This window comes from Diachasmimorpha longicaudata, chromosome 12 (assembly GCF_034640455.1).
Source record: "Diachasmimorpha longicaudata isolate KC_UGA_2023 chromosome 12, iyDiaLong2, whole genome shotgun sequence".
NCBI classification, from domain to species: Eukaryota; Metazoa; Arthropoda; class Insecta; order Hymenoptera; family Braconidae; genus Diachasmimorpha; species Diachasmimorpha longicaudata.
In genome coordinates, this window is record NC_087236.1 from 931,928 (window position 1) to 997,405 (window position 65,478).

Below are 65,478 nucleotides of genomic sequence, written 5' to 3' on the forward strand. Positions count from 1 at the left end.
ACGGCGGGCGACTACGAACCCTTGAGGGCACCACCCTCCTTGGGTCCCTCGATGTAGTCGCTGATGGTGGTGTTTCTCTGGCATGCTGGGAAGCGATGCGCAGACTTCGCCGCACGGCGGACGCATTATCGTGCCCCCCCGGAGATCCGATTGGGGGCAGCTTAGCCTCCGCAAATTTCTTGCAATAATGCTCTGCCATGGTTAGAAGTGGACGAGACGGTCGCCGGCCGTGCCAAAAGGCAGGAGCTGAAAAGCTGAAAAGTAAACACAAAAAGAATAAATAAGAGGATTAAGGATCAGATGGGGCGGTTCCCCGCGGCACCGAGCTGGGTAGCTCGGGACGCTGAGCACCGTCCCTGGGAGGGGGCCTTCCGGTTCCCGCCGAGCTGGGGAGCTCGGATCGGGGCCCGGTGGAGGCGCTGAAGGAGTGCTCCGCCTCGACTCCCCTCGAAAGAGGAGCAGAGAGGGAGCAGACCCACAGAAAGGGGGAACCCACCCATCCCACCCAACGACCCACCCCGCGAACCGTCCCTTTCCCGAGGGATACCCACCCACTCCCCCTGAGACCCAGCCCCACGTGTGGCGTCGCGTTTTCGCCGGCCTCCACCGTTGCGGGAGGTTCCAACTACTAGCGCGTGGCTGGAACTAGTTGCGAGAACCGCAATGTCCATGCCCTTCGCACTGCAAAGCAGCCAGTCCCCCCTCCCCCGCACCTCCGCGCGAACCATCCCTTTTCCGAGGGATACCCACCCACTCCCCCTGACCCAACCCCCACGTGTGGCGTCGCATTTTCGCCGGCCTCCACCGTTGCGGGAGGTTCCGACTACTAACGCGTGGCTGGAACCACTTGCGAGAACCGCAGTGTCCATGCCCTTCGCACTGCGAAGCAGCCTGTCCCCCCGAACCCCCACCCGCGCGTGGAATTCCCCGTCCACCAACCGATTCCGCCCTCCACCACGTGGAACCACCCCTCCACCAGCCGATTTCGCCCTCCCTCGCGTTTCCCGAAGTCCGGCCCACCCCACCGTGACCAAATGAGCGACCCTCCCCCTCCGAACCCCCTAGTAAGTGGGTCTCGCGCCCCTCCACCCGCCGATTTCGCCCTCCACCACGTGGACCCACCCCTCAACCACGTGGAACCACCCCTCCACCGGCCGATTTCGCCCTCCCTCGCGACCCGATTCGCGATCCCCCCCCTCCGAAACCCCCCATGGGTACAGGGCCTCACCCTGCACCCGCAACCCCCCTAGGTATAATTATTGAGACCCCCCAAAAGGGGGATCCCAATCCTTACACCAAGTTCGACTCAGGGACCGCGGGGTCGTCACACCCCGTGTGTAAGGGCGCTTTTACCCGCCATTACACCTCCTGCGGGAGGTGAGGTTCTGACAGCCGACAGTGGTGGCATTCGCTGCTGAGCCTGGCGTCCTCGATGTCTGATGCAGATGACACATGTCTGGATATGGGCTGTAACTGTGCCTCTGCCACTGATGATCCAGTACTTCCTTCTAGTGAAGGCTAGGATGAGTTGCGTCCCACCGTGTAGAGTTTTTCGGTGAGCTTCTTCCAGGATTAACGTCGTTAGTCGAGACTGACGAGGCAGGATCGCTGGGTGAATTTCTTCGGGATCCAGCTGTGAGTTTTTGAGCCGGCCTCCTAGTCGAATAATTCCGAGCTCTTCTAGAGTGGGCGTTAACTTTGCCAGAGGATGACTCCGTGGTACTTTAGCGTTTCTCGCAAGCAGCCTATGAACAGAAGCAAAATATTGAGCTTTAGTTATTTTTACCCAGAATGTCCTGGCCTCGGTGAGTTCTCTGATGGTGAGGACGGGTGTCCGGGGAACTGGCTGTCTTCTAAATCGTTCGATTGCTCTGTTTAGTGTGGCTGTTACTTGGAGTATCTTTTCGATTCTGGACTACCTGTTGACCAGTTCGGCTAACGCATTGATTTTCATGGCCACTGGATAGGACGCTGATGGTCTTGCTTCGGTTGCTGCTATTGCTGGGACATTTCCTGTTGAGGAACGTCATTCCTGGGGATCCTGATTGATCCATTCAGATCCGGTCCACCATAGGAGATGTACTGCTAGTTCTTGAGGGGCTATTCCTCTTGAGGCACAGTCGGCTGGATTCTCCTTGCCGCTGATGTGTCTCCAGCTTGAATCTGGAAGTGAGTCCTGGATTTTTATAACTCGGTTTTGCACTTAGTCTTTCCATCTTGAGGGGTATCCTTTAATCCATGCCAGGGTTACGATAGAGTCTGTCCATAGGTGAGTTTCTACTTCCCTGAGGTCGAACATCCCTTTGGTGATGACCACTAACTTTGTGAGCAAGACAGCTGCGTTGAGTTCGAGACGAGGAATGGTCATGCGCTTGATAGGAGCCACTCTTGTTATTGCGCACACCAGTACTGTTGAAGTAGGCTCATTGAGGTTCTCTGTCTTGAGGTTCTCTGTCTACACTACTGCACCCATTGCTGCGGTAGAGGCGTCTGCAAATCCATGGATTTGGATTCTTTTGGTCTTGGATGAGATTCTCAACCATCTCGGTACTGAGATTTGATTCAGCGTATTGACATTGAGTCTGATTTCTTCCCATTGGCGTTGATAGTCATCTGGTAGAGGTTCATCCCAGTTGAGTTTTAACTTCCATAGATCTTGGATGATTATTTGTCCTCGAGTGATTATTGGTGCGATGAGTCCCAATGGATCGAAGAGTTGAGCTATTTCTGATAGCGTTGTCCTCTTCATGAACACTGCGGAATCAAAATCCTTTGATTTGTATTGGAATGTATCACTTGTTTGATGCCAATACAATCCAAGTACTTTGGTAATAGGCTCTTGGAATTGGATTATCGATTGAGTCGATGTTATTCCTAATGTCTCCAAAGCTTGTGGGCAGTTGCTGCTCCACTTCTGGAGTGGAAACCCGCCTGCTTGGCAAAGACCACTTAGCTGCCAGGCGATTTCTCTGAGTTCTTCTGCGTTTTCCGCTCCACCATAAATGTCATCGACATATCTGCCTTTGGTGAGTGTCTCCACTGCGGCAGGATATCGATGTCCTTCGTCCTCTGCTAATTGTTGGAGCACTCTTACAGAGAGCCATGGAGAACAGTTGAGTCCGTACGTGACTAGGGAGAGCTCATAAATGATGAGCTGTTGTTGTGAATCGTGCACAGTATTCTCTGGAGATTCCACTGGTCCTTATGTGGGATTACTTTTAAGGGTGAAAAGGATTGATAGTGAAAAACTCACGAAACACTTTCTCACTAGATATATTCAATATGTTAACTACAAAGTGTCTACTGCTCTCGTTTGACCGATCCTCAACTCTAGAGGATCTCTCAATCAAACTATGACCTCGTTCTCTCGAAGTCACACTCAACTCTTTAGCTCTACTCTAACTACTATATACTCTGCTCGACTCTAACTCTATACGCTCTACTCTATGCTCTCTAACTACTTACTAGACACTAACTAACTCATCTTAAGCAATTACCCTTGGCACCTCTCATTCCTCCAACTGGGCCTCTTCCCCCACCACCGTTATGGGACCCTGTTTGCCATTTTCCGTCTATGGGAAATTCCCCAAACGTGGCGGAGTGGGCCAGCTGCCAATGGCCTAGGCGCCATTAGTGAGAGTGCGCGGGTTCTACCTTAATAAAATAATAAAACTACGTCTAAAAAATCTCCGATACTACACTTATGTACGTTTCTCAGTCGAAACATCTTGACTATGTCTGTTTCAAAGACTAATTTGTGCTTTCTCAGCCATGTCAAGACCTTCATCGTGTCTGCTTGGCGTTTCCCACCAGGATAGAGGATGGCGTTGAGGGATATTTCTGATGAGGTCTTGCTTGAGCCGTTGAAGACTACTCTCTATTTTGTGGTGAGTGCGTCTTCTCGTAAAACCCGGTGATGCGGTAGATAGTATGCTGTGGAGGGTTCTTCTTCTGTTGATGCTCTCTTTATGTGTCCTAATGTCTCATACTCATTGATGAAGTCTCTATAGGGCTGGGCATAATTATCGTCTGTCTTGAGACGACGTGCAACTGACTGTAGTTGCCTTGAGGCTTTGAGCTTTCAGTCGCCGAGTGCTTCTGCTGATGTCTTTAGAGAGGGTCTAACTGTATAGCACCCGGTCTTGTCTCTTTAGTGTGTGGACTTAAATATTGTCTCACACTGGAGTTCATCTGGTGAGAGCTCTGAGTTCTGCGTTGTTGGTAATTCTTCCTGGGTCCAAAATCGTTGGAGAAGCTCTAGTAGTTGTTGGTTGGTGGATTCCTTTACGGCCGATAACGAAATCCTTGGTGAACAACCTTTGCATTCGACTGGTCCGCATAGGATCCATCCGAATACGGTTTGTTGGCCAACTAATTGAGTGTTTCTGAAGCTGACTATTCTCTGCTTGAGGATCCGCCCATAGGTGTCAGGTCCTCATATGATGTCTATTGGCCCAGGTTTGAGATAGTCTGGATCGGCCATTTGAAGACCTTGGAGTGGGTCGATCCTTGGTGAATTGCAGGAGAAGGATGGCAGCTTCACGGTAAGTTTCTTGAAGACCTGAGCTTCAAGGTCCACTTGTTCTGACCCGTCGAGTGCATAGAGTGTAATTGAAGCTACTCCTCTCGAGCGTCCTGCGTTCGTCTCTGCGATTCCGATGAGCTCAATTGATGATGACCTTATTGAGAGGTAGAGAGATTTTACTGGTTGCTCGGAGATGAAGGATAGCTCTGATCCTTGATCGAGGAGCATTCTTATATTCAGTGTGAAGCCTCTTGGAGATTGAATCCTTGCTTCGGCTGTGGCTAGGAACACACATTGGTGAGTGTCTTCTGGTGACTTCCGGTTGGTGACTCCGCTGATTGTTGAGTATCTTCTGATCATGTTTCTCTTCTGCCTTACTGATCGTCGCTGTCAAAGAAGGTAGACTAAAGTAGAGGCTCAGTTCTGAGGGTTGGAGTGACGCCAGGCACTCCACGTCACCGACGTCATTTCACCCCACGGGAAACTGGGCGCCACGAGTACTACTGGGGTATCTGCATATCGGCCAAGCCGGTAACGCCTCAGTAGCAGTCCCGCTGCCACCGGGACAAGTCGAGAGTGGAGATATAGTTTTCTGCGCCTTTGAAATATTTCTTTATGACTTTTCAGCCATAATATGTCGTTTTTAGGTTTACAAAAATTAATTCAAAAGATCTATTCTTCCCGGTAAAGCGAGAAATATATTCACCTCGCCAATTAGTTAAGCATGTACCAAGATCTAGATAAATTTCTTCAGTTGATATGTTGGCGCGCAGCCAGCGTACTCAAGTCATACGCTGTGGACTCGCGTTTGATCGCAGCCCCGATTTGTTTTTTATTTCTTATAAATTGTTGCTATTTTTTTATAACTGCCTAGAATCGCGTTCCATTTCCGCAGTTATTTTTCAGCATCCCCGTTTAACAAATAAAAAAATTCCATCGGACTAGAAAATAGTGGGGCAACAAATAAAGTTTCCTAGAATTACTCCCCCACCCATTCTACTTTTCCCCCTCTCTATTACTTACTTGAGATTAGTTATGTGTTGTCTGATTTACAAATGGGGTTTATTATAAAGCGAATTGCGATTTACAAAATTAATTTAATAAGCCAGGAAGTGACTACCCTAATTAACCCTGAGGGGTTAATTGTTTGCCCATGAGTATCTATTACTAGTGAAATATTCAACTTCAAGTTGATAGGCTGGCTCGTAGCCAGCGTGTTCAACTTGCACGCTGTGGAGTCGAGTCGAAATCGAAATACCTCATGAGAATAATATCAAACGGTAATTCTATTGATGATTCACCATTTCTTAAAAAAACATTACATCACCTCACGTCAATAACGGATAGCATTACGATGTTTATTGCTATTTAAACAATCTTCACGTTTTCACACAAAAGTAATAAATGTGTTTGGAAATTGATGATTTTGCCGGGTTAGGGTGGATTGGAAGCGGAAGAGGAGATGATTTTTCCAATGGGATGGTGAAGAAAACACGTTGATTTGGCCGAAAGGCGATCCAATATAATTTAGCCCAAATGTACCCTATTTACACGTAATAACGGTCCAATAATAATGATGATGATTATACCCGATAAAGGTCAATAATAAGAAACCAAAAAACACATAAGAAAAGATGTATCGATCCGATCAAAGCCACAAGAAAAGAAACTGATAAACTCCGATATTTGCGTTGCACCGCTGATGATGGATGAAAACGATCTGACCTGTGGTCAGCGTAGCCCCCCATGTCACGCGAGCCCATTCCCGAATCATTTCGATAGTGTCCGATCGACCCAGTTCCCTGGATCAGCCTCCAATTTGTATAAACTAATTTGAATCATAAATGCTTTTTTGCCCGATAAATTACTCTCAATTTCCTCTCTGCATGGAGATTTCTATTTTTTATTTACTTCTATTCGCGCCCGTGTTTTGTTTCGCGTCCGTCGATTTCTGCGAATTCTCGTGCCTTTTAAAAACATGAAAACAATACAGGGAGATGATTTTAAAGGCACGAAAAAGTCGCTCGATCGATTTCAGTTGTCGATTGACATTGATGAGGACACGACGAATTATTACGAGCTCTTCACTTTATCATTATCGTTTTGTTACCAATCGCGAACCTTTCAGTAGATAAACAATTAATAAGTATCAGTGAAGGTTTGACAATGCCGTCATTTAATAGGTGTGTGTACAGTGGGTGTAATAATTCTTCAAGTGACAAGGATGTGATGTTCCATCGGGTGCGGTAAGTAATTAAAACCATTTCAATCACCATTCTTCAAGAAAAATTGTGCATGGAGTGATAATTTGTTGGAATAAATCGGGAGGGTTTCGCGATCAATTTCGTAGTGAATTTCGTGGTGGGTTTCGTGGTGAATTTTGTGCTGGGTTTTGCGGTGAATTTTGTGGTGGGTTTCGTGGTGCATTTTGTGGTGGCTTTTGCGGTTAATATCGTGGTGGATTTCGCGGTGAATATCGTGGTGGATTTCGCGGTGACTTTCACGGTGAATTTCGTGGAGGGTTTCGCGGAGGGTTTCGCGGAGGGTTTCGTACTGGATTTCGTGGAAGGTTTCATGGAGGATTTTTTTAAATAAAAAACGAATGGAAAAACTATAAACTAATTTTTTAAAGTTGCGAAAACATTTGTCATCTGGGTTTTGAAAGAAAATATGGGTTGTCAGCCCCAGATTCTTATAGTCTATTATTGATGTAGGTGTAATTATTTTCTCAGTTCGGAAGGGTGGATCGACCGGATGGGAAATGAGCAACTTCGCGGTTTATCTCTGAGCCAATTACGTGACTGTCGCATTTGTTCGAATCATTTCCAGGACTCGGACTACATCACTGTAGGGGTGGCTGGTAAGAGACGACTAAAAAACGGCGCAACACCTATTGCGGTAATTAACAGACTAAAAAACACAATCCCAGCTCTATCCAACGTTCCTCTCAATGAGCGTAATCAGGATGACCGTTCTGCTCTCAGAAGAGAGGCGCACAACGCTCATCTTGAAGTTGCGAGCTACACGGTTGAAGCAATTTCGAAACGTAAATTAGATGCAATGTCGGTAAAAATAGATGTACAATGCGTACTAATTGAAGAACAACGGCTAAAAATGATTGAGCAACGCGCGAAAATTAAAGTTTTGAGTCGGAAAATTTCACGTTTGAGGAAGGTTAGACTGAAACCGAAGAAATTATCAGTTCAAGAGGTAATTTCCGGTGGAGCGCAGCATTTAAGCGGTGAAAGTCTTTCCATGGTTAAAATGCAACTTCGTCATTCGCGGAAACGGTCGCGGGATAAGGAAGAACAAAATTTCGCGTGACAGATTCATTCCAGAGGACCTCGAGTTTACCGGTATTTACGGAAAGAACGAGGAATTGCGTTACCTTGCGAGACTTTAGTACGACAATGGATGAATGAAACGGTTATTTCTCCTGGCTTCAACCCTGTAGTTTTCGCTAAATTGAGAGATAAAGTGGAGCAAATGATAGACTATGAGAAAGATTGTACACTCATGTTCGATGAGATGTCACTTCGCGAATTACTAGAGTATGACTCGTGTTTGGATTGCGTTACGGGTTTTAAAGATTTAGGCGAGTACGGTAGATCGAGTAAAATCGGTAATCACGCGTTAGTTTTCATGATTCGGGGGTTACGATCGTCTTGGAAACAACCCATTGCGTATTTTATTGTGAATGGCTCGATTCGAAGTAACGTATTAAAGTACATGATAGATAAGGCTGTACATCAGATCCATGATTGTGGGCTTCAAGTCAAGTTTATTGTTTGTCATCAAGCACAGGCCAATATTTCGGCCATTAACACTTTGGTGACGAAACTCTCCCGAAAAAATGAGGCCAGCGTTCTTGCTAACTCGGCAGATGATCTGACGCAAGTTCCCAAGAATTCTGACGCTTGTTTCCAGTGGGATGCACAATATTACTTGTTTGTAGGTCACAAAATCTATTTTGGCTTGATCCACCTTACCTCCTCAAAGGATTGCGCAATAATCTCTTCGCGTACGATTATTTTCTCCAAGAAATTCAAACTCATCCTTCGATGGAAGAAACGAGCCTTTCCGAGAAGAAAGCAATGCTTTCGGACCACGAAGGAATGGCTTCTAACGAGGAAAGTATTGTTTCTGATGGAAAGAGTGAGCTTGTAACGCAAACTATTTCTTGGGGGGAAATCAGAGAGCTTCGCGAAGTCGAAAAATCGAGTGTTGTTCGGGCAGCGCCGAAACTGACCGATAGACACGTCGAGATGAATCGTTTTTCAAAAATGAATGTTTCAAAGGCGGCTCTAGTTTTTGGTCAGTCAGTTGCGCAAGCTCTACGTACGGGCCACTTGAGTGGAGATTTAAAGCACTAATCGTGTATCCCAACTGCGGACTTTTTGGAAAGAGTCAACAGACTCTTTCATTCCCTCAATGCACGCGCAAATTCGGATTCGAATCCGTTTCGGCGAGATTTAGCGATTAACGATACGCGTGTAGAGGACACATTGAACGAGGCTTTACTTTGGCTCGCGAATTTGAATGTTAGAGGTGGGAAAAATGCAGCTACCTTCAACAATTTTCAGTTAACGATCAAAAGTATTCTAGCTTTATGGCAAGATCTTCGAGCAGAGGGGGTCCCATACCTTCTGACTGGAAATGTCAATCAAGATCCTCTAGAAAATCAATTCGGTTTTTGGCGATATCAATAGGGTAATAATCTCAATCCATCCGCGAGACAGATTCGATTGTGTGCGCAGCGATCTATGTTCCTAGACGCTGTAATTTTACCTCCAAGAGGGGCAAATTGCCAAAATGATAGAACCACTTGTTGATTGGCCAGTGATATAGCAACGACCAGTGCGTTGAATAACTCATTGCCCAATATACAAGTAAGCGACAACGCTACTCTTTATGCAGGCGATAACGACGGAGATTTAGAATTCGAGCCGGTCAAACTAACTATCGATGATGTCCAAACTGCAGGTGATCGCGCTTCCCTGAAAGAGTCCTCCATTTGTTATGTTGCTGGTTCTATTGCCCAGCCGTGTTTGAAAAAATTGCATTGCGATAACTGCCAATCTTTCATGCCGAAGACTACGCAACTCGAGATCGCGCATGAAACATTAATATTCTGGAGAGCTTATTCGTGTCAAGAAGGGGATCATTTTGGGAAACTGATCGTGCCGAGTAATGATTTTGATAATGTAGTTTTACCAGTTTCAAAATTTTCGAAGCTACGATCAAGCCAAATCTTTATAATAAAAAACTTCAAAGTACTTTCCGTAGGTTTTTTGAACAGTGACTTAAACGCGAGTATCAATAGTTCAATCAACCTCAATGGTTTTCAGATGTTTCAGGAACAGTTTGCGAGTATCATCAGTCATTTTGCATCAAATTATTGGGTAGATGCAGTGTCTTTTCTATTTTGAAATGGCTATCACAAGGTCTTCGAGATAAACCGAAATGAAAGAGACAGTTGGGAAAGGGTACGAAACAAAATGCGAAACTGAAGTTATTTCGCCATTGGTAGGAGTAGATTGTTTGCATAGTTTACTAGGAACATAGATCGTTCGGCAAGAGCTGGGATTGGTAGCGCTCACAGGGCAATTTTTCATCCAGAAATGTCTTTTTTAATCAAAAGTCTTTTTTTTATCAAAAGAAGAGAACGGGGTCAAATGGAATGCGAAACATTTTTTCAATTGTTAGCGATTTTTATTCTACTGAATGAAATGAACTAACTCTTCTCTTATTCCGAATTCTGTATTCCAGCTACAGATTTCGAGAAGATTTAGTTAATTCCATCCAATAGACCTGGAGCTATTAACATTTTAAACAAAGCTTTCGCGATCAATTTACTCCATTATAATCGTACAATATTTCAGTTAGTATATGTATCTATGAGTGTAACAATATTTCTCTTTGTTTGTTGTTCTGATTTTATTTCAAAATACCATCCGACCCCTCCTATTTTCATATCCTTCCTCTCCCGGTGGAACATACCTCAGCACCTTCTCGTGGTTTCCACTGAACAATGATGTGAAACTGTTGTATTCTGAGAAAATGACAATAAGCGGTGTCATATCATTGACCAAGAGTGAGGACAAATACTCGATTGCTAAGCTAAGTTCTCTTGTCAAAGATCTTTCTTGTTGTAAAAAGATCTTTTGACAAAATACTGTAAGCGTGTTGCGTCATGAGAAAATTAACATTTAAACAATTATCTATGGAATGCCAAGGGGGATGGCGGTGGTTTTCGGCATTTTTCTAGTTAAAAATGCGTTTTGACAAATATCATGTAACCAAATGGGTTCACAGCATTTTGTCAAAAAGATTTGTTTGAAACGTAGAGGAATAACGTCAGTCGGTAATCAAAGACATGCGGTCAAAACCAAAAAGTTCCCAGCGACACCTCGGGTCAGTAGATCAACGAGCTGACCACGGAAGCTCAAATCTCAAGTCAGTCAATCGTTGTTAGTCACAGAAAACGGTAACATCGGTCTTTAGCTAGCAAAATCTCTTGTTAGTAGACCCTCACCGAGTACATCACCAAGTACATCTCCGTTAAATATAAGGACGGTTTCTCCTTATATACCATCAACAGTTCTTAATTAATTAGTAACTCAACAGTTTAAATCGCGATAGTAATAAAAATACACCTAATAAATATTGTTAAACGCGGTGGTAATAAAAAAACTTTGGTGGCACGCGGCCCCAATAAGCTTTTATAGAAAAGAATATCAACCAGTGAGTTCAACTTTTATACACCGGCTAATGCTAAAGGATGCTTCCTCTAATTTTTCCATGCCACGTCCACCCTACAATTAGACAATCCCCAAACAAGATTTTTTTGTGGCGAATTCAATTTTAAACTTTAAATGTCCAGTGAGAAAGTCACGAAAATTAAGTAGTTTATTAAATAGTGGACTTTAATTGACTTTATTGCCGTTAGACGTTCCTCCTAAGTCTAGAGGTGTAATCAGCCTTCCGGCCAATTTACACCCTGCCTTTAGGCAGCCGTCTAGTCGCTGGTCTCGAGTATCTGTGCCCTACGCGCTAACTCATAGAGCCCCTTCATACCGTCCCTGTCGACATGTATATCTATGCATGAAGACCCAAAAACGTCCCATCTGACTACATCGAGCCCGCTGCATCTTGTGCATAGTTGAAGAGGATCCTCCTCCGGCAACCCGCATCTTTTGCATAGGAGGTCAGTCCCTTTGCCAATCCTCGATATTTACAGAGCCAGGGGCCAGTGTCCAGTAATAACCTCCACCATAGCTCGGAGCGTACCCCTGTTTAGGCTCAGCAGAGCTTTGCCAATCTTCCTAGTGGGTCTTTCCATCCCGCAGGGGGTGTAATGCCGGGTAAAACCGCCCTTACACACGGGGTGTGATGACCCCGCGGACCCTGAATCGAACTTGGTGTAAGGATTGGGATCCCCCTTTTGGGGGGTTTCAATAATTATACCAAAGAAGGTTATGGGTGTAGGGTGAACCCCTGTGTCCAAGGGGGGCTTCGGAAGGGGTGGGTCGCGGAGTAGGTGGAGGTGGGGTGGTCCGGACTACCAAATGTTTGGGAAGTTTTGGGAAAGGGGTCGTGCCGTTTGGGAGACATTCGGAGGGCCTGGCCGCGGAATCGCTCGGGAATCCTCCAGGGGGTTCGGGAAGTGTTGGGGAGGGGTCACGGTCATTCGGGAGACGCGAGGGAGGGCAAAAACGGCTGGTGGAGGGGTGGTTCCACGCGGGGGAGGGCGAAATCGGATGGTGGAGGGGTGGTTCCACGCGGAAGAGGGCGAAGTCGGCTGGTGGAGGAGGGGCGGTTCCACGCGGGGGTGGGGGTTCGGGGGGACAGGCTGCTTCGCAGTGCGAAGGGCATGGACGTTGCGGTTCTCGCAATTAGTTCCAGCCACGCGTTAGTTGTCGGAATCCCGCAGGGGGTGTAATGGCGGGTAAAACCGCCCTTACATACGGGGTGTGACGACCCCGCGGACCCTGAGTCGAACTTGGTGTAGGGATTGGGATCCCCCCTTTGTGGGGGCCCCAATAATTATACCAACCGGAGTTTTGGGTGCAGGGTGAACCCTTGTGCCCAAGGAGCGTTTTGGTGGGGGAGGGTCGCGGATTGGGTCACGGTGGGGTGGGCCGGACTTCGGGAGTCGCGGGGGAAGTCGCAATCGGCGGGTGGAGGAGTGGGTCCACGCGGTGCAGGGGTGGGTCCACGTGGTGGAGGGCGAAATCGGCTGGTGGAGGGGTGGGTCCACGTGGTGGAGGGCGAAATCGGCTGGTGGAGGGGTGGTTCCACGTGGTGGAGGGCGAAATCGGTTGGTGGAGGGGTGGTTCCACGCGTGGGTGGCGGTTCGGGGGGACAGGCTGCTTCGCAGTGCGAAGGGCATGGACATTGCGGTTCTCACAACTAGTTCCAGCCACGCGTTAGTAGTCGGAACCTCCCGCAACGGTGGAGGACGGCGAAAACGCGACGCCACACGTAGGGCTGGGTCTCAAGGGGAGTGGGTGGGTATCCCTCGGGAAAGGGACGGTACGCGGGGTGGGTCATCGGGTGCAATGGGTGGGTTCCCCCTTTCTGTGGGTATGCCCCCTCTCTGCTCCTCTTTCGAGGGGAGTCGAGGTGGAGCACTCCTGCAGCACCTCCACCGGGTCCCGATCCGAGCTACCCAGCTCGGTGCCGCGGGGAACCGCCCGATCTATTCCTTAATCCTTTTACTTTTTAGTTTCTACTTTTCAGCTCTTGCCTTTTGGCACGGCCGGCGACCGTATCGTCTTCTTCCAACCATGGCAGGGCATTATTCCAACAGAATTCCGGAGGCGAAGCTGCCCCCAATCGGATCTCCGGGGGGGGGGGGCACAATAATGCGTCCATCGTGCGGCGAACTCTGCGCATCACCTTCCATCATGCCAGAGCAACATCTTCAGCGACTACCACGAGGGACGCAAGGAGGGTGGTGCCCGCAAGGGTTTGTAGTCGCCCGCGGTGCACCGGGATACTGCCCTCCCGACGATGGAAAGGTTTCAGCCTTCGTGCTGTCCACGATCACGTCGCAGAGGAAGAGGAATTGACTACGCAGCCGTCAAGACAGCCAACGCCTGGATCTTCAAGACCATCAACCGGTGAGTCCACTCATTTATTAGGTAGGATTCGCGAGTGCCACGTTAGCTTATGTAGGATCGATAGTCATCGCGTCGCGAGCGGAGGCTCACCGGTAGCCCCCGTTCCGATAGGTGATCCTCCCCGGACCCCTGCGATCGAGGGACCGGGCGCGCAACGCGACGTTAGAATACTGCAATTGAACATGTCCCGCTCAATTACAGTAACCGGGGAGGTCTTTCAGCTCGTTCGCAAAGAACATCTGGACATACTGTTGCTCCAAGAGCCGTATGCCATTCGTGAGGCGAACACCTAGGCCATCCGCGGCCTAGGCCTCGGAATGCGTATTTCCGCATGCTCAACGGAGCGACCGTGGGCGGCCGTCGTTGCGTGCAACTCCATTGTGGAGATTGCTTACGTGTCCCAACTTGGTACAGCACATTGCATCTGTGCTGAAGCCCGCGTCCCCGGTGGATCCTTCTTCGTCGTCTCCAGTTATTTTCAGTACTCGGACGACATTGAAATCCACCTGAGACAGCTTGAATAGGTTCTCAGCTGTCTCAGGGGTCGCCACGTTCTGGTGGCGGCAGATGTCAACGCCCAACACTCCCTTTGGGGCCCCGGGACCACCGACGGTGGTGCCCTCCTGGGTGAGCTCATCGAGTCTTTCGGTCTCCGCGTCGCGAATGATGCTGGCATGTATAAATTCATACGTGCATGGAGATTGCAGGACGCGTGGTCCACCGGTGACCACACGTCTGTTAGTTTTCGGTTAGCGATCCGGAGTTCCTCACAGCGCGTCAATACCTCGGGGGTTGGCGAGGGCTCTACCATGCGGTTCAACGTTCGTCGGGCCGACTGGGAAAAGTTCGAGGCGACCCTCGATAAGGAGGCCCGTGAGAAACTCGCGGACCATCTGCTGGATCTCCCAGCGGATGTTGAGAGAATGGCAGAAGTACTGAGTGACGTACTCACCAAAACCTGCCGAGATTCGATGCAACGCCGTAAACATTACCGTCGCGCGAATCCGTGGTGGACCGAGGAGGTGACCAACCAGCAAACGCAAGCTGGTCAGTCGTGTCCGAAACGACTAGGGAAGGGAGAGTAACCCTGACCCTGAGGTATCGTGTAGTCTTACGGTCCTATACCAGACTACTTAGGACGTGCACGGAAAATAGGTGGCGCGGTTATATAACGACGGAATGCAACGCGACCTCCTGGGGCTTTCATTATAAATACGCGGCGGATAAATTGCGTGTAGGCACGGTAATCAGCACACTTAGAACCGCGAATGGCACGACACTTACTTTGCGTCAGACTGCTGAGGTACTGTTGGACACACACGTACCTGACGATGACCCCAACGAAGACACACCCGAACAGACTGACATCCGCGAACGCGCGAGGAACCTAACGGTCCAGACAGAGGACGCACGAGACTTGACCGACGACCAACTTAAGGGTCTCGTCAAGACCCTTAAGAATGACAAAGCCCCAGGATGCGATTTAGTTGAAGTTAGGGTCCTGAAAGTCGCGGTCATGAGGATGCCTCACATCTTCACGAGACTCTTCAACGCCTGCCTTAAGCACGGCGTTTTCCCCACCGTTTGGAAAGTCGGCACACTTCGTGCTCTCCTCAAAGGAGTTCACAAGGATGTGTCCGACCCCAAATCCTACCGTCCCATTTGCCTCTTGTCGGTTGTCGGGAAATTTTTCGAAAAGGTCCTCCACGGGATCCTTACGGCGAAAGTCCTTAGCGAGGACAAAATATCAGGACGTCAATATGGCTTTCTGCCTGGACGATCCACGGAAGACGCGATAGTAGAGTTGCGTGAATTGGTACAGCGCGGAAGCGACAAGAGGTACGTCATTGGACTCCTATTCGATATCTCAGGAGCCTTTGACAACGTGTGGTGGCCCCTAGTCCTCCAGTCTTTGGCGGATGGAGACTGCCCGACGAATGTCTTTGAAGTGCTCCGGAGCTGCTTCGAAAATCGGACTGTAAAGATCGCCTGGAGCGACCAAGAGGTTTCCAAGCCGGCCAGCCGGGGCTGTCCGCAAGGATCAGTCCTTGGCCCCGCTTGCTGGAATCTCATGTTCGATGCCCTCCTCAAGAGCATCGAGCCGAACTTCGGAGCAATGGAAGTGGCGTACGCGGACGACCTCATCGCGGTCGTGTCGACAGACTCGCGTAAGGAATTAGAGAGGTTAGGCCAAGCTGTCGTTGACCACATCTCTTCGTGGTGTGCATCGGCGAGGCTCGAACTGTCAAAGAGCAAGACAGAGGCAATTGTCCTATCCTGCAATTTGCAGAAGAGAGCGCCGCTGGCACAGTCTAAATGGGATAGGGTGCGAAGGCATCGGTATCAAGTTAAACCGGCATTAGACAGCCGCCCAATCGAAATTAGGCTTGCCGGGCAGAAGATTAAATTCACGGAAAGCGTGAGGTACCTCGCGGTACATTTCAATAGGATCATGAGGGTCCGAACCCATACAGAAGATATTCAGGAAAAAGCTTTTTCACTCGGCTATCGGCCCTAATGCACAAGCATTGGGGGCTCCGATACCGATCGGTTAAAATCGTCTTCCAGGGCGTTTTCCACGCTGTCGCGTCGTACGTAGCCCAAAGGTGGGTGGACCGGTGCACAGCGTATGACTGGCGGAAGCTCCGAACCGCACAGAGGAGCGCGCTGCCAACAGTGACCGGCGCGTACAGGACGGCTTCACACGAAGGACTCTGCGCAGCGGCGGGAGTTCTGCCTGTGGACCTTTTATTGAGGGAAAGAGCAGCGCGCTACCAAGCAAAGAAAGGTATTCCGGTTAGAATAGGTACTGTAGATATCGACCCCGCGAATCCGCGTGTTGATAACAACGGCTGCCCGATCGAGGCCGTCGACGATATAAAAGAAGAGATCCGTAATATCTGTAAAGCTAGGTTCGAGCAGGCTTCAACCGGGAGGAACGTCTTTGTGTTCTTCCCCGATACTGCGGCGCGCCTGGACGCTAAGTGCGTCGAGTGCGATCACTGGATCTCGAATAAGAAACAGCGGCGACGATGAGTGAATGATTGAAAGAGGCCAACCAGCTCTCGTTGTCGGAGACGGGAGTCGTGGGGCAGGAACCCGGTAACCTTCTCCGGGTAACCCTGGCCCGGTTGGAGATATGAATGCGAATTAAAGTCACAACTTCTCTTATCTTCCTATTCTTTCTAAGCTATCGTTTTTAATCCCAAATACCTTTATCCACTTTTCACATTCTGGGTGTCAGGCTGATACCAAGGACCACCGCCCCGAGGGTCCCCGCGGGAGCCATGCCTGCGTCAGTCACTTGTGACCCGGCGCCGTCGTGGTTGCTAAGTGTCCTTCGGCCGTCTGAACCGGCCGACAGTTTGGATTTTTCCAAACCCCCCCTTGGCAGTGGGTAATGGCCTAAGTGTTTGTCGTCATGTAAGTGGAGTAGATTAATAGGCCATGCAAGGTTTCCGAAAACCATAACCTGGCAAGGTTGTTTTCATAATACCGCATTGAGTGTGCTATGGTCGACAATGACGTCTCTTTTAAAAATTCAATGACAGAGTGCTTATTCATGAAGAATAGGATACATAATTGACAATAAACGGTTGAAAATAACGAACGTACAAAGGGAGTTAGAAAGAATACGAATATTGGATGCCTGTTGATTTACTGTCCTCGCCATAAACCCATAAATTCAGACGTAAATTTCGTGGGAAAGGTCCATCAAAAATTCCAACAGATCTCCCTTTGTATTCTGTCTATTGAACCCAAAAACGTAATTTTTTGCGAGTCACACGTGCATCCCAATCTAGAATGTGGATGGGGGTGGATGGGAACAGTTGACTGCGTCACGATGTTGTCCAGCCCCTCCCCGCCCCTTTTTATTTTTAATATCTCAAAATATAAGGAATAAGGAGAATGCGTGCGCAATCTAAAAGAGTGGGAGTCATAGGACCCACGAAAGGGAAATTTTGAATAGTTAGCCAGTTCAGTTTTTGTTTTCGACGAGTGCCTTTTAGAGATCAGATTTAGCTAAAATTATGGAGGTAAGAATTACAAAGTTTGTAATATTATTGTGTGAATAAATAGTTGACATGCTCTCTCAAAGGACTCTGTGTTTTATTCATAAACGATTAGAGGAAACTTCATCCCAATTAACATTGATGATTTGTCCATTGCCATTTGGATTGGAATTCGTTGCATTGCCCATCCGGCCTTCAGCTGGGAAACGTTCCTGCCTTCTTTTAGTAATTCGAATGAAGGCACTGTTTCCTAGTGACATCTGGGAGGACATAACAACTGGTGACACCGGTAGGATTCGCAGCGTTCAATATGCCCGATTTGAAAAGTTTGCGAAATTTCATTTCTCCAACTTCAACTACGAGGGTTCAAGGAACTGACAATCCAGACAACCTGGACATCCCATCTTCAAGGATAACTAGATGCAGATTATAGTTCAGTGATCACTATCACTGAACAACAAATAAATAACACACACACACACAATAAATAACAAATATGTGCGTGAAATTCATGCACAACAGAAGTGAAACTTCTTAGCCACAGACTGTTAAAAAATTATGTCTGAATTTTTTGTGGCTATTTTTTTCATTCCAATTTTAACCAATCAAATCGTGGCATTTCCCGTCACGTGGTACAAGTAAAACGGTTTTACTTCGGATATTTTTCGGATATTTCCCTGTTTGTTGCTAGGCAATGAAAATATCCGATAAATAATTTGGACGCGTTTCAAACCTCAAAACTAGCATTAGAAAAAATTACGTTCAAATTCTTTAAGTCGACATGAGCAGATTTGGAGGAGAATTCTTGGGCATTATTGATCAAAAACTTTGAAAAAATGTTCCTAATAATATGATGAAGATAAAAGGCACAATTTGGAAACAATTCTCTACATTTGTGCCGACAGACAATATACGCCGGAGAAGCCACAACTACGAGTGAAAAACCATACTATATGACGTGTGTTGGAATTCCTGCTAATCGGCAGGTCCACACCAAAACAATCACGCCAGCACACCGTTAGGCAGGACCATAACAAATCGGTTGTTGCCATGGGCCTACCTCACGTTTTTTCGGTGATGGGGCGCCACTTCCTGGACCGCTTTTAGCTATCCTGCATAGGAAAGCTGCCCCCACCACCGACCACGATGATCCCCGAATTCGACTCATCCGATCGATCGGGCGATTCGCTCGTTCTCTGGCTTCCGGACTCTTCTAATTGCAACACGTGGTTATTAAGCGCCGCTCAGTTATCTAAATCGATCTTTCTAGACCGTTCAGACTATTGATTCGTTATATCCGCGGAACCGCTCTTCGGGTTTTTTTTGTAATTAGTTTTGTATTAACGGATCGCTCATCAATAGTTTATTATAATTAGCATTATTCCAACCCACAATTGTGGTTGTTTTACTGAATAAACGTGACTTTTGTGGTGACTCGTGCTGAGTGTGTGATTTCTTTTTTTGGGGCTGCTCGCACCCACCCACCACCCGATTCCCTCCGATCCAGGTTCCTCATTAAACAAAGTGAAATGCCACACATTTAATTGTTTGAAATTGAAATGAAAAAAATAATCCAGCCAAATACCCCTCGACCTTCAAAATTAATCGGATATTTCCCACCAGTTTCCCTGCGTAGCACCGATCGGGATAAGTTTCGCAGAAAAATTTGATTTTTAATCTGCAAAACTTATCTCTCTCGTTGCTACGCAATGAAACTCTCGGGAAATATCCGATAATTTTGAAGGTCTTGGGGAATTACTACTGATTATTTTTCCCATCCAAATCTTGGCCAATAGGATTGCACCATTCGACGTTATTTTGTATAGCCAACACGGTATTTCAGCGGAAATTCTTGGAAATTTCACTGGAAATTTTGCATGTTGCCTATATAAAAAAAAACAAATGATGAAGTAACCCTCAATTGTATCTGATAGATTAAATGGCAATTCGTTGAAAATTATGTCTCATGGTGCAATTCTATCGACCAACATTTGGATGCAAAAAATAATCCCCCGAATACCACTCGAACTTCGAAATTATCTGATATTTCCCTCAAGGTTCCCTACAAACAAATAAGCTTGTCAAGTTTTCCAGAAAAATCACTCGCGCTTCACGCTCGTGATTTTTAGACTGGAAAACTTGACACGTTCATTTGTTTGCAACGAACCTATCGGGAAATATCCGATAATTTCGGAGCTCTTGTGGTATTATATGCGATAATTTTCGGAAATTTTTATTGAGCCACACAGGAAGATTTCAGAACATTTGGTCATTGAAAATTCGGGATCTCGTGGAGAAACCAAATAGAATAATCAATTTCTGTTCCATATTTCCCTAAAAAGGAACAGAAAACAAGGAATCTGCTGTAAATGCATTTTTGAATTCAAGGAACAGTGACACCGAAGCCCATTTAGGACAAAAAATCAGGAAATTTACGATTTCATTGAAAAATCAAGGTAACTCATCTCTAGTATTCATACTAGGGTATATATTTTAATAAATTACGAAATTCTCATTTTCGTACCGCTTAAAATTGGGGAATTTTATTGAAGGACAAGTTAGACCGGAGATTTCATGATTTTCAAATGTGTAAAAAGCATTTGATGCCACTGGATTGATAATTCCCAATGAACTGTCCCGATATTAATAAAAAGGTTTTAATAGTATTGTTCATCATATTAACAAAATGAGCCATGTTCGTACTCCGAATCCGTCAGACTGCCCCACCACACGCGCCATCCCCTCCCTTTTCCTGTAGCTTTTTCGTTACATACGATATTGGAATTACAGCCCAACGAGCGCAAAGAATTTTCACTTCGAAAGGCAATAAAGTGAAAAATAAATAAATAACTAAGTAGTGAAATGAATAGATAAAGTGAAACATTATTGGAATACAGTGTAACAGCAGTATAAGGAAAAATTGTAAGTCTAGAGCATAAGTTAAATATTAGTTTCTGAGTTCGGACACCAAGATATCTTACTCAGCTTTTCCGCGATTCTTCTAGGTTTTTACGATAAGATATCTTGCAGAGCCAGACGGCCGCGGCCGTGTGAGAGAGCATAACATCGAATTTTATTGAATAGTCAAATCGAAAATTTATTACCAGGGTAGTGTTCATTGAATTTGAGTGGTCTTGTAAAATTATAATCATGTAGTTTCGAATGGGTTCAGGGGTAATTGAGGAGGTCATAGAGAATAACTGCGGAAATAGTAGCGCACTAAATAATGATAAGAATCATAGCGAACCTAATGAGACGAATGATATTCAACGTAATGAAATAAATATGCAAAACAATACCGAGAGTAGAGAAACATTAGTGCGAAATGTTAATGAGGATAGTCAGAATGTATCACAAAATAAGACACGAATAATTGGGGCCACCACGCGAAATGACGATTGGCCCGGACGAATTTTGGACAAATCTTTAATGATTACAACGTCAGGGGTGGCGACGATTAATGCAAGTAGTGGGAGTGACAGTATATCGACAAGTTTGCATCAGTGGTGCTGGGAGTATCACATCTAATATCACGCAGAGTCACCATCAACAAACGGTTGAGAATAATGGAAATTGATATTTGTCAATTAAAGACGCGAAGGACATGATTCCGAAATTTGATGGGGAAAATATGCCGGTATTGATGTTTATCAAGCTTTGCAAACACGCTGTTCTTTCAGCTCACCCGTTACAGAGGACTTACTTGACTCAATTCATTAAATCAGGAATTCACGGTAAAGATATTGGAATGGATATTGATGAAGATCAAATCTGCAGTTACAATAACAATCGGAGAACTACAACCTTTAGGCATGTTCATGATTGTTCGACTCAGGGAAATTCCAATCATTTCAGACAATTCGATCGTAAATCCGTAATTTGCTTTGTGTACGGGAAAACCAGGCATTCAAAGACAAATTGTATGAGTAAATTGAAACCGGGATACTGAACAAATTGTAAACGCTCTGGACACACTACATTCAAATGTCGCCGTAATGGTAGAAATCAAAATTTCAATTATAACAGAGGAGATCGCAGGCAAGATTCAGAGGACAAATCACCGATCAAGCGAAACTACAACAAGCGTCCGTCCATCTCAGTGAATCTAACCGTATTGTTCCACCTTGTGTAGTACTTAGTACTGATGAAATACATAACATGAAAATGTGACTGTCAGTCGATTCAGAAGCTGATATCAATCTTATCAAAGAAAACTGTTGATTACCGCAAACTGTCATAAATAAAAATCAGAAATATCTATTATCGAGAATTACATCAGGATCAGAGACAGCACTTGGGGAAGTCGTAATCAAATTTGATTCATTTTCTTGTCCCTTTCAAGTTGTCAGACACGATTTTCCATTAAAATACGATAGAATTATCGGGTCAAAATTTTTGCGAAACGAAAAAGCAACGCTTTGTTTCACAGAAAATTGTTTAAAAATTTCCGACAGAAACATACATATCCCTTTCGGCAATCAAAATATCAAAATTCCAGCACGAAGGAGAAAGAAAATCCGTATCAGGGTGGTAAATACTGAAATTGTTGAAGGATACTTAACCAGAGTGTGCGTGACATTAATTAATTATCTCGCGCACTTCTCAAGCTGAAGAATTAACTTCGCTTGAAAGAATAAAAACGACTAAATTTGAAAACTGTCACTTTAATGAAGTTTATTTTACATTAATGTTTCTTACAACAAACACAATACAACACTATAAATTTTGAATTTGAAATGCACGATGATTTTGATTTTTGTTGTTTTGATCAATATTTAACTTCCGATTAAAATGGAGTGACCCGGATGAATGTGAGAATTCCGAAGTGACTTTGTACGTTCACTTGATATTATTCGACTGACTCGGCCACTTCCATCTTCTTTATCTTGAGGATGTCCTGTCCCATTTTTGGGGGTGTTGGGCAAAGAAAAAGGTTGGCCATAAAAATGCATACTAGTGTTGGAAAAGGTATCGGTAACCTTCTTCAGTAAAATGGGAAAAATTGGAGTCATAAAGCACGGCTAGCAAGGGATTAAGTGGCAGAGAGTATTGAGAGAATTTTTTTATTATAAGGAGTTATGGATGGGAGTGAAGTATGGGATTGTACGAGTTCTTAAGAATAATTGTAAAGGAAGTGGCCTTGTTGAACGAGGCATTTCTGAATGAAAGCTCCCTGGGGTGTTCCCCAACAGATGTCCAAAAAAGGATGTGTTTCTCCATCTGCTCATCCGAGTCACTTAACGATCAAAAATATATAATGGAAACAGCCTCGTCCATTTACGGGTCTAAAGACGAAACAAACTCCCCCCGTTGGGAGCATGGTGAGCAACAAAATCAAGTAACATACCAAACTAATTTGTTGAAGCAGGCGTTGGCAAGGGCGCGAGACGTTTGACATTGCGTTTGAGGATTCCGGTGGCTGTTTTTACCGTGACGACTCTGATAATGTTGTCTACTCCTGGGTGAAAATGAATCACTCGACCAAGTTTCTATTTCATGGAGCGTTGCTACGGTGGAGCGTTGTCATCTTTCAGCAAAATGATTGAGTCCCTTTTAATGTCATGACTTCCAGTGGTCCATTTTCGCCTAATATTCAACTCGTTCAAATATTCCTTTTTCCATCTAGTCCAAAAATCTTGCTTCATCTTCTGGATCAATTCCCATCTGGATGGAGTATTGAGTGTATCTTGTCTAACATCTCGTTCGGGGATGCTGGTAAGTGGAGTACCGATCAGAAAATGACCTGGTGAGAGTACTTGGATGTCATTTGGATCGGCTGACAGTGGAGAAATTGGTGGCGAGTTCAAAATTCTTTCTATTTTGATGATGAATGTGTTTAATTCTTCGAAGGTGAGAAGGCTTTTTTTGGAAATCGTATCAAATGATGTTTAAATGATTTTACAACAGCTTACTAAATGCCACCCAAATGTGGAGATAATGGAGGTGTAAATTTCCATTGAATCCCTTGGTCATTCAGTCTTCGTGATATGATCGCTTCTTGCTCGGGGTTTTGCAGGTCCTTGATGACGGTTTTCAATTCGTTGTTGGCTCCAGGAAAATTGATTCCATTGTCTGACTCAATCGTTAATGGTTTTCCTCTCCTAGCCATGAATCGATCCAGAGCGGCCAAAAAACCTGTGGTAGTGAGATCACTGACCAGCTCCAGATGTACTTCACCGAGAGGTAAATAAAAACAGCGACGTAGACCTTGGTCGTATTCCTGTTGTGATGCTTCTTTTCTTTGATGAGAAATGGTCCGCAATAATCGACTCCCACGTTCACGAATGGTCTGATTGTTTGTGATACTCGACTTTTTGGTAGATTTCCCATAACTTCGTTGGTTATAGGTGGGTTGGCTCGGCAGCACGTCGGGCATTTTCGAATCATCTTCCGAACTGAATTTCTCCCACCCAGAATCCAGTAATTTTGTCTAATTGAATACAGTGTGTTCTGAATACCTGAATGACAATTGTCAAGGTGATATTTAGAGATGATTAACGCTGTGATATTCCCAGTGGATGGCAGAACAATTGGATGTTGCTGGTCGATGATAAGTCCAGCATTTTATACTGGTCCTCCTACTCGTAGCACCCCTTGAGTATCGAGGGATGGATTTAACTGCTTCAACTGACTGGGTTGATGTTGACGCTTCGTGTTTCTTTGTGTTAGCATCTTGATCTCTCCCCCAAACGCTTGTAGTTGAACGAGTTTGATGATACGGAGTCGTGTGTTTTCGAATTCAGCCAATGTCACTCGCCCTTGCCAACGTCGATTATTCGCTTTTGGAATAAATCTATAACAATAGGTAAGAGTTCGAATCAATTTGTCAAAAGAATGAAAGCTGTCAAATAGTAATAGATTAATTGTAGTTTTGAGGCAAGTTATTTTTTTTGTTCAATGTCGTCAATTAGAGCTTGCATTGGTTGATTTGGCCATTGGGCCTCTGGAAGAGTCAGCCAGAATGGTCCAGTAGCCCAGACCTGATTGTGGATAAATGCAGTTGGTAATTGTCCTCTAGACAGTGCATCAGCAGGATTGTCTCCTGATGACACGTGTTTCCATTGACAAGATTCCGTCAAAGATTGGATTTCTGAGACTCTGTTTTGGACGAAAGTTTTCAAGGAATGAGGAGGAGCGTGGATCCAGTGTAAGACTATCATGGCGTCAGTCAAAGAGGATAGATTAAAGTAGAGGCTCAGTTCTGGGGGTTTGAGTGACGCCGGGCACTGCACGTTATCGACCTAGTTTCACCCCACGGAAAACGGGGCGCCACGAGTACTACTGGGGTGTCAGCATATCGGCCAAGCCGGGAACGCCTCAGTAGCAGTCAGCAGTAGTCCCGCTGCTACAGGCCCGCGAGCCGGGAAAAACGCGAAAAACGAAAAAATGGATTTTAGGAAATTCCCGGACGCCTAGAAAAATCGGACATTGTCTCACGAATCCAATGGCGCCAGCCAAATTGTCCTAGCTATGATATTTCCAAAGATATGGGCGAAAAACGGTGTGATCCCACATACGGGCCCGTTTTGCTCTAGGAGGCCAAGAAACTGAGAAAAACGCGAAAAACGAAAAAATGGATTTTAGAAAATTCCCGGACCCCTAGAAAAATCGGAAACCGTCCCACGAATCCAATGGCGCCAGCCAAATTGTCCTAGCTATGATATTTCTAAAGAAAGGACTGTTTTGAAATTGCCAATGAGCGAGAGAGAAATATCTTTCCCCCTCTCTCTCTCACTCACTCTCCGTCATTCTTCGGACGTATATATATATATATATAACTATAAATTGTCATTTTTTAGATAACCGTGGAAAACTATTCGTTCCGAAAATTTCCTCCCACGTCATAAATAATTAGCAAGTTTAATCCCTTGGTGGTCGACTAGAAACACGTACGAGTCGTCACAGCATAAAATCTGTTTCCTGAGAAAACCGTGCCAACTCTTTCCCACGGAAAAAATTATCTGTCTTCAATATTTTCCAAAATTCTTGAGAGCAATAAAATTTCCACGGCCGTCCTCTTCCCAAGAATTTATGTAGACCCCTTTTTTTGCTACCCCGCGTCGCAGTAATGGGCCCAACTTAGCCATCTGCAACGCGCCAGATTTCGTAATAATTTACACCCTGCAATAATTTTTCCTCCAGCCAGAAAATTTTCCTTTCCCTCTCTTCCTACAAGGGAACAATTGCTTGCACCCACTCTTCAATTTTGTATTTGAAGAATTTCCAGTAAGTCAGTCCTGTTATAAAAAGGAGACCCGTGTACAGATCGATATCGATATTTCTCGAAGAAATATCTCGAAAATGCGTAAGCGTAAGACAGAAACCGAAGCGACATCTGTCGATTATATTAGTCGCACATTGGACTGGAACAAATGAACCGGTAGAAACCATCACATTTGGCAACGTGTTTGAGTGTTTTTATCCTATTATAAAAAGGAGATACTTTATAATCGTGAAACATCATGACATCTCCACCTATTAAATATACGACCAACAGAGCCATTGATCGTTTCAATGTTGGAGCTACACTCATGTAAGTATTCCGATTATTATTTTTAAAAAATGGACATATTTCAAAAATTTATTATGCATTCAATCATCATCACCTATCATTGACACGTGTTCAGAGAGTAATTTCATTTTTTTTTTCTTAGGAAAATCATCGGCTACGTCGACTGCATTGAAGGCCTGAGGGAGTTGCCAAAATCTCCATCTAAGTGGATTCACAAGTGCATTTTAAATAACAATGATGGCAGAAGCGTTCGCATACTTTGCTGGGGGGATGATGCTCTCAAATACAAGGATGAGATCAAGATGTATCAGGTACAGGTGATTTCCATTCAAAAAGAAAAAAAGTGAAATTGTCACATATAAGACCACAAGAGTGGTAGGGAACCTAGAGGGAAATACTCGATAATGTTGAAGCTCGAGTGGTATTCAGGAGATTATTTTTCCTATCCAAATTTCGGCAAAGCGAATTGTGCCATGCAATGAAGAGAGGTTTATTTGGTTAAGTTATCGTTTGTTTTTTTTATATATAGCCTACCGGCAGAATTATGAAAAAATTATGGCATATAATACCACGAGAGCTCCGAAATTATCGGATATTTCCCGATAGGTTCGTTGCAAACAAATGAACGTAAGAACGTACGTTATTTATTTGTAGGGAACCTGAAGGGAAAAAAAATATCAACGAATAAATAACATAAATGCCCAGTTCAATTTTCTGTTTTGGAAACAAAATGAATATCTATATGAATATCTATGCGAATATCTGTATGAATATCTATGATTATTTTTCCCACCCAAATTTCAGCCAATAGAATTGCACCATTTGTTGATATTTTGTATAGCCTACCTCGAATATCAGCGATTATTTTTCCCATCCAAATCTTGGCCAATAGGATTGCACCATTCGACGTTATTTTATATAGTCAACACGGTATTTCAGCGGAAATTCTTGGAAATTTCACTGGAAATTTTGCATGTTGATATATATAAAAAAAAAAATGAGCCGTCATGGGACGCCTGGCAGATGTGAAACATCGTGTGTGTACAAGTAATATGCATAAAAGATAATATTATTACAGGAATTAAATATAGCCTAATGAAAAAATGAAGTATTACGAGATTCTTACAGTAAATGGTAACTTTATTTAATAAACATTTATTTACATGATATAAAAATTCGATATTAGTATCAAGTTGCCACAATTTAAATATTTTCATCTGTGGCTTCAATAATAGTTATATTCGATTTTTCCTCTGCCGGTATTACTGTGACGATTGGTCGATGATAACTAAAGTACGTTACAAAAGTATTGGATGAAACACCATCAAGATATCTCACAAATACAGCATCTATTGTTGTTCCATATTTGGTAGTAGATTCTTTTGGATCGTTATTGATTTGCCATTGAAATTCTTTTTGAAGAAATGTCATTAATGGCATTGATTCAGCTCTTGCAAAATTTACACTGAAATATGCAGCTAAAAATAATGGTAGTTTATGTTTATTCGCTTTAAGAATTATTGAACCTGTTTGACTATAAGGAAATAACCTTTCATGTAAAAATGAAATGAGATGATCCATTTTGTTATTAGGTGAAATGTATATTACAATCATAATTAATTCACTTCCGTCTTGTAGTTTAACATGTGAAGAACACACATTTCCAATAGATGCAATAGTTTAAAATAGTCTGGTACTATTCGATTAATAAAGTCTGACACAACATTGATAGTATGCCTTGTGTTTAACTGATCAGGGTGACGTCCAGTTTCAATAATAATATTTTGTGATCCTTCTGATGATTGTTGGGAACTGAAATATTTAAAACAATATGATATTGAAATACACAAAAAAAAAAAATTTAAGTGTGGCTTCAATATACTCATGAACTCAAATCTTAGTTAATTATTGCAATATATGACTAAAGATTTGCAAGTATAAATTTTATTAATAAATTTTTCTATATTAATTCCTTCATGAATAATAAAAGAATCCTTAATTGAAGATAATATTAATATAATTTATATAAATTATTAATATGATTAATATGAATATAATTAATTAAATATAAAAATATAATAATTACATTTATGGAGACTTGAAAAATACGATCTACTTACTGATGACTTGGTAGTATACCATAGTGTAGTTTCACTTTCTTTGCACAAGGTTGATCACTTTGATCTTCTGAGTTATCACTGTCACACATATTTTATTGTCAAAAATTAAAATGAAAAATTAAATAAAACGCAGGTTATGTGTACCGTAGTAAACAACAACGTCGAACTGAGTGAGAAGCCACGCCGTACACTCTACTACACAGAATATAGATAGGCATACCTTAGTATAGCCTGGCGAATGCTCGCCACGGCAAGTATCGCCAGGCCAACGATTCAGTTTAGGGGTGCGCCTATAGATGTTTCACATCAAAAAACAAATGTTGAAGTAACCCTCAATTGTATCTGACAGATTAAATGGCAATTCGTTGAAAATTATGTCTCATGGTGCAATTCTATCGGCCAAGATTTGGATGCAAAAAATAATCCCCCGAATACCACTCGAACTTCGAAATTATCTGATATTTCCCTCAAGGTTCCCTACAAGCAAATAAGCTTGTTAAGTTTTCCAGAAAAATCACTCGCGCTTCGCGCTCGTGATTTTTAAACTGGAAAACTTGACACGTTCATTTGTTTGCAACGAACCTATCGGGAAATATCCGATAATTTCGGAGCTCTTGTGGTATTATATGCGATAATTTTTTGAATATTTTAGTAAACAAACGACACTTAACCAAATAAACCTCTTTTCATGTCATGGCACAATTCTCTTGGCCGAAATTTGGATAGAAAAAATAATCCCCTGAATACCACTCGAGCTTCAAAATTATAGAATATTTCCCTCTAGGTTCCCTGCATACAAATGAAGTCGTCAAGTTTTTCAGGAAAAATCACTTGTGCTTCGCACTCGTGATTTTTTAGCCTGAAAAACTTGACTCCTTCATTTGTTTGCAACGAATCTATCGGGAAATATTCGATAATTTTGAAGCACTTGTGGTATTATATGTGAGAATATATGAAAAATTTGAAATTTTACTTTTTAGATAATAAAAATCACTGGAGGGATTATTAAAGCGGCCAATCCACAGTATCGGCGATCAACGGACACTGAGCGACAAAGAATTCCAATTTGGACGTGGGAGCACTTTCGACATCCGTGGCACATTTAACAATACGAATGGAGCTGACAATGGAAGGTCGAAGGTCATCTCATATAAAAAATTGAGATGGAGAACGTTTGTGCTGCTTGCGGGCCAGTCCAGATCACTGGATGGCTGAAAGAGCCATTCAGAAGCATTACCACGGTAAGTGGTTCGAGTTATGGATGTGGCATGTTTTGAGAGAAGATTTGATCAAGCGAATCAAAATGACCATTAAAGGTCGAGTTGATTGTCGTGGGGATGGTTTTGTTCTGAATATTAACAGCATGGATGACATCGCAGTCCTGACTGAGGATGTAGCCCTCAATGAAGATGAGTTGGATGATGCTGTCGAAGCACCTCCTCTCATTCTCAAACGAGGGCCAGCTGAATCTGCATCTGGAGAGGCGATAGACGTCGCGAATAAGGTACTTTTTTTATTAATGATTATGGTTATCCAAATTTAATTACTTTTAATTTTTCATTATTCTGTTATGCCCCAAAATGCCATAACATTTCAGTTTCATAATCCGGAGAATACGAGGACACGAAAGTGGCACGTATTATTCGGAATGCAAAACATATGAAGAAAGGAAAATAAAAGGTAAAGACAATAAATACTCGAGGACTCGTATTCTCTGGACCAGTTATCCGAATACCATTCATAAGGAGTTACTTCTTTTGTACTTATACTCGCCTGATACTCTGTGTCTCAGAGCGAGTCTTTAACTGTTAATAAACTTGGGAAATAACCAATAAGGATAGTTAATCAATTGAAGATATCTGCTCCTATCCTCTATCCGCGAGTGTGAACCCCGAAACCCGAACCCAACCGCTCGGGTCCATTACATTTTTGGTGGCAGCGTATCTTTTGGGGAAGACGGAGGCCTGATCAACCACTGTCTTATCACACAGTGATAGAAGAGGAACCGAATATTGGAGTTTGGACTACCTAGGGGTAGACTGGCCAGCAGCTGCAGCAGACCTTCACATCGAAGGAGGGAGAAGATTGCCGTTAAGGTAAATCAGACGAAGATTTTTTGGGAACCTGTTATCAGGAATCATAGTGGTTACCATTAGGGTGAACCAGGAAAGCCTACCTTAGTACTTTATCGTACCAGAGGCTAGTGGAAACTACCCTGTCAAGAGGGGCTAGTATCGTGATAAGTAGCTACGCAAGTGGGATTATTTCATTTTTGGCCAAGAAATAAATAATCAATTATGTCAACTACTGGAGCAAATGGTAGTCGACGATCGGAATCGGATTTCGAGTCTTACTCCATTTCAGGGCAAGGGGTAAGAAGACATCTGTTTAATTCTGATGGGAATATTAACGGGAATGTTAATGTGCAACGGAGATATAGCCGATCTTTGCATCAGAGCTTGTTGGCTAGTGGTAATGCACAACAGGTCAGGGTTGACGTCCATCGGGAAGAGGACGAGCTACCCGAGGAATTACCCGGGGAGCAGCTGGCTAATAGCACACGAGGGGTTGGAGGAGGAAACCAGCGATCCTCTCTCCAAAATCCTCCGAATGTACCTGGAAATCCGTTTGAGGATTTGGATGAGATCCAGGAAGACGGGGCAAGGGATGTGACGCCCAGACACGAGTACTCCACACCCAGTAACGTGTTTTACCGTACAGGAACATTAGCGGCGGGGGGTTTCGTTCCTAGGGGCGAACGCCATGGGGCGGACCAACCTCCCGAGGGGGTACGTCCACTTCGGCGAACTGACGAGCTACGGGACTCAGTAGCAGAGTTGCGCGAAAGAATGGCCGAAATGGAGATAGAGAGGCAAGCACAACAGGGGGAAATGCAACGCCTCCTGGATTCTGAGCGGCAGCGTCGAGAGGAAGCTGAAAAGGAGAAAAATGAAGTTAGAGATCTTTTGGCGGAGGCCTGGGCAGACCAAAACATGCAGAATAACCGAGCACCGGGGAGTGCATACCTTGATCTGAAGGGCGCACTTCAAATGGTACGTTGTTTTGCTGGGCAAGATTCGGATAAACTAGATGGGTTTCTGAAATCAGTGACTTCCGCTAGGGAATTGATATATCCGGAATATCAGGATTCGCTCCTAAAGGGTATTCTGGGAAGTAAATTTGAAGGTACTGCTTTGAAACAATTGAAGTATCGGACGATCACCTCATTTCAACAGCTGGAGGAGGAATTGCGATCACTTTTCGGAAAAGCGAAAAGCCTCGTCGGACTTCAAGCAGAATTTAGCAGAATACAGCAAAAGGAGAATGAAAGTGTTTCTAAATATGTCGCACGCACGGAGGAAGCCACCCTTGATTTATTGAATGGCTTACTGAGTCTACACGTTGGTTTCACGGAGGTAGAAAAGGTAGCCGCTAAAACCATTCTAATGTCTCTGGCTAAACTTATGTTCGAACAGGGATTGCGAGGGCAGTTGCAGATTTTGGTGCGAGCCCATAATTTCAAAACACTCCACGAGTCCTGTGCAGGAGCCGTAGAATTGGAGAAAACCATCTCTGGCCCTCAGAAAGGGAGGCATTTTGAGGTGCCTCAAAGGAACTCCAGTGGCGGGAATAGAGTTTCTACGGCCCGGCAATCCACGGGGAATTGCTTCAACTGCGGACAATCAGGTCATATTGCAAAAGATTGTCGCAATCCGCAGGCAGGTCAACGCAAATCGTTGCCGGTTGCGTCAGAGCGACGTAGCGTCAACGCATTCGGCGCTGTGTGTAAACATTGCCGGTATGCAGGTCATCAGGCCGCTGATTGCCGTAAGTTAAAGAAGAAATTGGGAATATCTGACTCGCAGAGAATTCCTGCGGAGCTCGTGAAGTCTCATTTTGCAGGTAAGCGAAATAATAATTCGGGTACCGACAGCAGTAACCTAGATCCAAAAAGGAGGGTTGATAAGTCTGATGAGGGGAAAATTATGCCTGTCGGAGCCTATCAAGTTATGATGGTAAAACCTAGACGGCAAGGGGGGAGTTTCCAGGGAAACAAAACAACGATGATAAAGCCAGCACTGCAGGGGGAAATAAAATCACAGATTTTACTCACTGCGCTGGAGCTGGAGCTGCCAACCATGTTCTTGGCAGATTCCGGAGCGAAGATTTCCTTAGTGAGGGTGGACAAGCTGACGGAAGGGGTTGAGATTTCCCCGAGAAGCCGAATCTTGAGGGGGATTTCAAATCATGACGTCGCCACCCTGGGTGAGGTTATTCTTCGGTTGGAAATTGGTAATAGATGTCTGGGACATACGTTTCAGGTCGTTCCTGCGAATTTTCCTTGCCTTGGGGGGATTTTAGGCGAAGATTTTCTGTCTTCACCTACGTTGAAGGTGAAAACAGTCCATGGGAAGGCGTTGGTGATCAATGGACATCCGTTCGAGCTGTTCCAGGATCAAACACCCACGAAAATCGGGGCTAGAAGTGAGGTATTACTAACGGTACCCACACGAAGCAGCGGAACTGGTATCGTCCGGAAAAACCAACTGGCGAAGGGCGTCTTCATGGGGGAGTGTCTCACGAAGGCAGTAAAGGGTCAAGTGCTCGTTTGTGTGGTAAATACGAACGACAACGATGTGTTCATCAATCCACCGACGGTTAAACTGGAATCGCTGCCGTCGGGGGAAATAATTATGATGCTGCGGGATGCCGAGAGGGGCGAGGTGAGAGACCGCATCAAATTATTGCGAGAGAATCTGAGGATTGAGCACCTAAATCAGGAGGAGAAATATTCCCTTCTGGAAATCTTGGAGGAATACAACTCCATCGTACAGCTACCAGGAGATCCTCCTGGAGCTACAGATCATCTGAAGCATGAAATCCCATTGAAACCGGGGACAGCGCCTATTAATGTCAGGCCTCATCGGTTACCAGAATCACAGATGGAGGAGGTGGATCACCAGGTCAAGGAGATGTTGCAGAATGGAATCGTGCATCCAAGCAAAAGCCAGTGGAATGCGCCTTTGCTTGTGGTTCCTAAAAAAATGGATGCGTCAGGGAAGGTCAAATTCCGCGTTGTGGTAGATTTCCGACGCTTGAATGAAGTCACGGTTGGTGATTCATTTCCATTGCCCAATATATCCGATATACTGGATCGATTGGGAAATGCCAAATATTTCTCGACTCTGGATTTGGCCTCGGGATTTCATCAGATTCCTGTAAGGGAAGAGGATAGGTGTAAAACTGCCTTTTCCACACCATATGGGCACTACGAGTTCTGTAGATTGCCTTTCGGGGTTAAGGGCGGGCCTGCAACTTTCCGAAGGCTCATGAATTCTGTCCTGGTTGGAGTACAGGGAATTCGGTGTTTCGTCTATCTGGATGACATCGTGATTTTTGGAGCGGATCTACAGGAGCATAATAAAAGGCTGAGGGAGGTACTGCAGTGCTTGAAGGAAGCGAACCTGAGACTTCAACCTGATAAGTGCAATTTCTTGAGGAAGGAGGTGGTGTATCTAGGACACATCATTACCAGGAATGGAATCAAAGCGGATCCTAGTAAAATAGAGGCAGTAGTGAAATTTCCGGTACCACAGCACGAGAAGGAAATTATGTCCTTCCTAGGATTAGCGGGGTATTATCGGAAGTTCATCAGAGACTTCTCAAAAATTGCTAAACCCTTGTCTGAATTGTTGAAAAAGGACATAACTTGGACTTGGGGGGAGAGAGAGCAGAGCGCCTTTGACACCCTAAAAAGGGCTCTGACAACAGCTCCGGTGTTGCAGTATCCCGATTTCGGGAATCCGTTTCTGCTCACCACCGATGCGTCAAACAAGGCCATAGGTGCTGTGTTATCGCAAGGGGAAATTGGCAAGGATTTACCAATCGCCTATGCGAGCAGGACCTTAAATAAGGCAGAGCAGAACTACAGTACCATAGAGAAGGAACTCTTGGCTATTGTATGGGGAGCTCGTCACTTCCGTCCTTATCTATATGGGCGTAAGTTCACCATAGTGACCGACCATAGGCCCTTGAAGTGGATATTTAACGTAAAGGACCCGGGGTCAAGACTCGTACATTGGCGGATTAAATTAGAGGAGTATGAATACGAGGTGGTACACAAGCCTGGTAAATTAAATACCAACGCTGACGCGTTAAGTCGGATAAACGTGGTAACCCGAGCGCAGATAAGAGCGAACACAGGTGCGATGGACTCGAACGCTGACGGCGGGGTCATTACACCTGCTGACGACGACATTCCGGAAATACTACGAGAGTATCATAATACGCCGATTGCTGGTCATCCGGGTGTAAAACGTATGTACGCCAAATTAAAGCAAAAATATTACTGGAGGGGGATTAAGTCGGATGTTCAAAACCATGTGGGGAATTGTCAGGAATGCCAACTCAGCAAGTTGGGAAAAGCCACAAAGGTCCCCATGATTATCGGGGAGAGCCCTGAAACAGCATTCGAACAATGTGCAATGGACATAGTTGGTCCATTACCTATTACGGATGCTGGGAATAAGTATATCTTGACGTTTCAGGATGGGCTAACTAAATTCAGCAAGGCCATACCCATCCCGGACCAAGAGGCCAATACGATCGGGCGTGCGTTCGCCGAAAAAATCATCTGTGAATATGGAACACCACAGAGATTGCTCACGGATCAAGGACCAAATTTTGTAGGGGAGATATTTAGGAATGTTTGTAAGCTTCTAAGAATTAAGAAGATCCAAACCACGGCGTATCATCCGCAGACTAATGGTATTGTCGAGAGGTCACACCGCACTCTGGCAGAATACCTGAGGAGCTTCATCCTGGAGGATCAAACGGATTGGGATACGTGGCTGCCATACGCCATGTTTGCGTATAACACCACTCCCCACACGGCTACGAAAATGACGCCATTTGAGCTGATTTTTGGGAGACGCGCCGAGTTACCGACGGCCGTCAAACAGCCACCCCGTTTGACGTATTGCTATGATGATTTTTCCCAGGAGCTTCGTGAACGATTGCGCGCGGCGCACCAGGAGGCAAGGGAGGCCCTCGATGAAGGGAAAATCAGGAGCAAAGTCCAATACGACAAGGACGCTGTACCTATGGATTTGAAAATCGGAGATAAGGTACTACTGAAAAATGATGTCCTACGACGTGGAAGATCAAAGAAGTTAACTCAGCCCTGGATAGGCCCATACGAGATTATCGAGAGGAATGGTGAGGTTAACTACACCATCAGGTCGGGAACCAAACAAAAAACGCAGAGAGTCCACGTAAATCGGCTTCGACCCTTTATAGAAGCATGACTATATGGACCCCTGCCTCGGATTAATCTACCCTGTGAATTTCTGGAATTTTCTTGCCCGGGTGATAAGGAGATTTTCAGGAAAGGACTAGAACTGCAGATACATATAGTTTGTTTAATTAAACCATTTATTGTTAAAAGCGGTTACAGATACGTTGGAGGGACGCTCTATCACAGTATCATTAATATAATAATAGCCTGGATAATCCCACAGATAGGAGGCACAGATGTCGCACGTCCTTTCGTTATCGTCCAGGAACTGGGGCACGTGGCACGGTTGTGGAGCTGGAGTTTCGCCGAAGAGTCTTCGGAGGTTGAAAACGTCCTCTACGCCAGCCTCGATGTCGGAGCGTACGGGGAGATCCCAAAGGGCATTGAGATCTTTCCTACTACGAACCCTCCAGTCCCTCATCTTCACCTTGAATTCCAAGTTCAAGTACCCGGGATGATAGGGGTATCGATGGCGCTGAAATATTCCAAAAATAGCAAGGAATTAGCGAAAATAGAGACTTCGAATGGCAGTAAGAAACAGGGTAGTAAGAAAGTGAAGGAGGTATTCGTACTCACCAGATATTCGAATACGAAGTCGTCCATGGAGTGCCGCAGGTATGGATGGTTCCTCGAGGAACGATTCGAGCACAGCCGACCCCGAGTACAGGATGGTGAAGATCTTATCCGGTCCACATGGATGGAGAGATGCTGGAAGCAGTCGGAGACAGTGTGTCCAAATCGACCGCACTTAAAACACTTTCCGGCGTTCATGTTGTTGGTTCTTGGAATGTTAACTTCTTCACTGTTAACTTTTTGGAAGACTGTGGCCCAAACGGGGCGGCAGTCACTTTTATATTCAAGGGTGCTTCGTCATCAAGCATGGCGGCCATCGGGTTGGCGACATCGTCCACGTCAGGTAAAATTGAAAAGTTCAACGCACTTCCTGATTGGCAAATCAAGCGACGCGCTAATTTTTATTGTCATGTGGCTAATGCTGGGGAGCATCGCGGAAGTTCGGGGGGAGGGACATGTGATTGAGAGATTCGTCCACACCTCGGGAATTTATTTTGAGCCAATTGGGAGATTGCATTTGAGCAACTACGTTTGGACGGTTGCTGCAAGCACGGATGGTGCATCATGGCTGGCGAGAGCTGATCAACTGCAGGAACATCTGAATTATACGAAGCAACTGTGCTTCAGGGCTGGACCATGGGGTTCCAACTTCCATCACCTCGTGGATCAATGGATTGTTGATTTCGAGGAAACGAGAAGCGTCATCACGGCGTTGTTTGGGTTAAATGAGAGGAGGAAGGGCCGTCGAGGTCTTATAAATGGTCTGGGCACGGTAGCCAAGTCACTTTTCGGGACTATGGATGCTGAAGATGAACGGGAAATACGCGAGAGGATTTCACGTCTGGAGGCTGGAGTTCAAGGGACACTGGATAGTTCTGGGAAGCAGTTGCAGATTGTTAACTCTACGCTTCTTCATCTAGCTCAAACGGAACAGATGATTCAGAAGAACGAAAACATCTTGTTGAGGTCTATCAAACAGATAAGGGATGAGGATACGCAGATGGCACACCGGCAACTCGTAGATAAGCATTTTTTGGTGGTCGAGGTCATCTACACTGGGGTGATGCGGGATGCTGCGAGATTAAAGAAACTGCTGACCGACTCCAAGGGGCTAATATTTGACACAGGAGTGTTCACGGAAGAGGGATTGGTCGACCTTCTCAGGAAAGCCAAATTACCGAAGGGTTTAAGTTTCCCCTTTGAGTTGGAGGTAGCAGAGGTACATGAACTGCAAGAGGTATCAACTGTTAGTGTATCCGCAGTTGGCATGAAAATCATCACGGTAATAGGAATACCCCTGGTGGATTTCCAAGCATTCGACGTTATGCTGATGCATAGCATTCCTGTGCGGACAACGAACGGGTATCACTCGTACTTGGAGGCATCAAATGCGCTTCTGGTCGTACATGGCGCAACACATCAGTACGTGCCAATGACCGAGGGGCAATTGAATTGCTGCAAGAGAGTTCGGGGACAATACCTATGCACCGACTCTTTGCCGATTCAAAAAATGAGAGTCACTAGCCCTTGTGAGGTGCGAATGTACCTGAGCCGAGATAAGATACCGGAAACGTGTAGCACGAGACATCTTCGGCTACAAGGTCTCACGCTTATCAAAATGCGGAAGACTAACGCATGGTTCTACGTGGCACCGGAACCTGAAGCAATTGCCATAGCTTGCGGAGAGGGGGAAATTCGAGGCACCCTTCAAGGTTCAGGAATAATGCGGATAGAGGATTTCTGTGAGGTTATCGCTCCTGATTTCACTATCCGTGGCCGAAAGTCAAAGGAAACAACCTGGGAGAATCATATTCAGCCTAGACTGAACTTGACACTAAGTAATGACACCATTACGCAGCTACAGCAGCAGGACCATAACGTGAGCGACATTCGACTCACAAACGTCATAGGGAACCTGAAGGAATTGGAGGACCTTCATGTGCAGCTAGAGACCGGAAAGGAAGTTCTAGGGAAGCTTCAAAAGAAATTCGACTATCAGGAATTTCGACTCCACCCATCATCAATATTTTCAGTGGTCATGGTGGTTCTTGCCCTTGTACTAGGAGTATCTCTGTACTGCTGGTGCCGGAAACCCTAGCCTGCGTGTGTTAGAGAAGCGAAGGAAGTTGAAAGATTTACTTGTAAATACGTATTGACATTAATTCTCAGGTTTAGCCATGTTTCCTTCTTTTTAAATGCGGTTTCACCTTCTTGAAGGGGCGGTGAAGTTTTGGACGAATTTTGATCGACCCAGACTTTTGATTGGCTATAACTTCTTTAATATTGATTTTATCGAGGAAAAATCTCTTGCCGACGGATTTTACAAATTAAATATAGAATAGGTTTTTAGGCTCTTTTCCGCGAAATTGTTCATAGATAAGGCTGTACAGTCTTGTTCAACTGTCTAACCTTTCACTGTTTCATGCCCCAGAAGTGATGATCGTGGAAATTCTTAGGATTTGTACTTTTCCAGAGAACATCTCTTTACCTCCACGGAGGAAAAAGGAATGTTTTTATAATTATTGATGAGATAGGGTTAGAGAAGAAAATTATCATCGGTAATAATTTTCTTCCCCGGCGGGGAGGGATGTTATGCCCCAAAATGCCATAACATTTCAGTTTCATAATCCGGAGAATACGAGGACACGAAAGTGGCACGTATTATTCGGAATGCAAAACATATGAAGAAAGGAAAATAAAAGGTAATGAATATATGTGGATCAATCCACGTATATTCAACTTATGTAGATAACTGGGGCGCAGCGTCAGCGCTTTACGCCTCGAACTGGCCTCTAGCGCGTCACCGTGCGATGTAATACGAATTCACGAGACAATAAATACTCGAGGACTCGTATTCTCTGGGCCAGTTATCCGAATACCATTCATAAGGAGTTACTTCTTTTGTACTTATACTCGCCTGATACTCTGTGTCTCAGAGCGAGTCTTTAACTGTTAATAAACTTGGGAAATAACCAATAAGGATAGTTAATCAATTGAAGATATCTGCTCCTATCCTCTATCCGCGAGTGTGAACCCCGAAACCCGAACCCAACCGCTCGGGTCCATTACAATTCTCCCTTCAATGCAAGAGAATATTGCAATATTTTCATCTAATGTTGGCTTAGTTTCAAGCAGAATTCAGTATAATATTTTCATTAGAACATTAATAAAAAAAATTTTCTATGGAAATATAAATGAAAATGCATTGAATCATGCATTAAACAGTTATTAAGAACAGATAATCTTTTTTGTTTCAGAAACTGAAAGCTGAATAGCTTTAATGACGTGCTATTTACTCTGGAAGTTCAATTGCAAAATTGAAAATTTTTTCTATAACAAGTCCTAAACTGTTATTTTTTCACACAAAAATTGAGTTCTATAACAAGTTTAACACTGTTATTTTTTTACGCAAAAATTGAATTCTATAACAAGTTTAATACTGTTATTTTTTTACACAAAAATGAAACATTGACAAGCTTGAGCTCTTTAAGAATCTGATTTTTTACTTTTAAAGACTGCCAACTTCATAGCAGTAAGGTTGATACTCATTTAGCTTTAACAACCAAAACAGATGGATTTATAATAATCTATTCATTAACATTAGTATTTATTCAGAATTTATTTCAATATGTGGCCCTGTTTTTGAAGAAAAAGTATTACTAAACATTTGTATTTTTTATATATAACAGAGAAAACTGAAGACTAATTAATTTTATGATTAAAATAGATAAAGCTCTCCGGAATCACAGATAAGTGATACAAAGGATGTATTCATGTTAATGTTTGTTCATAGTTCTTAACATATGTTGTAATGTCAATTATAATTGTTGGAACATTATTTTTGTTCTCATTTCAAAATCCGTCCCACTCCTGTAAATGTTTATTGAACGCAAGTGGCATAGGTTTGGAGTTGATGGTTTCATTAATAAAAAATAAAAACGCGATTTTTTTGCAGACATTCAGTTTGAACCTTCCCTACGGTTGTAAGTCGCAGGTATACACCTTGGTGCGGCAACAATGTCTCCTGCGCTACTACTTACGAAAAGTAATTCGCAAGCAGCGATGTTCTTGGTTATGTGAAGGGAATAAATAATCTCAATCTCATAATGTGATGTTCACAAATAATTAGAAAATCTTTAATTACAAGATTAGATTATTATGAGACTTAGAACGCCTTCTTCCTGACTTGACTGATTGCTGTCGCTATTATAGCTTAATCTCGAATTTGCGAAAATGTTCTCGATCGAGATACGCGGTAGCGTATCGGCCAAGTACACGTTTCATACGCGAAAGATCGCCGAAAGCTACCAAGTATCTATACACCTCACAACTTCCCCTTCCACTACCTCCAATCCTTTTTTCTCACTTAATAACATTATGCGATAATTTAGGTGAAAACTGCCCTTAGTTACGTAATATAAATCGCGTATCAGCTTTTCAGTGAACCAATTATCGGTTTTATTTATGGAATATTAAGGAAAATATGCGCATAGCAACGAGCTAACATGCACATTTCTCGAGTTTTTATTATGTCGATCACTAAACGGCTACATTGGTGCCGCTCAGTTGGCAGCGCGCAGTGTAGTGTACTATAGTGAAATACCTAATCGTGATTGGCCATTCGCTAGTAAGGCGCTGGCGATTTTTTTTTGTCCCTAGATAAAAGTGTACAGTGCATTGAAGTGTTGGTGAATGCATCGTCTATTGTTTTTTCAGTGTATCAACATGGCCAACAACAATCTTAATAACATCCCACCTCTGGCAGTTATGGAGAGTAACGACGACCTGGTAAGCTTTCAAATATATAAAACGTTAATTAAGTTATCCGCGCCAATATTCGGAGCCCATTGAGCTATGTGATCCATTTATTGCATATGTTTTTAGGGGGGGAAAACCACCGGCGTCCGTCGACGATTTTTTAGGTTAAAATTTCACACGGAAATGTGCGTTAGTAATTTCCGAAAAACAAAAATAAAATAGCTGTATTTTTAATTGATGAAGTAAAACAAATAATTGTTAATGAATTTCGTACCTCAGGAATATTGTGATAGATAATATAAAGAAAAGTCTGTTAATTATTATTAAATATAAAATCATCTATGTCCATGTTAAATATGAGTCTAGTTAAAATATAATATAGCGTAACATTATTAATGTTAAAATATAATTATAAGAAAAACTTAAACGTACGAAGGTATTTGAAAATGTGAAATATTAAGTAGACAATAGAGAAAAAGACTGTTTATGTAAAATAAGAAAAGTAGGTGATCACCGGAGACAAGAAGTTTGTGATGAATTTGACAATAAAAAAAAATAATGGACCTTATAAAATGTCTAAACTAATTTTTTTGCGTTCCTTTTTCACATTGTTTTTTTCTTATATACTTTTCTATTTTTCGTTTTTATTTATTCAAAGGTTATCTTGTTAATATACCTAACTTAAAGAAACCCCAAGGAATACCAATATCTGCGGTCAAAATTAGAATAAGCTACCGGGGTAAGGAATAGGGAATAAAAAGTTAGAAGTAAAAATATTCAAAATATATATATATTTCTCATAAAAACATAAAAAACAATACAATTCACTAGAGACTTCTTAACATTAGTATAAAAGTTCCTTTACGTGAAAAAACTTGAAAATTATATTTGATATAGTATTAAACAAAGCCGATACATGCCACCTATCCATGAACACATCAGTACACCTAACCAACAGGGGCATGTACCGCCACCAACGATTAGCCTATGAAAACAATTGAAAAATGAAAAAATACTCCACGTGTGAACAGCTGAACAAGGAAAGGTGCTTAGATTTCGAGATTGAAACCCCGTTTGGACAGACCTAAATCCTTCAATTCCACCCCCAACATCCACTCACTCATCATCACTCTAGCTCTCGTATAGTCTACAGAAAAAATTAAAAATAGTTGATACATGCTAACTGTTCAGGAAGACATCGGTACAGCTAACCAAGAGGGGCATGTACCGGCGGCAACAATTAGACTACGAAAACAATCGAAAAATGAAAAAAATACTCTACGTGTGGACAGTTTAAGAAGGAAAGGTGCTTAGGTTTCGAGATGGAAATCCGGTTTGGACAACCCTTTATCCTTCAATCCTACCCCCAACACCCACTCACTCATCATAACTCCAGCTCTCGTATGGCCTCAAAAAAATACAATTAGCTGGCAACTTCTTAACATTAATATGAAAATTCATCTAGGTAAAAAAACTTGAAATATATTTGGAAAAATAGTAAAAATCTCATAAAAATCAAAAATAATTTTTGAAAAAAATGGCCAAGTCCACGTTTCAATGCATTATGTTATGCACGGTTTCGTTAATTTCACTGGTGTCAAAAAATGCTAAAAATCAAAAAAAAGCCAAGCTTGTATAAATACACTGCCTTATTTACAAAGCCACCACTCTGAACACAAGATTTATGCCAAAAACGCCTGATATTTGGTCGAAAAAAAACATTCAAAGAAAACGCCGCGACCAACGTACTTGGCGCGGTTTTTCGTACTAACGAGGAGTTAGCTTAGGAGGTTCTTTACCCTGAAGCATACTTCAGGATCAGGAACTATATTGCCACCGGAGGTGCTTGCAGATTATGAGATGATATGTGTTTTATTCAAATCAGTTAGAATCCCTCCATGGTGTAAGCCCAGAGCTGCCCAATAGTGCAACCCTGGAATTAGGGGAATTTTTAACTTATACCATTGGATAATCTAGCATCCACAGATCAATAAGTCTGGCACCGTAAGGCAGCAATGACGTTTTTGTCCAGGGACACTTCCTGCACCCAATCCTATGATGTAGGTCCTATATCTACCGTTTATAGCAGTTCTCACCTGATGGGGTTTTTTAGAAACCGCGTCAAGTACGTTGGTCGCGGCGTTTTTTTTGAATTTTTTTTTTCGACCAAATATCAGACGTTTTTGGCATAAATCTTGTGTTCAGAGTGGTGGCTTTGTAAATAAGGCAGTGTATTTATACAAGCTTGGCTTTTTTTTGATTTTTAGCATTTTTTGACACCAGTGAAATTAACGAAACCGTGCATAACATAATGCATTGAAACGTGGACTTGGCCATTTTTTTCAAAAATTATTTTTGATTTTTATGAGATTCTGTATACCGTATGCTGCCTCGCACTGTATAGTATATGCAATCTTAGAGTAATCGAAATATATTAAGATTTTCCCAATTGCCTTTTTCCATGAGTTTTAATTTTAACTTCGAAGATAGAATAAGAGCATTCATTTTCTAGAGTTTTCAATTCTTATGATATGGAAAAGAAGGCGCGTGCGTAGCACGCGCGGACGATCTCGTACACCAAAAAATTTCAACGAGACAACCTCGAGATACGACCGTCTGTTGTAATTATCCAAAAATCCGATAAAATATCTACCGTGCAAGAGTTATGACAATAAATTTTTAATTTGTGTGTTATGTGTGAAGCAATTTATTAATTTTGTGATTAACTGTTCTTGTGAATGTAGAATAAAACATTTATTTAAATATATCGTGTGTTTTTTAGTGAATTGTGGCTCATTATTAAAATCCCGTTCATTAAAAACGTCCTATCCCTCTGCTTTCGGGTCACTCGTCGCTAGCAATAGTACCGGAGAAGAAATTAACGTACAAAAACTGTATACTTGGGCCTTACAACCCAAGGAAGGTTCGACATTAAATACGAATCGGCTATTGCATTAATTACCCCGTACAGAGTTGTTGTACTATAGTTTTTGCTTCCAGACTAACAGGGCCCAGAAGACTTAGAGGGTAAAAGATAGCAGCAATTTCTGAAAAGACTTTTCGTTAGTGGTTGCTCCTGTATTTTTAATGTGTTTAGCAGTGTAGTTAATGCTATCAGTTTCTGAGTTCCAGGAGATGCCAAGAATTTTCAGGGTTTTGTCCCCATCAAGCTGTAAATGTTGGTTGATCCCCCATCAGGTGGGAGTCCTTCTAGAATTCTGGAATCATTGGAGGCCCATTGACGCATGTTGAGTCCTCCTTTCTTCAATAGATGAATAATTTGTTCTCGTGTTTCAATAGCCTCTTCAGTGGAGTTGAATCTAGTCAGGAGATCATCAACGTACATATCATGCAGCAAAACTCGTGATGCCAGAGGGTATTGTTCTGCCTCGTTTCGTGCTAGTTGCTGTCGACATCGGATGGCAAGAAAAGGGGCTGCTGATAATCCAAAGGTCACAGTATTTAAGTTATATGTGGATAATTGGTTTCGTTCGTCTCTCCATAGGATTCGTTGAAACCTGCGATCTTCAGGACGTACGAGAAATGGTCTGTATATCTTCTCAATATCTCCACTCAGAACGAATTCATGAGTTCTGAATCGAATCATGAGAGAGAAAATGTCGTCCTGAATTGTCGGTCCCACGAGTAATGATACTGTTTAATGAGGAACCTGGATCGGAGGGGATCGGGGTGGGTGGGTGCGAGCAGCCCCAAAAAAAGAAAGAAAAGAATTACACACTGAGAACGTGTCACACAAGTCGCGTTTATTCAGTAAAACAACCACAGTTGTGGGTTGGAATAATGTTAATTATAATAAACTGTTGATGAGCGGTCCGTTAATGCAAAACTAATAACAAAAAAACCCAAAGAGCTGTTCCGCGAGTATAACGAGTCATAATGGTTTGAGCGGTCTAGAAAGATCGATTTAGATATCTGAGCGGCCCTGAATAACCACGTGTTGCTAATACAATAATCCGGAAGCGAGTGAACGAGCGAATCGCCCGATCGATCGGATGAGTCGAATTCGGGGATCCTCGTGGTCGGTGGTGGGGGCAGCTTTCCTATGCAGGATAGCTAGGAGCGCGCCAGGAAGTGGCGCCCCATCACCGAAAAAACGTGAGGTAGGCCCATGGCAACGACCAATTTGTTGTGGTCCTGCCTAACGGTGAGCTGGCGTGATTGTGTTGGTGTGGACCTGCCGATTAGCAGGAATTCCAACACTGTCACTTTAATGAAGTTTATTTTACATCAATGTTATTTACAACAAACGAAATACAACACTATAAATTTTGAACTTGAAATGCACGATGATTTTGATTATTGTTGATTTGCTCGATATTTATCTTCCGATTAGAATGGAGTGACCCGGATGAATGTGAGAATTCCGAAGTGACGTTGTACGTTTACTTGATATTATTCGACTGACTCGGCCACTTCCATCCTCCTCATCTTGAGGATGTCTTGTCCCATTTTGGGGCTTTTGGCCAACGGAAAAGGTTGGCCATACAAATGCATGCTAGTGTTGGAGACGGTTTCGGCAACCTTCTCCAGCAAAATGGGAAAAATTGGAGTTATAAAGCACGCTTAACAAGGGATTAGGTGACAGAGAGTATTGAGAGCATTTTTTTATTATCAGGAGCTACGAATGAGAGTGAAGTATGGGATTATACGAGTTTTTAAGAATAATTTTAAAGGAAGTGGCCTTGTTGAACGAGGCATTTCTGTATGAAAGCTCCATGCGGTTTTCCCAAACAGATGTCCAAAAAAGGATGTTTTTCTCCATCTGCTCATCCGAGTCACTCAACGATCAAAAATATATGATGCAAACAACCTCGTCCTTTTCGTGACTAAGGACGAAACACAGATTGAATCTAAGCGAGTATACCTATGTAGGTGAGGCCCTAGTGAAAATCAAAAAGGGTATTGCTTGGATTTACGCAATAAATTCTAATGAGGAAGAGAGAGACATCGAAATTCCACCCCAAACAATTGAAGATGTAGATGTATGGCCGTGTAGAACGAGTAAAAAAGATATCGGGAAAGAATCGGAAAATGCTGAAGGGGTTTCATAGGATACAATGAATAGGGTTATCGATGCCTTCATTCAGATAATTTAAATTCTCAGGAAAACATAGTATAATCAGGGTTTCCTCCAAGTTTCCATATGAGGTTCATTTGCCGGGTGATCGTTTGAAAGGTACGAACGTGGTAACGCATAGAATTACAACTTCAGACCATATGCCTATGTCAACGAAGCAATACAGAAATCCCCCCGTGCACAAAGAGGAAATACAAAAATAGGTTAAAGATTTACTCGGAAATGATATTATTGAACCGTCTCATTCTGCATATAGTTCACTGGTTTGGATCGTATCTAGAAACCAGACTCATAGGGAAATAAGAGATGGCGTATGGTAATTGACTTCCGCCAATTAAATCAGAAAACTATCGGAGATGCGTATCCTCTTCCAAATATAATTGATATATTAGACCAACTCGGTGGTGCAAAATACTTTTCAGTTCTGGATCGTGCCTCTGGTTTTCACCAGATCCCCATGAATGAAAACGACAAGGTTAAGACAGCTTTCACAACCCCCCATGGTCACTATCATTTCAAAAGAATGCTTTTTGGGTTAAAAAATGCGCCAGCAACTTTCCAACGGTTGATGGATCAAGTACTCTCGGGTTTACAGGATGTCGAGTTATTTGTTTATCTTGACGATATCGTCATTTATGCTAGCTCCCTTAATGAACATGAGAGAAAACTCATCAATTTAATGGGTCGATTACGAACAGCGCCTTTAACTTTGCAGCCTGATAAATGTCAGTTTTTGCAGAATAGTGTTACATATTTGGGACACATTGTCAGTGCTGATGGCGTAAAACCTGATCCAGTGAAATTAGTATCGGTCCGCGACTTTCCAGTCCCTAAAAATCCTAAAAATATCAAGCAATTCCTTGGGTTAATCGGTTATTATCGGAGATTCCTACCAAATTTAGCTCAAATTGTACGCCCTCTAATCCAATTATTGAAGGAAAATGCCAAATTTGTCTGGAAGAATGATTATCAAAATGCATTTGGGATTGTCCAGGAAAAGCTTTGTATCGAGCCTATACTCTGATTCCTCAATTTCACGCGTCTTTTCATTCTCACGACTGATGCGTCACACTACGTTTTCGGAGCTGTATTCAATCAGGATGAGATAGGTCAAGTTCTTCCTATTTCTTATGCTTCAAAATTATTAAGAGGGGCTAAGATAAATTATTCTATCATTGAGAAAGAATTATTTGCTATTGTCTTTGCAGTAAAACATTTTCAAACATATTTATATGGTAGGGAATTTTATTTGGTAACAGATCACACGCCTCTAGTGTGGGCACATAAAATCAAGGACGCCACATCCAGACTACTGCGCTGGATACTAAAATTGAGAGAATATGAATATGATGTTATTTATAAACCAGAGTGATTAAATGCAAACGGGGATGCTTTGTCAAGAAACCCTGTTGATATGTATAAATTAGAACCAGTAGGTATTAAATTTACGCAAAGCATGAAGAGTATTGGTATAAATGAAAACCTTCTGAAAGATGACTTGAATAAATTTGGTGATCAGGAAAATGATTCGACGTTGAGAAACTTTATATAAATAATAAATAAATAGATTAGGAAGGATTAGGAAGAGCATCGACCAAGTAAAATATAAATTTTGCGATTGAATGCAACAGGTGCCTACAAGCACCGTAGTTAAAGAAACCGAATCCTTCCCAATGAGTGGACGGCCTTGTGTAGGGTTGGAAGTAGTTGATGAACCATCACAGTAATTCTTTACACGGGGACATCCTCTATCGGATAATAATTTGTTATCAAACTCGTATATTGAGATATTACCCGGCCCGGGTAGCGCATGGACCGAGGGATTCATGCATGAGATGCTCAAAGGAACGTCCTCAATGGATAAAACAGATGTAGGAAAGATGATAAATAAACAAGTTCAAATACTAACCCTCAAGTCAGCTGAAAGAAGGGATAATGAAGAGATTGAAATACAAGGAATTGATGAAAGCCCGACCAGCCGCAGTGGTCCCGTTTGTGATTATTGTTCAATTTTTCATACAAATTCTACACTAGAGCCAATTGATAACAGTAGCGATAATGAATTTGTTGATCCATTCGGTGAGGACTCGTTTCCGAATTCTATATCTGAAGGTGAGGATAATGATAGTTCATCGGAAAACGAGCATGAAGTTGCTCAATCAAAACCTGATGTATCGAAAAGAAAGAAAAGGGTTATATTGGATGTTTTTTCAGAGACTAGAGATGGTCTGTTAATGAAAAAGGATAATATTGCACATTTGTTATCAGCGGACTTCAAAATGAGAACTCAAATATTGCAGGAATTGATTGAGAAACACTTGATTAGAGAAAAAGAATTACCTAAGGAGAAACCGGAAATCCGTGACGTAATTGTTTTTAAACACGGCACATTCCATATATTTCTGATTGTTATTAAAGATAATGTGGAGGATAAAATTGAATTGAAGAATGTTTTATTGGGAATCACAAAATTGAAGGAAACTATGGATTATTTCGCAGTAAGAACTGTTGGACTTGCGAGAACCGGGAGAGGACTTGATAAATGCCCTTGGAGAAGTATCAAAATGCAGTTAGAGAAAACGTTTCCGCCTGGTTGTCACATTACCTTGTGCCTGAATCAAATCTAATTACCTGAGATTACTCAAAGGGAGAAAATTATTAAAGAAATGCATGAGTCAGCCGTAGGTGGTCATAAGGGAATGTTGAAAACATATGAACGTATTAGACGACAGTATTTCTGGGAAACGATGAAAACAAATGTACCAGATTTGATTAAAAAGCGCCTCATTTGTCAGAAGAATAAGGATTAAGACCAGACAACCCATGATAGTGACTGACACACCGCAAACAGCTTTTGAAAATGTCGCTCTAGATATTGTCGGGCCGTTGCCAGTCACGAGTTCAGGGAATAGATACGTTCTAACAATCCAGGATAATTTAACCAAGTATTATCTAGCTGCACCTCTGATTGAAACTTGAGCTTTAACAATTGCTGAGGCTTTTGCTGAGAATTTTATTTGTATTTTTCGATGTCCTGAAGGTATTTCAACATATCAAGGTGCCAATTTCACAAGTCATTTAATGAAACAATGTGCGAAGTTATTTAAAATCAAACAATTAAAGACTACTGCATTCCATCCTCAAACCAATGGCTCCGTGGAGAGAAGTCATTTGGTACTGACTGAATATTTAAACCATTTCATTAGTACAGACAAAGACTGGGGCGCTTGGTTGAAGTATGCCATGTTTTCTTATAATACCTCATTGCATGAATCAACTGATTTCACTCCTCACGAACTGATTTTTGTTCGAATCGCTAAAATATCTTCGAGTTTTGCAAGAGACTGTTTAAAAGAAAGAGAAAAATCAGCCAATTCTCCAGCGAAGAATTCGAGAACATCCAAACTGAGGAATTCGTCTCGAACCTTCCAAAGCCTTGGGTTGCTAATCCCATCAAAACAACCCTTGGGTATATAAAGAGACCCAAAAACAGATATACGGGCAGTCTAGAATAGTTCAACGATCAACAGTGAATACGCAATAAGCAATTCTCGATAGAATATTCGCAAATTAGAATCGGACTCAATTTATCAAAAGATAGTGTTCTCCATCTGTACATCACCAATGAGAGCCTATCGCGATGATAACTAATTATCACTTTTAGTTATTAAAATTCAAATAGTTTCTCTCAAGATCCTATAGATGGATCAAAACCTACCACGCGCTTAGATTCGTCTACTCAACGGACGTTTCTGACCAACAGTTAGTCTACAACGTTGACAAGTAACAGACGAAAGTGTTCGTAGTCACTCTCAGCTATAAATCTCTGCAATCCTCTGATTTTCATTCGCGTAATTTAATAACCTCAATAAATGTATTAGTACATCACCATAAGTGCGTGAACGAAAATTCATTACACTCCATTGTGACAAGATTTTCTCAAAGGACGCGAGGTTACGCCTCAAATTGTTTTTCAATAAATTATACAGTGCATCTCCTATTAGTTACCGTGTCTCGTGTTTTCCTTTATTCTCCCACTGATCCCAAAATCGGCACCGCAACCTCGTCTCTATCTCAAACAAGACAATGTTGTTGCTACGTACTATGACTACGTCGGAGATTTAGTAAAGAAACTGAAAGTTGTTGGATTCTCGCAATAAAGTAAAAACACAGAAGTTATATTTAAATAAAAACTGTTATTTATTAGAAAATTCGTACAACGTGTAAGTATTGTGACAACAGATTTATGTGTTCGCAGAGATTTTTGATCTTAGAGTGGACTTAGTGCTCTCGGTGAAGTTCGGAATCTAACTGATTAATAAAATCATGTCAGAGTCCTCAGTTCCTTACCTGAGGACGCAAGAAGAAAGTGGAGGGGATGGAGGGACGCATGACTATATTTTGGGCATGCAGATGCTAGCTTTTGGCAACTGCAAAATGTGGAAAATTCGTAGTGGCGCCAAGGTTTATGGTGGGTTTAAGAGGTTGGACCAGACGTAGATGGGGTATACCAAAGATCGTGTTTGAGGAACGAAATGAAAAAAGGAATTATGGTTATTTCGGAAGTTTAGAAATGTGTTGCAAATGAGGTTTGCGATTAGGGAAAACCCTGAGCAATAATTGGGGATCTTCTAGGAAAGGTGAATGGGAAGCAGATATATTAATGTAAAATATAAAGTGAAATATAGGGGTATACAGCAAAGTTACACAATCATGAACCGCGGATACTTTAGATATTGCTAAATTTAAGTCAAAACAGTACTATGATAAGAGAGTGGATGCTAATCATTTCAAAGAAGGAGATTGGGTCTTTTTGCTTAATGAAGCAAAATTGAATAAGTTGGATCCCAATTACTTGGGCCCTTACAGAGTTGATAAAGTAGTCGAACGAGAGAATATAAAAATTAAGTAAAGCGATGTTCGCACTAAAATAGTACATGCTAATAGATTAAAGCCAGCTCATTTATGAAGTAATTAGTATCCAAAAATTGGAATTATGAGTATTCAAATTTTAATTTACGGGGGGAGGAAACAGTCGAAAATAATGAACGTACAAAGGGAGTTAATACAAATATTGGATGGCTGTCGATTAACTGTCGTTGCCATAAACCCGTAAATTCAGACGTGAATTTCTTGAGAAAGGTCCATCACAAATTCCAACAGATCTCCCTTTGTATTCTTTGTATCAAACCCAAAAACGTCATTTTTTGTGGGTCACGCATGCATCCCAAATTCTAGAAAGTTGATGGGGGTGGCTAGCAACAGTTGACTGCGTCACGATGTTGTCCAGCCCCTCCCCGCTACTTTTTATTTTTAATATTTCAAAATATAAGGAATAAAGAGAATGCGTGCGCAATCTAAAAGAGTGGGAGTCGTAGAACCCACGAAAGGGAAATTTTGAATAGTTAGCCAGTTCAGTTTTTGTTTTCGACGAGTGCCTTTTAGAGATCAGATTTAGCTAAAATTATAGAGTTCAGAGTAACAGTGTTAGTAATATAATTATCTGCATAAATAGTTTACGTGCTCTCTCAAAGCACTCAGTGTTTTATTTATAAAAGATTAAATAAGCCCTCAACCCAATTAACATTGACGATTTGTCAATTGCCATTTGGATTGGACTTCGTTGGATTGCCTATCCGAGTTTCAGCTGGGAAACGTTCCTGTCTCCTTTTATTAATTCGAAGAAAGGCGCTGTTTCCTAGTGGCATCTGGGAGGACTGAACACATCACATATCAGATGGCAGGTCCGTTGCTCGCGTGTCGCAGAATCAGCCAGTTGCGACTAGAATTCCCCAGATTCCTCCATTCTTTTTCTCGATTTAAGCACGTAAGGCTTAAATTGAACATTAGTTGAATAATAAACAATTGAATGTCAATAGTTAAGACGAATACTCAAATAAAATGATAATAAATAAAATATTAGACATGTGTGACAGGAGAGAAAAATAGAAAGAGGAATTTCCAGCAAAACGGGGAAAAGGCAATAATTTAAGAGAAATTTCAGAATAGCATGACTAATAGTAACCCTACACTGTAAAATCTTTGGGGAACAACTTTCCCATTTTTTTATATACGTTCGTGAAGCTTAATGGTCAATGGAAACCCTTCAAACTCGACAAGTCGTAAAAGGCCTTCCGGGAAAAGGCCCTCGGTAGAATCATAAAAGCTGGTCTCTCTCTCTCTCTTTCTCTCTCAGTTTTTGCACACATGTGCAAACCTCTTTGTCCCTGGCCCAAAGAGGGGGTTTGTTTTGAAAATCTCTAAGTGGAGATGAACAGCCCAACCCCCTAACTAAAACGCTGTGGCTGATTGGCCCCTCAGCTTTTCTCTCTATGATAGGTTATAGAATAAGCTAGGCTAAGATTGTTCTAAGACTTGTAAGAAAGCGAGTAGAGATAATTTCATATTGGAATAAGCAGTGACTAAAGATTTTTCTTGGAGAACGTTCCCAAGTTCAAAGTTAAATAAATTTAAATGTGTCTGTTTTCAAACGTGATCATTTATTCAATTCAAACCTTCCCGCACTTGTACAGCAGGGTGGTTCAGCACCCCACGGACGACTTACCTGCCGCCTATTTTTCCCCAAATCAATCCGTGTTACGTCCCAATCGTTCCAACTATGTAACTAGGGGGAACTCTAGCGCCAATTCAGGAATTCAGCGCCAGTTTTGAGTGTGGGAACGTTGACCGCCAAAGCTCTGATGAGCACTCCATCAGATTTAATTTAATAATGGAGGATTATTTATGTGGGGTAGGATCAATGAAAATAAGGCAGACACTGATGATTTAGGGAGCACTGAACACACTTTATTTTATTAAATTCAAAATTGATAAAGAACTAAAAATGAACTCAATCCTTGTGACTAAACAAATTGAAGAGAGAAACAGCAAGCAGAAGGCTTGATGACGAACTAACTTATCCTAAACTTAAGCTTCCAAGGGTTGGGTCTAACAACCCCCACTAATCTAAAAGTTGCGCAGGCAAACTAGGCCCTCAGAAAAGGGAACAGAAAAACGGAGAAGTGAAAAGGAGAAAAGGGGAGTATTTTTGCGTCGCTGACTTTCGTCCTGGAGGGACTCACCCGAATACAATGAACAAAGGGCACCACACGTGTTGCGCACATGACCCCGTAAAATTGCTGATATAAACAGAACTTGAGATCGTGTCGAGTGAGGGACTCAACCTGTCAAATAAATCCGACCCCTCAAATTTAACATCTAGAAAAAATGTTTACTCCACAAGAATTTGGAAACCCATAAAATATTCTAACAAATCCCAGACCCAAACACTCAGGTCTAAAATCCCATCAACAGCTTATTTTCACTAAGAATTTATTGTTTTCCCTTGTTCATTGTATTTTCTCCCTCAATTCTCGACTCTAAATTACGTCTTATAATTTAAATTATTTAAACCTGATTGAAATTTCGCGGACTTAATCGGACGATCTATAGCGCCATCTCCAGAGTTGATGTCGGGATATTACACCTCCCCGTATATAATAAAAATTAGACTCAACAAGAGTGTTGTGTCTGATAATATTTTATTTCTTAAAAATTAAATATTTAAACAATGTCTGGCGAAGTCGAGCAAGCAAAATGCTTCGATTTCCCAACTTCGGACATTGGCCTCATCCACAGAATGCGATGAGCAAAGCCCAAATAGTGCGACGTCAACATCGAACCATCCGCACACGGGCATTGACCGCAAACGCATTTCCGACCCCTGTCAAAATTTAAAAAAACAGTCTTGTCCTAGCATCGCGAACGATCACACCAAGGGGCGAATTCCTTGAAACTTGAGATACCTGATTCCGGAATCAGTCCATAATTCTGCCCGGCGTTTATCTTTTGTTTCAAGTATCGGGAAAAATAATCACAAGTACGCACATCTTCGTATTGATTATTCCCGCGGTTAGTTTTTGAACCGAATGATCTTGTGCGGTACCGTTTGACGGGTTGCAAAATTACGCGTTACGGCTGCAGTGCAAGATCGAGAGAGAGGACTCATATAAAAAAAACAAACAAATACAAAATAGTGCAAGAAAGAAAATTAAAAGAACAATTATATAAATCTAAAACTAGTGTTCTGATTGGAGTGTGTCAGCAGCTGAAAGAGTGAGTAACCCTAATCAGGCTATTGTGGTAATATTTGGGATAATTCATTATTCTCTCACTCATATTTAGCGAATATCTTGTAGAAAGATCAAATTCAACTTGATGTGTTACTGTTTAGTCACATAAATAATCCTTATTGTTATACTTATAATTATATGGTCTAAAATACATTCAATATCGTACAGTTCTGTGAGAGTTTATTTGAGTATTGATCCTCAATCCCTTCTATGAAACAGATGTGCCCAGCACTTTAAAGGTAAGGATTCACGCTGAACAAAAATAATTATTTTATTGCGCGGCTCCGAAAATTGAAACTGATATTTAAATACAAAATACCATTTCAATTTTCCATATCCAATAGTAAAATTGGTGTCAGAAGTGGGATCCTTAACCTGTCAATTAGAAAGAATTGAGGCTTAAAGTCAGATTGGACAAAATATTTGTTTTTCATCTGAAACAAAATAGCGATACATTGATTATATCCTCAAAATGGCGAACAATACTGAAGATGTAGATAACACTCAGAATATGACAATCGGTCCGGAATTCGTTGAATATTTTCGAATCAGGGATCTGTTCAATAATATTCCGAAGTTCGATGGCAGAGATGGGTCCGAGACGGATTTCACAGACTTAGAAACGGCGATTAAAATGTGCCAAAAGCGAGTGGATGATAGAAATCCAGACCTCATTTATGCCATCATTGAAAAAATCAAGTATCCAGCGCGTGACCATTTAAGCGGTGTAAGGATCGAGTCGGCGTCAGATATTCTGAAAATTTTAGGGAATAAATATAGAAAACGTTTCAGTCAAGCCTATTACGAAAACGAAATCTCCAATATGAGGCTGAGGCGAAATGAGGAAGCTGATGATTTTAACTTGCGGTTGCAGCGTGTTTTGAAAAATGCCAGAGCTTCACTGAAAGATTCTTTTCCTGATGAACACGAGACGCTAGTTAAGGTGATTGAGCATCTCGCGTTGCAAAAATTTGAACGCGAAATTCCTCCAGATTATCGTGCCGAAATAAGATCAAAAAATTGTAGGACATTAAGAGAAGCGTTCGATGCTATCAAGCCCTTAGTGGATGACGATCGTTTGGTATCGGGTATACATGGTATGAGGCTAGAAAATAATCGATCAGATTATAGAGATAGGGATGAGTATAGACAAGACCGAATTGGGGATCGTACAGGAAATAGACGTAATGATGTTTTTGATAGAAGTCGTTCACGGTATGAGAATGGTAGCTATCGACGAGACAGGAGTCGCGACAATTACGACAGGCGACGCGATCGAGACTGGTCACAGTCAAGACGCAGGGACTACCAACTTGACAGACCTGTACAAGACGATTGTGAATTTTCGGGGTTTGAAAAGGATCTCGCATTTCCAATCCTGGCCGCAGTAAAAAGGGTGCTCGCTGGAAAATCTGGTGAAAAGTCAGAGCACAATTGCAACTGCGAACACTGTAGGTATGGGAATGGGAGAAGGCAATCGCAGGTAGGAGATTTACACCGTCAATCCAACGGAGACAACATTCAGCGTGAGAACTCGCGAGAACGTGGTCGTCCCAGAGTACGCCTACAAGAAAGAAGACCGCTAGATAGATCCTCTTCCCGCGACACTCGATCCGAGCCTTTAAACTGGGAAGGTGCTCGCTCTCAACCGTCGGGGGCGAGCAAAAGAAAATCGTCGGGAACTCGAGTTTGCGAGCTCCAACAGAGTTAGATGTCGAAACGAAGTTCCTCAATAGCAAAATAAGCGAAATGGCCGAACGGGGAGAACCTCCCTCAAAGGCATGTCCGGTGATAACGATTAAACACCCAGACTTTAAGTCACGACAAACCCAAGTTTTGGTTGATACCGGGGGGGAGGTAAATTTAATTTGGATCGCACAGTTAGACCCCGACACGAGGGTTGACCAGACCGATAAAATCCATATAGTGGGAATTGGCGATAAGATTCTCTCTACATACGGATGTATAGAGCTGACAATCCGGGATATAAAGTTTAAATTTTACGTCACTCCGAAGCCTCCGGGTGGTTATAACGGCATTCTTGGTTTAAAATTTTTAACTCAGCAGTCTGCAACAATTTCGTATTACACATCATCGTTGCTATTGAAAGAAAAATTATTCCACCTTGAATTTTGCGAACCTCCTGCATTAAATGAGTTTCCAATTTGCGCAATTGGTAAAAGCCCCAGAATAGCGATTAAATCTCCAAAATTAAAAAAAGGTCAACAGGTATTCCTACTAGACACTGGGGCATGCTTAAATTTAATATCGAAGAACGGTCTTGACCAAAATACAATTATTAGAAACTGTCCACCGAGATATACTTTTGGAGTCGGAGGGGGGGTGCAACCCATCCTAGGTGTCATTACACTCGAGATTCAAGGAGCGTCAGCAGAATTCAACGTTGTTGAGTCATTACGCGAAACCGAATATACAGGAATCGTGGGTAATCAATTCTTGCGCAACCAACAGGCAGAAATCTCATTCCTATTGAACTCCCTACTCCTTAAGAACTCTCTCACCAACCCAATAATATTCTATCAAGATCTGAGACCTGAAGGTCCAATATGTATCCCTCCTCGGTGCGAAATGAAGATTCCCGTGCTCGCCAAAAATTGTAGCGACTGTAAGGGCTACTTTCCCAAAACGACAGTCGAGCCACGATTGATCATCCTACCGTCTGAAGTAGAGGTAGACCCGCAGGGTGTTTTCTGGGTAACAATAGCTAATGAAAATGACGTCAGCATGGACATTACGTTGGCACCCAAGGCCGTAGAACCACTGGCAGTAATGATGACTGCTTTCGAGCTTGACAATTCAGATCTGGGGTTCCCTGAGTCCATTTTCGGTGAACCCGACTTCGAAATTCCTCTAAACGTCGCCCAATATTCAGCCAGCACCAGAGTAGGAAAAATTATTCAGATCTTCACTGAAGCAGTGACCATGGATGATAGGAAATCAGTAATAGAGGATCTCGTTTGCGAATTTCCCCAAGCATTTTCATTGCCTGGTGAGTCAAGCGGCGAAATGAAGGGCATGACCTGTCCCATCCGGACAGCCGATGAACGACCAGTGCATGTCAAACAGTACCGATTCCCAGGGAACCTACAAGAAGAGGTCACAAAGCAAGTAAATAAGCTCCTGGACTCGGGCAAAATCAAACCATCCGTCTCACCCTACAATTCGCCTTTATGGATGGTTCCAAAGAAACCCGATGCGAGAGGAAACAAGCAATGGAGGATGGTCGTGGATTACCGTCACCTGAACAAGAAAACAATAGCTGATAAATTCCCTTTGCCCCACATTCGTTCAATAATGTCCAGATTCGGAGGTTCTTGTTTGTTCTCGACCTTGGACCTCGCCAGCGGATTTCATCAAATACCGATGCTGCAAAAGGATCAAGAAAAGACTGCATTTTCAACTCACGATGGTCACTACGAGTACACTCACATGCCATTCGGGTTAAAGAATGCTGGTCCTATATTCCAACGTTGCATGAACGAGATGCTAGGGGACTTAATAGGAAATGGGGTCCAAGTCTATCTGGATGACATCATAGTACATACTTCGGACCTTGAAACACATCGTGAATTGCTGAGTAAAGTGTTCCAACGAGTGTCGGAGTATGGAGCCACTCTGCAAGTAGAAAAATGCCATCTGTTGAGAGACGAGGTTGTCTTCCTAGGCTATGTCATCGACAAGGACGGAATGAGACCAGACCCTGCCAAAGTTCGATCCATTACTCACATCACTCCGCCAAAATCGAAACAGGACCTGCGAAGCTTCTTGGGCATGTGTAATTACTTCCATCAATTCAAAGAATGGTATGCGCCGAGAGCAAAGCCTCTATTCAACTTAGTAAAACAAAAGACAGAATGGAAATGGGGCAAAAAGGAACAACTCGCCTTTGAAGAACTGCAGTGGTTCCTCTCACAAGCACCTTTCCTCAGACACCCGGACAATAGTCGTCCGTTCCTCGTCACAATTAATTCTACTAGTGGAGGCATAGGAGCAATCCTAATACAGGTGGATGACGAAGGAATTGAAGGTCCGATTGCCTATGTTTCCAGGCAACTAAACGACACGGAAACAAGATACACCAAAGATGAAAGAGAGTGCCTGGCAGTAGTCTACGCCTTGAACAAATTCAGGCCACTCCTTTACGGACAACAGTTTCACCTGTATGCAGAATCTGCCGCAGTGGTGTGGTTACAGGATACTCAAGATCAAACCACACGCAAGGCACTATTCAAAACCAAAATATCCGGCTTTTTTTCCTCACCATCGTACAGCAAAAACGAAGCAGATCGCTAAGGTCTTGGCTTCATTCCCTGTAGACCCACCGGAAAACGATGACGAAACAAAATTCTCGGAGAATTATCCAACATCGATGTTTAAAAAGGTAACGCCACCGATGCAGCCAGGAGTATCGAAACATCAAACAGAGCCTCCCAAAAAGAGAGGACGTCCGCTTGGGTCAAAGAATAAAAACCCCACTAAGAATGTAGAAGCAGCCAGATCAAGTCAGTCAATAACGGGTATGGTAACAAGATCACGAAATGCATCAACTCCGGTTGAAAGAAGAACATTACCGACACCATCAACTCAAGAAGCAGCCAGCGAGAAGGCTAAAGAAAAGAAAAGACCAGAATCAGTAAATATCCTTAGAATACCTGTCATCAGTGAAGCGGGAAGCTCAGAACAACCCGAAGAGATCGAAGATGATGTCTTCGAGCAGTCAGAGGAGCCACCGGAGAACCCTGCAATAATCCCCTTAGAATCAAATCCGAGAAAGGATTCTGATGACTCTGACAACGATCAGGATGACGACCCACCACTAGGAGATTATTCCGAAACAGCTGGACCTCAAGAAGAGGCTGGCTTACAGGAAGAGGAACGAGGCAACAGAAACTGTTTTTCCCCGAATTTCATAGAGAGTCTTCACCAATCATTCGGAAAATTTGAAGAAATTAACCAGTCTCACTCCCAAGACTCAGCTGCAGCGAGCAATCCGATCGAAGAGTGGAACGATGAATTCAGTGATGAACGAGCTGAACAATTATTCAGAGAGTTTCTTCATGAACGTGAAAAACAAAGAGAGAGCACATGCAATAAGTTCCCTATACAACATCCTACTGATCAACTCGAAATTCCCTTATCTCACAGCGATGACAAACCACCAAAAAGACCAACCGCAAAGAAAAGGGTTTCCTTCGCTCCCATATCTCCCAATCAACTCGAACCAATAGCGAAATCCACCCCTCACCCAACCAGTCAACATCGTCTTGATGGTTTTCCGTCAAATAGCAAGATCCTAGAATTTCCGATACCAGTTGAGCCGGAAAATAATATAACTCTTTGCAAAGATACCCCATCGATGAATAGTACCGAACCTTCATCATTTATTCCTCTTCCAGGATTTAAAATCCCTCGTTCAAGCAATGGAAATATCAATGGAGTCGAAATCCCGCAATCATTATCGTTGAACGACGTGCTCGATGACAAACGCCAACCTTTTGAGCATTCAAGAGATGCCGTTATCTTTAAGCGCGGAAACATAGTGCACTTCCTCTCAGCGGATTTGAAAGTTACAACCCCCATTGCAAAATTGCTCCTGACGACGAAATTAATCGATATAGATAACTTGAAAAAGCATCAACCAGAAATTGGAGACGTGTTCGTGACTCCAATCGGAAAATACCGGACGTTCACAGTAATTGTAAAGCAATTCCATTTTCAAAAAGCGCGAGTAAGCGATATCATGTTAGGCTTGGAACATCTACGTGAAGCTTTGATACACTATAAGCAAAATACCTTCCGACTATCAAGAACGGGAGACGGATTAGATGCTGTAAGTTTAAGTGCACTATTTGAAGAAGTATTCGATGGAGATTCAGTCAGTATAACCATGTGCGAAGGTAGAGTTCAAATTCCCGACGAAAAATCTAGAATGGGCATAATAAAGGAGGCGCATGATAGTTTAATGGGAGGCCACAAAGGCATAGTTAAAACCTGTTGCCGAATCAAAGAGCGTTTCTATTGGCCTGGGATAACGCAGGATGTCACTGAATACGTTAGGAGGTGTAGGATTTGCCGGGAAATGAAACTCAATCGGTTTAAAACTATTCAACCGATGGTCATAACATCAACTCCATTGGTCCCATTCGAGCGAGTTGCAATAGACACAGTGGGTGCGCTCACCCCAACCGACCGAGGGAATCTGCATATTCTAACTATTCAGGACAACCTAACTAAATATTGTTTAGCAGCCGCAATACCCGATTTGAGAACAAAAACTATAGCCTGGGCTCTAGCGACGACACTATATGCAGTTCACGGTTCACCGAAAATCTTATTGTCGGACAGGGGGACGAGTTTCCTTAGCAAATTATTTAGGCAAGTTTCCGAGATTTTTAAGGTCAAACAAATAACGACGTCGGGGTACAGACCTCAAACGAATGGCTCCCTCGAGCGTAGCCACCAAGCCCTGGCAGATTATTTGCGTACATTGATGGAAAAGAAGGAGGACTGGGACCTCTATCTACCATTTGCCATGTTTAACTATAACACCAGCAAGCACATGGCAACAGGCTTCACCCCATATGAACTGATCTTTGGTTCGAAAGCACGAATGCCTAGCGAATTTCCGGATGAAAAAGAACTCGAGACATATGATGAGTACATCGCGGAACTGGTAACTAACTTGGACAAAATTCGGTTAATTGCGGCGGATAATCTGCTTAACGCCAAGCTTAAGTCTAAAGATTATTACGACCAACATGCACGACCCGTAGTTTTTAAGGTAGGGCAATTTGTGGATATAATCAAAGAACCTCATAAAGGAAAGTTTGATAGTTACAACAAACTCTCATATGAAATAGTAGGCATTTCCGAAAATGGCACGCTGTATCTAGAAGATGAAAATGGTGAGATAATTATGAGACACCCCAATAAAGCCAGATTAGCCCCTGATTAACGGTGCTCACTATATTGACTGTATTTGTTCTCTTTGTGATAGAGAAAAAGACAAGGGGGGCAGTGGAAAAAAAAAAAAAAAAAACAAACACGAACAAGTGCAAGGAACGTGAGGTTGCTTTATCAACAAGCAAAAGAAGAAATGTGGTCAAAGACAATAATCTGGGGATTGTGGTTATCCTTGCTATCACTGACTCTGGGTAGTCATCTAGAAGTTGAAGATCAATTCAATGTCAAATACATCCATGATCATCCAGGACTTTTCTACGAGGACATCGGTCGAATGAAACTGATCGAGAAGGAATGGCAGATTATCACCATCGTTGACTATACCTCATTACGCGGAAAACTCAGCAATGGCATTAAACCCCAATATACCGCTGTCTGGGACCAATGTCTCATTTCATTTACCCTTAGAGATTGTGAACAATTTTTGAAGCACGATCACTATCAAACACTACAGCAGGAAGGAAGAACAATGAACCAACACCTGACCGAGATACTAGATGCGGCAAGGGAAGAGGAAGAGAGCAGAACCGTGAAAAGAGCTCCATTCCTCGGATTCATCGGATCAATATCACGATCGCTGTTCGGTACCATGGATTACAACGATTTCGAACATATCAACAAGGAAATTGACAAGCTCTACAGTGGCCAAAACCAAATCACACACCTGGTAAACAATGCAACGCACTTAATCAGGTCGGAAATTGACAAGATGATGGCTCACATGGAGACGTCCCGGAGAAACATCAAGATTCTAAGCAATGCCACTGAACATCTACAACAAGGGCTCAACCGTCAAGCAAACTCCATTGCTTTAATTGAAATGTCAATGAAGTTCCAGCATGCAGGCAACGAGCTGATTCACTCTGCAGAGATCCTCCGAGACTCTACCGAAAAAATCATCGAAGCCATCGACGCTGCAAAACATGGGAGAATCACACAAACCTTCCTCACTCCAGAACAACTAAACCAAGCAACGGAAGAAATCCGGAAACACCATCCAGAGCTAGAATTCCCGATCCCAAAAGGGAAGACGGATTACCCTGCGCTATCAAAAATCAGCACGATCCACACAGGCCACACTAAAGGAAAAGTATTAATTATAATTACTTTACCATTATTAAGCCGACAGGCATTTCAACTCTACGAGCTTCACCCCTGTGCAAAAGCACAGAAAACCACCAATGGGATGATGACCGCATGGATAAAACCAAGAAAGTCCTTTCTAGCCATCACCGAAGACCGATATTATTACGCACAATTGGTAAAAACCCAACTAGAACAGTGTGCCTCACTGGGAGATCAATTGATCTGCAGGCCGAAGTTTGCTATCTCTAGCTCAACCATGAAGCCAACGTGCGAGGCTATGTTGCTATTGAAACCAGAGCAACAAACTTTCAAACTGTGCGACATTAGGATTTCCCCATCAGCCGGCACCGAATGGACCAATCTAGCCAAATCCGATCAATGGCTGTTTTCGACCACGGGAGAAGAGACAGGCAGGCTGTATTGCCATGGAAAATTCATAACCTCGTTCCAGGTAAAAGGCACTGGCATCATTGCTCTAAAGCCCAACTGCTATGCACTGACCCCCACAGACAGAGTAACACATACAGGTATACTAGGTGCGGATGAAACAGAAGTTCACCTACCAACAGTGAACCTTAACCTACAAGAATTGATGACGAACGCTTCGGACGGAACTTCTAACCAGGATGTGACAGAAACTATTCGGCTACTTGCAATGCCCGAACTCACCAAAGGAAAGAAAATCGAAATGAGTCTGGATGAAGCACAGAGAGAACTCGAACAGATAGGACAACAAAAACAGGAATCCTATCACCATCGAATAATTACGTTCGGATCCATCGGCGGAATAGGACTCCTCTCGTTGCTGGGCTCCGCATACATGCTGTGCAGCAAATCAGCGGCAATCAGCGTGATCCGATGGATGCTACGATGCATTGGTTGCAGGTGCCATAGATCTACCAAGAGGAAGTCAACATCAAAAATCGAAGACGGAATTAAATTGGAACAACTCACCTCGGTTACCCCAACAGTCATACCAGTAGAACAAGACCAAAAAAATCCTAAGAGTCCTATCAGCACCAGAACTACGGAGCAGCACATCAACTGAAGATCCGGACCAACGACGATTTGCGATCGCCCTCAAACAGGTTGTCGCGCATCCGTCACCCAGCCACGCAACAATAAGCGCGTCACCACGACACCAGCCTATAATATTAGATTATTAAGTCTATCATATTAAATTACTAAACCCATCACCTATTATTAAATTATCAAAGGAGAAAACGCAATGTAATGTAAAGAGCCACACATCCTAGAAGAATCCGCTAACTTATTTGACACCGGAAAAGGCGTGTGGTTCAGAAACTTAAAATCACTAACACAAACTTTTGATCACAAGACAATAATCCAAAGTTAACCCGTGCGCATCACTCTTATTAGACAAATTCACTGTGTCCGACCGATCAGAACGAAGGCATCCAGGCAACTGCTTCAAACAATTACAAAACGTGAGAACACACGTCTAATCCGTAAGAATGTAACCCGATCCCGGATCGGATTACAAAAATGCAATCAGTCAGCACAGACACTAACCCACTGAGCTACATAATATGATAATTCGAACTTACCTTTTTAAACAGAATGAAACTCTTGACGACTATTTAAACACTTACAAGTTCTGGAAACCAAATCGCAATCAACGGATGAGGGCCAATTTTCCTTGAGAGATCCCTCCACACAGCGGAGTCACCTCTCAGGGGGGGGGGTGTTGTGTCTGATAATATTTTATTTCTTAAAAATTAAATATTTAAACAATGTCTGGCGAAGTCGAGCAAGCAAAATGCTTCGATTTCCCAACTTCGGACATTGGCCTCATCCACAGAATGCGATGAGCAAAGCCCAAATAGTGCGACGTCAACATCGAACCATCCGCACACGGGCATTGACCGCAAACGCATTTCCGACCCCTGTCAAAATTAAAAAAAACAGTCTTGTCCTAGCATCGCGAACGATCACACCAAGGGGCGAATTCCTTGAAACTTGAGATACCTGATTCCGGAATCAGTCCATAATTCTGCCCGGCGTTTATCTTTTGTTTCAAGTATCGGGAAAAATAATCACAAGTACGCACATCTTCGTATTGATTATTCCCGCGGTTAGTTTTTGAACCGAATGATCTTGTGCGGTACCGTTTGACGGGTTGCAAAATTACGCGTTACGGCTGCAGTGCAAGATCGAGAGAGAGGACTCATATAAAAAAAACAAACAAATACAAAATAGTGCAAGAAAGAAAATTAAAAGAACAATTATATAAATCTAAAACTAGTGTTCTGATTGGAGTGTGTCAGCAGCTGAAAGAGTGAGTAACCCTAATCAGGCTATTGTGGTAATATTTGGGATAATTCATTATTCTCTCACTCATATTTAGCGAATATCTTGTAGAAAGATCAAATTCAACTTGATGTGTTACTGTTTAGTCACATAAATAATCCTTATTGTTATACTTATAATTATATGGTCTAAAATACATTCAATATCGTACAGTTCTGTGAGAGTTTATTTGAGTATTGATCCTCAATCCCTTCTATGAAACAGATGTGCCCAGCACTTTAAAGGTAAGGATTCACGCTAAACAAAAATAATTATTTTATTGCGCGGCTCCGAAAATTGAAACTGATATTTAAATACAAAATACCATTTCAATTTTCCATATCCAACAAGAGTCTAATTTTTAAAGTCTTAACAGTAGTAGTCGAACATAATAGTCTTATTTATCTACTTATTTAATAGTCTACTTATGTAATAGTATTAATAGTCTTTCAAACTCTTGGTATCCTATTTCTTAAAGGACTTATTCGCTAAAAATGCTGGTTTCAACTTATTAATATGTACAGTTTTCTTACGACTATCTGACAACTTAATCACTGCATTTTCCTTGTTCAACACTTTGATTATCTCATATGGACCCAGATAATTGGCATCCAACTTGCTGGTTTTTGCATCGTTAATCAAAAATACCCAGTCTCCAGGTTCAAAATGTTTCTGATTAACAGCTCTGTCATAGTATAATTTAGATCTAAATTTCGCCATATCCACATTATCAGCTGCTCGGGCTTGTGTCTCGCGTAGCTTATCAACTAAGTCACCCAAATAGTCTCTATATATAGGTACACTGCTTTCTTTTACAAAATTGGATGGAATACGCGCCAGTTTTCCGAAAATCAACTCGTGAGGAGTAAAACCCGTCGATTCGTGGACTGAAGTGTTGTATGAAAACATTGCATACTTCACCCATGTGTCCCAATCTCGATTTTT

At 42.7% G+C, this 65,478-nt stretch overlaps 2 protein-coding genes and 1 long non-coding RNA gene across 3 annotated transcripts; 1 reads left to right on the top strand and 2 right to left on the bottom strand.

The window, feature by feature from the left end:
- The first annotated feature begins 20,446 nt into the window (after positions 1 to 20,446).
- Positions 20,447 to 39,958, top strand: LOC135168012 (uncharacterized). Its single transcript, XM_064131833.1, has 5 exons — positions 20,447 to 20,585; positions 25,882 to 26,196; positions 26,318 to 26,486; positions 29,276 to 29,799; positions 39,423 to 39,958. The coding sequence occupies exons 2-4, from the start codon at positions 26,126 to 26,128 to the stop codon at positions 29,399 to 29,401; spliced, it is 366 nt and encodes a 121-aa protein (XP_063987903.1). The 5' UTR covers positions 20,447 to 20,585; positions 25,882 to 26,125; the 3' UTR covers positions 29,402 to 29,799; positions 39,423 to 39,958.
- Positions 27,265 to 28,570, bottom strand: LOC135168232 (uncharacterized). The gene is made up of 3 exons (XR_010300013.1): positions 28,296 to 28,570; positions 27,725 to 27,987; positions 27,265 to 27,653 (listed from the first exon to the last, which is right to left on the bottom strand). It is a non-coding gene; the product is annotated as an uncharacterized LOC135168232 (long non-coding RNA).
- On the bottom strand, positions 35,671 to 36,536 carry LOC135167978 (uncharacterized). The gene is made up of 2 exons (XM_064131743.1): positions 36,169 to 36,536; positions 35,671 to 36,067 (listed from the first exon to the last, which is right to left on the bottom strand). The coding sequence occupies exons 1-2, from the start codon at positions 36,361 to 36,363 to the stop codon at positions 35,717 to 35,719; spliced, it is 546 nt and encodes a 181-aa protein (XP_063987813.1). The 5' UTR covers positions 36,364 to 36,536; the 3' UTR covers positions 35,671 to 35,716.
- Positions 39,959 to 65,478: the final 25,520 nt, after the last annotated feature.

What these genes read in the sequence shown, in the direction of transcription:
- LOC135168012 (XM_064131833.1), top strand. Translation starts at nt 26,126, where the DNA reads ATGACATCTCCACCTATTAAATATACGACCAACAGAGCCATTGATCGT. An exon ending in AATGTTGGAGCTACACTCAT is followed by an intron (nt 26,197 to 26,317) that starts GTAAGTATTCCG and finishes TTTTTTTCTTAG; the next exon opens with GAAAATCATCGGCTACGTCG. An exon ending in ATGAGATCAAGATGTATCAG is followed by an intron (nt 26,487 to 29,275) that starts GTACAGGTGATT and finishes TTTACTTTTTAG; the next exon opens with ATAATAAAAATCACTGGAGG.
- LOC135167978 (XM_064131743.1), bottom strand. Translation starts at nt 36,363, where the DNA reads ATGAACGCCGGAAAGTGTTTTAAGTGCGGTCGATTTGGACACACTGTC. An exon ending in ACTTCGTATTCGAATATCTG is followed by an intron (nt 36,068 to 36,168) that starts GTGAGTACGAAT and finishes GGAATATTTCAG; the next exon opens with CGCCATCGATACCCCTATCA.